The sequence below is a fragment of the Arachis ipaensis genome, chromosome B3, assembly GCF_059453495.1.
Source record: "Arachis ipaensis isolate K30076 ecotype BB chromosome B3, ASM5945349v1, whole genome shotgun sequence".
Classification (NCBI taxonomy): Eukaryota; Viridiplantae; Streptophyta; class Magnoliopsida; order Fabales; family Fabaceae; genus Arachis; species Arachis ipaensis.
In genome coordinates, this window is record NC_142438.1 from 95,203,702 (window position 1) to 95,275,790 (window position 72,089).

Below are 72,089 nucleotides of genomic sequence, written 5' to 3' on the forward strand. Positions count from 1 at the left end.
AAGGAAAACTCCAGATGACACGACCGCGTGACCCACGCGGACGCGTGACAGAGGCCACGCACCAGAAATTACAGAAAACGCTCCCAGCGATTTTTGAAGCCCTTTTTGGCCCAAATCCAAGTCCAGAAGGCACATATCAGAGGTTATGAAGTGGGGGAATACATCCATTCAAGGAGAGTCTCCAATTATTCACTTTTCATGATTTAGATGTAGTTTTTAGAGAGAGGTTCTCTCCTCTCTCTCTCTTAGGATTTAGGATTTAGGATCTTTCTTGCTTTCATGATTGTCCCTTTTTATCAGGTTCAACTTTCCTTTTAATTATTTATTTTCTCAATTTAATTTATGAACTTTCCTATGTTACAGATAATTCTCTTAATTAATGTTATTTAAAGTATTTCAGTTTATTATTGTTCTCTTTTATTTATGTTACTGTTGCTTCCAATCTGAAGACATTTTTATTCCAGTAGATTTACTTTTTCCCTTTTGGCTTTGGTTAAGAAATCAGTAACTCAGGAGTTATCAAACTCACGTGATTGATAATTGTTATCTTTTCTAATTGAATTGAAATTCAATAATTCCAGTCCTTTCTTAGGAATTGACTAGGACCTGAAGATCAGACTAATTAATTCACTTGATCTTCCTTTGCTTTAGTAAAGCCTAACTAAGTGGGATTAAGATTTAATTCTCATCTCCATTGATAAGGATAACTAGGATAGGACTTCCAATTTCTCATACCTTACCAAAAGTTTATTTTACAGTTATTTACTTATTTTAATTGCAATTTTACTTGCTCCTTACTTTCAAAACCCCAATTTACAATCTTCATAACCAATAATAAGAACATACTTCTCTGCAGTTCCTTGAGAAGACGACCCGAGGTTTAAATACTTCGGTTATCAATTTATTTAGGGGTTTGTTACTTGTGACAACCAAAACATTTGTACGAAGGGATTTCTGTCGGTTTAGAAACTATATCTACAACCGACTATTTTTATAAAATTCTTTACCAGCAAAAATTCTAACGTCACATGCTCAACACGAATCAGCATTCTTGAGCTCGCTGTCCATCCCCAGTAGTGTCTCCAATAGCAGTGGCGTTACTCTTTGCAACAGCAGAATCTTAGCTCTCTATCCATTCTCCTTCGTTTCTAGTGATGTGTTATGCTTCTGCAAGGTTAATGTGAAGGTTAATGAGTTTTGATTTTTGTTCATTTATTACTTTTTGCAACTCTTACCTTCTTGCTGTCCATCATTCTGTATCCATTCAAAACATGCAAGGAGAAACTCAAAATGGCACCCAAAAATATTACTCAATATTTCCTGTCTATTCATGAAAAATCTTTAAGCACTCTATAATAAAAATTTCTTTTGATTTTGATTTTGATTCATCATATCTTGTTTATGAAACTTAGGTACTTTTAATTTATAAATCTTTGAAAAAATTCATTATGTTATTATCTCAGTTGTTAGTAGAGCTTTGTTGTGGTAGAGCTTTGATAATGGTTACTGCACAATTGATTACTAGGTTTTTTATATGTGTTTGTGTTAATAATATGTTTCTACCTAATAATATGTAGTGATTATTTGAAATGGAAAAAGATCCAGATATTAAAATGTCGCGAAGAAGTACAAATACAAAGAAATCTGAAACAGGAACTAGGAGGAAAATGCAGCAGAAAACTCTTGAAGAACTAGAATCTCGGGTATGCACCCGTTTAAAAAGAGATTTTGCACACTTTACTCAGGACACTTTGTACCTATTTGAATGAAATTTTGTTTTTTTATAAATACCCTGAAGTTGTTAAATGTTGAAACCATAAATATCAAAGTATATTTACAAGCAAATAATAGCTCCTCAGTTTTCTGTGACAGAATTTTGGTTAAGAGGATCAAGATAGTAGTGAATGAAGGTGATAACCTGAAAAAGGGTTCATCCCTTTGCATTTAAGATTTAACTCTTCTTCCAAAACATTTTGTGCTGTTAACCATATTTAGAAGTTTTTTTTATTAGTAATAGTAAATTTTAATCATAATGACATCATTCTACATTCCCATTTATCCCTTATAGGTAGAAGGATTTTGATTTTCTCCAAGGAGTTTAGAATATGAAAAGCATATTTTCATATCCAACCAAGCAGCTTCTCTATAACTTATATACTTTTTTTTTAAATTATCTTCTATAATCAATTAAATAAGCTAGTTGTTTAAGTAAGTAGCTAGTATCTAGAATATATGACTTTGGCCAAAAGGTGTTAAATTTAACTATAACTTTGAAATCCCATAACCTGTATTGTATGCATAATTGGAGAAAAGAGACACCTAGCAAAATCACTGCGAACATAACTGCAAATTATTTATAACAACTAAGGAGAAGAAGAACAATAATACTGATGGCAACTGGGATCCCACCAATGTAGTTCAAATTTCGAAGAAACAGAATCTGAAATAGTGGAAGTGGTAACATAAAAAAATAGGAGCTTGTATTATTTAGTTATCGAAGAACAATACAAGAAAGGTTACATTTTATCGACAATAGTAATAGTAGTAACATGTTTAGGATACGATATGAATAAGTAAAGCTAAAATTAGCGTGATAGTTGATGAGCGGATAATTTATACACTTTTTAGCATTGTTTTTAGTATGTTTTTAGTAAGAATCTAGTTACTTTTAGGGATATTTTCATTAGTTTTTATGTTAAATTCACATTTCTGGACTTTACTATGAGTTTGTGTATTTTTCTGTGATTTCAGGTATTTTCTGGCTGAAATTGTGGGACTTGAGCAAAAATCAGATTCAGAGGTTGAAGAAGGACTGCTGATGCTGTTGGATTCTGACCTCCCTGTACTCAAAATGGATTTTCTAGAGCTACAGAACTCAAAATGGCGCGCTTCTAATTGCATTGCAAAGTAGACATCCAGGGCTTTCCAGCAATATATAATAGTCCATACTTTGCTCAAGTTTAGATGACGCAAACTGGCGTTCAACGCCAGCTCTCTGCCCAATTCTGGCATCCAGCGCCAGAAACAAGTTGCAAAGTGGAGTTCAACACCCAAACTGGCACAAAAGCTGGCGTTCAACTCCAAGAATGACCTCTCCACGTGTAGACTTCAAGCTCAGCCCAAGCACACACCAAGTGGGCCCCGGAAGTGGATTTATGCATCAATTACTTACTTCTGTAAACCCTAGTGACTAGTTTATTATAAATAGAACTTTTTATCATTGTATTCGGAGACTTGGTTACTCTGGTTCCCCTCTGGGGCCGAGACCAATGAACTCCATTATCACTTATGTATTTTCAATAGTAGAGTTTCTGCACTCCATAGATTAAGGTGTGGAGCTCTGCTGTTCCTCAAAGATTAATGCAAAGTACTACTGTTTTCTATTCAATTCATCTTATTTCGCTTCTAAGATATTCATTCGCACTTCAACCTGAATGTGATGAACGTGACAATCATCATCATTCCCTATGAACACGTGCCTGACAACCACTTCCGTTCTACATTAGATTGAATGAGTATCTCTTAGATCTCTTAATCAGAATCTTCGTGGTATAAGCTAGATTGATGGCAGCATTCATGAGAGTCCGGAAAGTCTAAACCTTGTCCGTGGTATTCCGAGTAGGACTCTGGGATTGAATGACTGTGACGAACCCCAAACTCGCGAGTGCTGGGCGTAGTGACAGACGCAAAAGGATAGTAAATTCTATTCCAGTATGATCGAGAACCTCCAAGATGATTAGCCATGCAGTGACAGCGCATCTGACCATTTTCACAGAGAGGAATAGGATGCAACCAACGACAAGGGTTATGCCTCCAGACGATTAGCCGTGCTGTGATAGAGCATTTGGACCATTTTCCCGAGAGGATTGAAAGTAGCCATTGGCACCGGTGACATCCTTACACAAATCCAGCCATAGAAAGGAGTAAGACTGATTGGATGAAGACAGCAGGAAAGCAGAGGTTCAGAGGAATGAATGCATCTCCATACGCTTATCTGAAATTCTCACCAATGATTTACATAAGTATTTCTATCCTTATTTTAGTATTAATTTCGAAAACTCCATAACTATTTTATATCCGCCTGACTGAGATTTACAAGGTGACCATAGCTTGCTTCATACCAACAATCTCCGTGGGATCGACCCTTACTCACATAAGGTTTATTACTTGGACGACCCAGTGTACTTGCTGGTTAGTTATGCGAAGTTGTGAAGATATGTTTAGACCATGGTTCTGTGCATCCATTTTTGGTGCCATCGCCAGGGAATCAATTTCGAACAATAATTCACAACTTGAGTAACAATTTCGCATACCAAGTTTTTGGCGCCGTTGTCGGGGATTGTTCGAGTTTGGACAACTGACGGTTCATCTTGTTGCTCTGATTAGGTAATTTTTTTTTTGTTTTATTTTCAAAAAGTTTTCAAAATTCTTTCAAAAATTTCTCCTTTGTTTTCGAAAAAAATTTTTTTTTTAAATAAAAATGTTTTCAAAAATATATTTTTCTTCAGAATTTTGAAGAATGAATTCTAGTGTTTCATGAAGCATGTGGAAACCTGGCTGGCTGTAAAGCCATGTCTAATTCTTCTGTGTAGGGCATGTCAGGCGTGTCATGTCTGAGTTACATACTAAAGCTTGGCTGGCTATTAAGCCATGCCTGACCCTTTGATTGGAGCTTTAGGCTAAAGAGCATAAGATTCCTGGAATTCATATTAAAAATTTTGGAATCCTTATTTTCCTTTTTCAAAATAATTTTCGAAAAAATTCCAAAAAAAATTTAGAAAATCATAAAAATCAAAAAAATATTTTTGTGTTTCTTGTTTGAGTCATGTGTCATGTTATAAGTTTGGTGTCAATTGCATACTCATCTTGCATTTTTCGAAAATTCATGCATTCATAGTGTTCTTCATGATCTTCAAGTTGTTCTTGGTAAGTCTTCTTGTTTGATCTTGATGTTTTCTTGTTTTGTGTTGTATGATGTTTTTCATATGCATTCTTGCATCCATAGAGTCTAAGCATCAAAGATTTCTAAGTTTGGTGTCTTGCATGTTTTCTTTGCATTAAAAATTTTTCAAAAATATGTTCTTGATGTTCATCATGATCTTCATAGTGTTCTTGGTGTTCATCTTGACATTCATAGCATTCTTGCATGCAACCCATGTTTTGATCTAAAATTCTCATGCATTGCATAATTTTCATGTTTTTCTCTCTCATCATTAAAAATTCAAAAATAAAAAAAATGTCTTTCCCTTTTTCTCTCTTAAAATTTCGAAAATTAGATTTGACTTTTTTAAAAATCTTTAAAATCTAGTTGTTTTTATGAGTCAAATCAAATTTTCAATTTTAAAAAAAAATCTTTTTCAAAAATCAAATCTTTTTTCAATTTTTTTTAGTTATTTTCGAAAATTTCAAAAATATTTTTCAAAAATCTTTTTCTTAATTTTACATCATATTTTCGAAAATAACATCATCAATTAATGTTTTGATTCAAAAATTTCAAGTTTGTTACTTACTTGTTAAGAAAGATTCAAACTTTAAGTTCTAGAATCATATCTTGTGATTTCTTGTGAATCAAGTCATTATTGAGATTTTAAAAATCAAATCTTTTTCAAAAACTAATTTCTATCTTACCTTTTTCAAAAAAGTGATTGCAAAATATCTTTTCTAACTTCCTAACTTCTTATCTTTTCAAAATTTGTTTCAACTAACTAACTAACTTTTTGTTTGTTTCTTACCTTTTTTCAAAACTACCTAACTAACTCTCTCTCTCTCTCTCTCTCTAATTTTCGAAAAAATCTTTCCTCTTTTTCAAAATTTCTTTTTAACTAGACTAATTATTTTATTTTTTATTTGAATTTTCGAAAAACTACTAACCTTTTTCAAAAATTATTTTCGAAAATTCTCTCCTCCTCTCATCCCCTTCTATTTATTTATTCATCTACTAACACTTCTCTTCATCTCACATCTCTGCTCCTATCATCACCCTTGTGTTTAGATTCTTCATTCTTCTTTACCCCTATTCCTTTTCTTCTTCTACTAACAATAAGGAACCTCTTTACTGTGACATAGAGGATTCCTCTTCTTTTCTTTTTCTCTTCTTTTTCTTATGAGCAGGGACAAAGAAAAAGGTATTCTTGTTGAAGCTGATCCAGAACCTGAAAGGACTCTGAAGAGAAAACTAAGAGAAGCTAAATTACAACAATCCAGAGACAACCTTATTGAAAATTTCGAACAAGTAAAGGAGATGGCAGCCGAACCCAACAACAATAATGCAAGGAGAATGCTTGGTGACTTTACTGCACCTAATTCCAATTTACATGGAAGAAGCATCTCCATTCCTACCATTGGAGCAAACAATTTTGAGCTGAAACCTCAGCTAGTTTCTCTGATGCAGCAGAACTGCAAGTTTCATGGATTTTCATCTGAAGATCCTTTTCAGTTCTTAACTGAATTCTTGCAGATCTGTGATACTGTTAAGACTAATGGAGTAGATCCTGAAGTCTACAGGCTCATGCTTTTCCCTTTTGCTGTAAGAGACAGAGCTAGAATATGGTTGGACTCTCAACCCAAAGACAGCCTGAACTCTTGGGATAAGCTGGTCACGGCTTTCTTAGCCAAGTTCTTTCCTCCTCAAAAGCTGAGCAAGCTTAGAGCTGATGTTCAAACCTTCAGACAAAAAGAAGGTGAATCCCTCTATGAAGCTTGGGAAAGATACAAGCAGCTGACCAAAAAGTGTCCTTCTGACATGCTTTCAGAATGGACCATCCTGGATATATTCTATGATGGTTTATCTAAGCTATCAAAGATGTCATTGGATACTTCTGCAGGTGGATCCATTCACCTAAAGAAAACGCCTGCAGAAGCTCAAGAACTCATTGACATGGTTGCTAATAACCAGTTTATGTACACTTCTGAGTGGAATCCTGTGAATAATAGGATGCCTATGAAGAAGGGAGTTCTTGAAATTGATACTCTGAATGCCATATTGGCTCAGAATAAAATATTGACTCAGCAAGTCAATATGATTTCTCAGAGTCTGAATGGAATGCAAGCTGCATCCAACAGTACTCAAGAGGCATCTTCTGAGGAAGAAGCTTATGATCCTGAGAACCCTGCAATAGCAGAGTTAAAATACATAGGTGAACCATATGGAAACACCTACAATCCATCATGGAGAAATCACCCAAATCTCTCATGGAAGGATCAAAAGCCTCAACAAGGCTTTAATAATGGTGGAAGAAACAGGTTTAGCAATAGCAAGCCTTTTCCATCATCCACTCAGCAACAGACAAAGAATTCTGAGCAGAATCCATCTAGCTTAGCAAATTTAGTCTCTGATCTATCTAAGGCCATTGTGAGTTTCATGAATGAAACAAGGTCTTCCATTAGAAATTTGGAAGCACAAGTGGGCCAGCTGAGTAAAAGGATAACTGAAATCCCTCCTAGTACTCTCCCAAGCAATACAGAAGAGAATCCAAAAGGAGAGTGCAAGGCCATTGAATTAATTACCATGACCGAACCCACAAGAGAGGAGAAGGACGTGAATCCCAAGGAAGAAGATCTCCTGGGACGTCTAGTGATCAATAAGGAGCTTCCCTATGAGGAACCAAAGGACTCTGAGGCTCATCTAGAGACCATAGAGATTCCATTGAACCTCCTTATGCCATTCATGAGCTCTGATGAGTATTCCTCTTCTGAAGAAAATGAGGATGTTACTGAAGAGCAAGCTGCCAAGTTCCTTGGTGCAATCATGAAGCTAAATGCCAAATCATTTGGTATTGAGACTTGGGAAGATGAACCTCCCTTGTTCACCAATGAACTAAGTGATCTGGATCAACTGACATTGCCTCAGAAGAAACAGGATCTTGGAAAGTTCATAATACCTTGTACCATAGGCACCATGATCTTTAAGGCTCTGTGTGACCTTGGTTCAGGAATAAACCTCATGCCCCTCTCTGTAATAGAGAAATTGGGAATCTATGGGGTGCAAGCTGCTAAAATCTCATTAGAGATGGCAGACAATTCAAGAAAACAGGCTTATGGACAAGTAGAGGACATGTTAGTAAAGGTTGAAGGCCTTTACATCCCTGCTGATTTCATAGTCCTGGATACTGGAAAGGAAGAGGATGAATCCATCATCCTAGGAAGACCTTTCCTAGCCACAACAAGAGCTGTGATTGATGTGGACAAAGGAGAATTGATCCTTCAATTAAATAAGGACAACCTTGTGTTTACAACTCAAGGATCTCTCTCTGCATCCATGGAGAGGAAGCAGAAAAAGCTTCTCTCAAAGCAGAGTCAACCAAAGCCCCCACAGTCAAACTCTAAGTTTGGTGTTGGGAGGCCACAACCAAACTCTAAGTTTGGTGTCAAACCCCTATATCCAAACTCTAAGTTTGGTGTTGGGAGGTCTCAACAAAGCTCTGCACATCTGTGAGGCTCCATGAGAGCCCACTGTCAAGCTATTGACATTAAAGAAGCGCTTGTTGGGAGGCAACCCAATGTTTATTTATCTAATTTTATTTTTGTTTTTCATGTTTTCTTAGGTTCATGATCATGTGGAGTCACAAAATAAACGAAAAATTTAGAAACAGAATCAAAAACAGCGGAAGAAAAATCACACCATGGAGGAAGTACCTGTCTGGCGTTCAACGCTAGAACAGAGCATGGTTCTGGCGCTGAATGCCCAAAATGGGCAGTATCTGGGCACTGAACGCCCAAAATGGGCAGCATCTGGGCGCTGAACGCCAGAATTGCACCCTGGAGAAGAGCTGGCGCTGAACGCCCAGAACAAGCATGGTTCTGGCGTTCAACGCCAGAAATGGGCAACAAATGGGTGTTGAACGCCCAAAATAGGCACCAACCTGGCGTTGAACGCCCAGGGTTGTGTGCAAGGGTATTTTACATGCCTAATTTGGTGCAAGGTTGTAAATCCTTGAACACCTCAGGATCTGTGGACCCACAGGATCATCTCAGAATCTATGGACCCCACAGGATCATCTCAGGATCTGTGGACCCCACAGGATCCCCACCTACCTCCACTCACTCTCTTCTCTCTTCTCAATCATCCTCTATTCCCAATAAACACTCTTCCCCAAAACCCTTCACCTATCACCTCCATCTCTCTTCCCTATTAACCCTTCACCACTCACATCCACCCACTCTTCCCCATAAACCTACCCAATAAACTCCACCTACCTTCAAAATTCAAATCAATTTCCCACCCAAACCCACCCATATGGCTGAAACTTAAACCCCCCTCCCTTCCCTATATATAGCCCTCCATTCTTCCTCATTTTCACACAACACAACCCTCTCTTCTTTTCTTGGCCGAAACACACCTTCCCCCTCTTCTCCATATTTTCTTCTTCTTCTTCATATTATTCTTTCTTCTCTTGCTCGAGGGCGAGCAATATTCTAAGTTTGGTGTGGTAAAAGCATAAGCTTTTTATTTTTCCATTACCATTGATGGCACCCAAGACCGGAGAATCCTCTAGAAAAGGGAAAGGGAAGACAAAAACTTCCACCTCCGAGTCATGGGAGATGGAAAGATTCATCTCCAAAGCTCATCAAGACCACTTCTATGATGTTGTGGCCAAGAAGAAGGTGATCCCCGAGGTCCCTTTCAAACTCGAAAGAAATGAGTATCCGGAGATCCGACATGAAATTCAAAGAAGAGGTTGGGAAGTTCTAACGAATCCCATCCAACAAGTCGGCATCCTAATGGTTCAAGAGTTCTATGCCAATGCATGGATCACCAAGAACCATGATCAAAGTAAGAACCCAGATCCAAAGAACTATGTTACAATGGTTCGGGGGAAATACTTGGATTTTAGTCCAAAAAATGTGAGGTTGGCGTTTAACTTGCCTATGATGCAAGGAGATGAACGCCCCTACACTAGAAGGGTCAACTTTAATCAAAGGTTGGAACAAGTTCTCATGGACATATGTGTGGAAGGAGCTCAATGGAAGATTGACTCCAAAGGCAAGCCGGTTCAACTAAGGAGATTGGACCTCAAGCCTGTGGCTAGAGGATGGTTGGAGTTCATCCAACGCTCCATCATCCCCACTAGCAACCGATCTGAAGTTACTGTGGATCGGGCCATCATGATCCATAGCATCATGATTGGAGAAGAAGTAGAGGTTCATGAAGTCATCTCCCTTGAACTCTACAAAATAGCCGAAAAGCCCTCTCCTGGGGCAATGCTAGCTTTTCCTCATCTTATCTGCCATCTATGTTACTCAGCTGGAGCTTCCATAGAAGGAGACATTCACATTGAGGAAGAGAAGCCCATCACTAAGAAAAAGATAGAGCAACCAAGAGAGCCCATTCATGGAGCTCAAGAGGCGCAGGAAGCTCATCACCATGAGATCCCGGAGATGCCTCATATGCATTTTCCTCCACAAAACTATTGGGAGCAAATCAACACCTCCCTAGGAGAATTAAGTTCCAACATGGGACAACTAAGGGTGGAACATCAAGAGCACTCCATCATCCTTCATGAAATAAGAGAAGATCAAAAAGCAATGAGGGAGGAGCAACAAAGACAAGGAAGAGACATAGAAGAGCTCAAGGACATCATTGGTTCCTCAAGAAGGAAACGCCACCATCACTAAGGTGGACTCATTCCTTGTTCTTACTTTCTCTGTTTTTCGTTTTCTCTATGTTAAGTGCTTATCTATGTTTGTATCTTCATTACATGATCATTAGTAGTTAGAAACTTTGTCTTAAAGTTATGAATGTCCTATGAATCCATCACCTCTCTTAAATGAAAAATGTTTTAATTCAAAAGAACAAGAAGTACATGAGTTTTGAATTTATCCTTGAACTTAGTTTAATTATATTGATGTGGTGACAATGCTTTTTGTTTTCTGAATGTATGCTTGAACAGTGCATATGTCTTTTGAAGTTGTTGTTTAAGAATGTTAAATATGTTGGCTCTTGAAAGAATGATGACTAGGAGACATGTTATTTGAAAATCTGAAAAATCATAAAAATGATTCTTGAAGCAAGAAAAAGCAGCAAAGAACAAAGCTTGCAAAAAAAAATAGGCGAAAAAAAAAGTGAAAAAAATAGAAAGAAAGAGAAAAAGCAAGCAGAAAAAGCCAAAAGCTCTTAAAACCAAGAGGCAAGAGCAAAAAGCCAATAGCCCTTAAAACCAAAAGGCAAGGGTAATAAAAAGGATCCCAAGGCTTTGAGCATTAGTAGATAGGAGGGCCTAAAGGAATAAAATCCTGATCTAAGCGGCTAAACTAAGCTGTCCCTAACCATGTGCTTGTGGCGTGTAGGTGTCAAGTGAAAACTTGAGACTAAGCGGTTAAAGTCAAGGTCCAAAGCAAAAAAAAGAGTGCGCTTAAGAACCCTGGACACCTCTAATTGGGGACTTTAGCAAAGCTGAGTCACAATCTGAAAAGGTTCAGCTAATTATGTGTCTGTGGCATTTATGTATCCGGTGGTAATACTGGAAAACAAAGTGCTTAGGGCCACGGCCAAGACTCATAAAATAGCTATGTTCAAGAATCATCATACTGAACTAAGAGAGTCAATAACACTATCTAAACTCTGAGTTCCTATAGAAGCCAATCATTCTGAACTTCAATGGATAAAGTGAGATGCCAAAACTATTCAAGAGGCAAAAAGCTACAAGTCCCGCACATCTGATTGGAGCTATGTTTCATTGATAGTTTGGAATTTATAGTATATTCTCTTCTTTTTATCCTATTTGATTCTCAGTTGCTTGGGGACAAGCAACAATTTAAGTTTGGTGTTGTGATGAGCGGATAATTTATACGCTTTTTGGCATTGTTTTTAGTATGTTTTTAGTAAGAATCTAGTTACTTTTAGGGATGTTTTCATTAGTTTTTATGTTAAATTCACATTTCTGGACTTTACTATGAGTTTGTGTATTTTTCTGTGATTTCAGGTATTTTCTGGCTGAAATTGAGGGACTTGAGCAAAAATCAGATTCAGAGGTTGAAGAAGGACTGCTCATGCTGTTGGATTCTGACCTCCCTGCACTCAAAATGAATTTTCTGGAGCTACAGAACTCAAAATAGCGCGCTTCTAATTGCATTGGAAAGTAGACATCCAGGGCTTTCCAGCAATATATAATAATCCATACTTTGCCCAAGTTTATATGACGCAAACTGGCGTTCAACGCCAGCTCTCTGTCCAATTCTGGCGTCCAGCGCCAGAAACAAGTTGCAAAGTGGAGTTCAACGCCCAAACTGGCACAAAAGCTGGCGTTCAACTCCAAGAATGACCTCTTCACGTGTAGACTTCAAGCTCAGCCCAAGCACACACCAAGTGGGCCCCGGAAGTGGATTTATGCATCAATTACTTACTTCTGTAAACCCTAGTGACTAGTTTATTATAAATAGAACTTTTTATCATTGTATTCAGAGACTTGGTTACTCTGGTTCCCCTCTAGGGCCGAGACCAATGAATTCCATTATCACTTATGTATTTTCAACGGTAGAGTTTCTGCACTCCATAGATTAAGGTGTGGAGCTCTGCTGTTCCTCAAAGATTAATGCAAAGTACTACTGTTTTTTATTCAATTCATCTTATTTCGCTTCTAAGATATTCATTCGCACTTCAACCTGAATGTGATGAACGTGACAATCATCATCATTCCCTATGAACGCGTGCCTGACAACCACTTCCGTTCTACATTAGATTGAATGAGTATCTCTTAGATCTCTTAATCAGAATCTTCGTGGTATAAGCTAGATTGATGGTGGCATTCATGAGAGTCCGGAAAGTCTAAACCTTGTCCGTGGTATTCCGAGTAGGACTCTGGGATTGAATGACTGTGACGAACCCCAAACTCGCGAGTGCTGGGCGTAGTGACAGACGCAAAAGGATAGTAAATTCTATTCCAGTATGATCGAGAACCTCCAAGATAATTAGCCATGCAGTGACAGCGCATCGGACCATTTTCACAGAGAGGAATAGGATGCAACCAACGACAAAGGGTGATGCCTCCAGACGATTAGCCATGCTGTGACAGAGCATTTGGACCATTTTCCCGAGAGGATTAAAAGTAGCCATTGGCACCGGTGACATCCTTACACAAAGCCAGCCATAGAAAGGAGTAAGACTGATTGGATGAAGACAGCAGGAAAGCAGAGGTTCAGAGGAATGAATGCATCTCCATACGCTTATCTAAAATTCTCACCAATGATTTACATAAGTATTTCTATCCTTATTTTAGTATTAATTTCGAAAACTCCATAACTATTTTATATCCGCCTGACTGAGATTTACAAGGTGACCATAGCTTGCTTCATACCAACAATCTCCGTGAGATCGACCCCTACTCACGTAAGGTTTATTACTTGGACGACCCAGTGCACTTGCTGGTTAGTTATGCGAAGTTGTGAAGATATGTTTAGACCATGGTTCTGTGCATCCGTTTTTGGTGCCATCGCCAGGGAATCAATTTCGAACAATAATTCACAACCTGAGTAACAATTTCGCATACCAATAGTATAGAATAATAATGAGAGAGATAGTTTGCACCCACTTTAATGAGAATTTGCACACCTTATTCAGTACAGTTTGTACCCAATATAATAAATTTCTTGTACACATGAATTGGATAGTTTGCACCCACTTTAATCAGATTTTGCACACATCAATTCGACAATTTGCACCCACTTTAGTCAAGTTTTGCACACCTTACTCGCTCAATTTACACCCAGTTTAATAAGATTTTGCATATATGACTTAGCATAGTTTTCACCCTTCTATATCTAAATGCGAGTATTACTTTATTATGATTATAATAATTTATTGTTATTGTTATTTCTTATTATTTTCTAAATAAACCATGGTTAAAATTAGGTGAAAATTTTTTACTTTATGTTTGCAGAAAGTGATAGAATGTCGTTGTTCTCCCGTTTCAGTTTTCACAACGATAAATTCTCTTACAAAAGAGCAAAAATTTGAAGTTGATAAAATGGGATTCTCATCCATGAAGGCTATTCAAGATTGGAAAATTGATAGGCGGTTATTCCTCGCACTTGCTAAAGCATATAATACAACAAGAAGCAAACTGGAATTAGTGGTGGGGGATATCGATGTGATAACAGACAAAATTGGGTTAGCTCTAGGATTACCTTCAATTGGTAAAAGTTTTCCAGAAGAAGAAGATTGGACTTCAGAGCAAGAAAGATTAGTTGCCCCGTTCAAGTCTGTGACAAGCCCATGGTTACAAGAAGTATTACATTCAAGAGAATGTAATGTTTCAACATCCAAAGGGAGAGATTACTTTAAGAGAGCATTTACAATGTTCATTATTAGCTCATTTTTGGCACCAACAAGTAGCGTTGTCACATCCCCAAAGCACTTACATGCCATTGTTAATGTAGAGAATATCACAAGATACAATTGGGCAAGATTTGTGCATGATGAGCTTATGAAAGGGGTTCAAAAATTCAAAAAAAAAAAAATACATTAAGTATTGATGGTTGTCTTTATATTTTGATGGTAATCAATCTAATGTACTTATCTTTTTTTTTCCTTTTTTGATTTCTTTTTTGATGATAATCATTGCATTTATTATTTTCCTTGTAGATTATCTATTACCACAAAGACACATTCGGAAATAAGAAAAATTATATGGGGCCTCCACCACCATGGATTGGTTATTGGGATAAAGAAAAACTTGCAAAGAAGTTGACACAGGAGTCATCAAAGCAAAGGCCAACGGTTTGTTTTATCTTGTTAATTCAATATAACTGTTTTTTTTAAATTGATGATTGCTTATAATATCCAGAATTCTTTCGATTTATGCACCCACTTAATACACATTTTGAAGTTGAATTCTTTTCACTTCTAGTTATCAGCTACGTTTTGTTTATCCAAGAGGAAATATATTAATTAGGTTTGATCCTTTATGTGTTCTTGCGTGATGTGTGTGCTGTTTGAAATACATACAACTGTGCTGAATTCTTAATTGTTGAAATCCTACTATCTTTATAGAATGCCCAAATGGCATAGTTATAGTTATGTTAGTGCCTCAATTTTATTCTAAAGTCTTATATTTGCATGTCGTGTTTTAGAAGTTAGTAAAATGACATTCCAAGGTTCTCTTAGAGAGTTGCATGATTCTTTTAGCACTTTGTTTCTTAATGTTCAATGCTGACTTTTCAATCAATAAAAGTTTGATGCCTCTCTAACATAAATTAGATTTTAATTACCATGAATAGCACTCTTGATTAGTAAGCATTAACATTCAGTGACATAGAAGACAATACATACAAACAATCCCAAACAATCTCGATTAGTGAGGCAAGAATCATGAAGAACAAACTACATCATTCATGATTAAAGACTAAATATAATTTAGCCATTGCCATTTGGCACTAATAGACTTAATTCAACTATAGATGTAGATATAAAATCATAGTAACCCTAAAAACAATTTCAAAGACTAAATAATAACCAGAAATGAATCTTAGGTACTAAAAAAAATCCATTATTGGAAAACAATTGACATTAACCTATATATATCAAGCCCAAAACAACAACAATGGGACATAATTTAGAACGATATTAACTACAATTTTTATTTAATTGCGTGTTTAGAAGTACATATATACTGACATAACTTTAAGATGTACTCCTAATTAAGATGCATATGCCATTTACTAAGGCTTTCAAAACTAGAAAGAACTTAGTTCACTTAATTTAATTTATGTACAATTTAATTTCTGCCTTTCTGTACAATTTAATTTAATTTATATGAATTGTTTCAGTTTGATGCCGTGTCTTTTTTCTGGATTTTTTTGTTTTGCATAATATGTTGAGTGTATAATATAATCTGGTCAAAGGTAACTAATTCAATATAGCTTTTTTTATCTTGACACATTCTTCTATTTTCTTACAAAACCTTTATTTGTGTGACTATTATTATAGGGTATTGTTACCCTTTTAGTTAAGCAAGGTGTTGTTGATGCTAAATTTGCAAAGAACACAACAAGAGCACCAACTAATTTGGATAAGAAAAGGGGGACAAAGGAGCTTAATAAAGATAACACAATGAAGAAAAAGAAAGAAAGGTAAAAAAATAAAGTTTTGGGATGTTATAAATGAAAGGATTGAAGCCTATGAGTATTACAAACACTCTTTGTGAAACTCGGTTAATTAATGGCTAATTAATCCATAAATTAAAATATATTCTAGAAAGTGAGAAATGAGGTTTTTATGGTTTAATGTGATATAGAAAATTAAAACGAGAATTTCGACACCAATTTTAAAGAAATCGGCCCAAGATTGGACCGAACGGGCCAAACCGGGCCAACCAGACCCAAATTGGGCCCCAGCCAAACTCTCATTTAATGAGAGAGCTCAGATCTCTCCCTCTCCATAACAAACACACACGTTGAACACAAAGGGAAAAAGGGGGAAAGATTAGAAACCCTTGCTCCTATTCACTTCCAACTTCCATTGATCATAACTTTTGATCCGGAGCTCCGATTGACGCACCGTTTGCGGTCACGCAACTGCGACATCGAGCTCTACAAAAATCATATCATTATTTTCTGTGTTATAAGATCAAATTAACTTGATAGAAAGACTTGTCCTTGCTTCTTTGATCCTTGGGTAATGTAAGAGATCTCAAAACCTAGTAAAAATATTGAATTTAAGGTATTGGGTATTGAGTTATTGTGCTTTGGTGTGATATTGTGGCTTAGACATTAAATATATGTGTATTGGAGCTTAATTGGTGGTTTTGGAAAGCTTGAAAAAGAGCCTTGTGCTTGGAAATCTGATTTTTGGAAGTTTGGAGACCTTGGAAGTTGAATTTGAGAGTGTTCCAAGTTAGACGAGAATCGGCCAAGGTATAGTTTCGATTTCCTGTATCTAAAATGTAATGTGGTGTGAAAACTTAGGCTAGAAACCCTAAGATAGGAGTTGAACCATTAATGTTGTTGATGGATTGAAATAAATTGTGTTGTTGTGTATGAATTCAGTGGATTGTGATATGTTGATGTAGTTGTTAAATAAATTGGATTGAGATAAATATTTGAGTAGTGGTTGAGTAATTGTGAATGATAGTAATTGTTGGCAAAGCATGAAAAAGTATGTATGTGATATGGAGTGATATGTTCAGTGGATGATAAGGTTGGCTCTTGTGGATGAGCATGAGTTGAAGCATGACATTGATATTGATATGTATATATATATATATATATATATATATATATATATATATATATATAGGTATGGTGATTGATGAATTGAATATTTGTTTGGAAATTGAGATATGAAATGTTGATTATGATGTGAGATTTGTTAAATTGAGATTTGGATAAATATGGTGGAATTAGTGGGTTGATGATTGAATTAGAATATGAAAATGCTTAATGTTGGAAGGGTTGATTTTTGGTTGGTTTTGAATGAATTTGGAAGTGTAAGTTTCGAAATTTGGGAGTTTATGGATATTGGTAAAAATGGAATTTTGATGAACTTCAATGGATCATATCTTGTGCTAATGTGTTTTGGAATTTGATGATTTTTGTATCAAATGAAAGATAATTTCATAAGCTTTAAAATGGTTTAAATTTGGTAGAAATTCGAATTTTGTGGAAGGAGATATGATCGTTGAAAGTTTGGGCCAAAAATCTGAATTCTGCAAACTCTGTAGAATTTGTGATTTCTGGTTTGTGTGCGCATGCATAACCTATGGAATTCTGGACTGGTGCGCACGCACACACTTGTGTGTACACACACACACAGGAAAGTGGCTGTGGCTGGGAGCGCTAGCACAACCTGTGCGCGCACACAAACAATCAGGTTTTGCAAGCTGTGCGTACGCACACGTTGGGAATGACATGCTATTGGTGGCACTAGCACACCTTGTGCGCGCACACAAAAATGGAAATTTTGCTTTCTGTGCGTACGCACACCCCTGTGCGTACGCACATCCCTGTGCGTACGTACACTTTTAAAAATGCTTCTGGACGTGCGCACGCACACCCCTGTGCGTACGCACGCGACCCTGTTCTTTTCTAAAGCTTTTGTTTTCAAGTCTTTCACATTCCCAACAAGCTTGCGACCTTCCAAGGCACTGTTTTAGGCTTATAAAACCCCATTTTCATCTTTTAAATCATAAATTGATGTAAAATGCCTAGTGATTGAGAGGAAGCTAGGGAAGGGGGTAACTTGTGAATGAAGAAAAGGGGTATTATGATGAGTTGTGATTAATAATGATGATATGAGTTTTTGAGGAGGATGGTGGAGTACTGAGTGTGATATGAGCCGAATGGTTGTGTGATGATGATTATGGCTGGTTACGAATTATGATTTATAAGCCGGATGGATGAGATGAATGTTAATGTATAGCTGTGAATTGAATACATATATGCTGAATTGTTGATTATTGTGATTATTGCACTCCACCTATCTGAAACACGAGTTTCTCTGGGTGAAAGTAGTGGCTAGCCACCACGTGCTCCAGGTGGAGACTCGATACTCTGCTGACCCTATGTCGTAAGTGTGGCCGGACACTGTGAAAGTTCCGGATGAGCTCGCCCCATGAATATACACCATTGAGGGTGTTGGATATGAATTATGAATTATGTTGAGAATAACTCAAGTTGGGGATTGATAAACCACTATTTTATGGTTTATATTATGTTTAAATGTGTGGTTTTATCATGATCCTTACCTACTTATTCATTAAATTAGCATGAAATTATAATTCCTTCCTGAATTTATAACATGATTGAAAACTGCTTCCTAGAGACTTTAATTATGTATTTTTAATTCTCCTTTATTCCATTCGATGCTGTGATCTGTGTGTTGAATGTTTCAGACTTTATAGGGCATGAATGAGTTGGAGATTGGAAAGGAAGCTAGCAAAAATGGGAGGAACACAAGAATTTGAGGAGATAACCAGCGAGAAGTGACGCGGTCGCATGGCTCACGCGACCGCGCGAAGGAGAGCAAATCACAGTGACGCGGCCGCTGGCTCACGCGGCCGCGCGGATTGGAAAAGCTCAGGCGACGCGGTAGCGTGGACGACGCGAACGCGTGGCAAGGAAAAGCACGAATGACGCGTCCGCATGGATGACGCGATCGCGTGACATGTGCGATCTGCATAATCTGCAGACTTCGCTGGGGGCGATTTTGGACCTTATTTCGACCCAGTTTTCGGCCCGGAACAGCAGACTAGAGCCAGAGAATATGCAGAAACAAAGGACAGCATTCATTCTACACAGTTGACAGTTTTAGATCTAGTTTTTCCCCCTCTAGGTTTCTTTCCCTAGGTTTAAGAATTTTAATTTTCAATTGGTCTTAGCATTGGAACATTGAGAAAAGTTATTTCCTCATCAAGACTTCGTCATTCTAGTTCGTTCTCTTAACTTGGTTTTATTCTTCCATGTTCTTTGCTTTGTTCAATTTTGTTATTTGAATATTTTCATGATTATTTCATACAAGGATTATGTCTCCCATTTTAATTTATTTTCCATTCCAATAATCATGTCTTATTTTAATTCCCTTTCATGTGTTATGGATTTATTATTTGCAATGAGTGAGTAGTTCCCTCACTTGATGGGGAGTTGATTGAAAGGAACTCTTGAGTTGGAAGGATTGAAAGAAAAATTGTAATTGGGTTAACTGTTGGATTGTTATCTAATCACTAACACCAATCCCTTTGAACTAAGTGGGTTGCAACTCGTGAATAGATCTAGCATTCCAACTTGTTTGACTTTCCTTTACCTAGTAAGGGATAACTAAACAGAGCAACCATTAATTATAAATTAATCTTGAAATCATCCCATCAATAATAGAGATTCCAACTAATCAACTCCCAGTCAAGGCTTTTATTCATATTATTTAAATTTCCTCTTTTTAATTTTCCCTCTACTTAACTCAACTTCTTGGAACATCTGATTAATAAAATAGCACACTTTTCTGCAACTCGTTGGGAGACGACCTGGGACTCCAACTCCCAGTAATTTTTAATTTAAACTCTCTGTGACATATTTCTAAATTGATAGGCAGATTTTCGGTGAGTTAAGAACTATACATGCAACGTAACTATTTTAATAATTTCTAATTCACCAACTTCTGTGCCTCATCAATTTTTGGCGCCGTTACCGGGGAGTTGCAATAGAGTGCTAAAGTTATTAATTAGAATTTATTTATTTGCATTTTATTTTATTTTGCTACTATGAGCTGCATGTTTCTTCCGTCAAATGACGCGTTCACTTCCTGATCCGCGCTTGCTAATATTCGATCCTGAAATTGAAAGGACTATTTCACGAATAAGGCGAGAACAACGTCGGTTAGTCCGCTCTGAGGGCGGATCTGAGAGTGAACTTGAGGAAGAAACCAGCCCCCGTTCTACTGATTCGGTTTTTTTACGTTCAGAAGACATGGCAGCTAGGAGAGTTACCATCCAGGAGGAAGGAGCCCCTGATTTTACAATGCAACCGTTTCAAGCGCATCATCCAACGGTAGCTACAGATTTTGAAATAAAGACCGCACTGCTATATTTAATGCCCAAGTTTCATGGCCTACCTGCTCAAGAGCCTATCAAGTACTTGAGAGATTTTCAGGCAGCCTGTTCTACTGTCAGGCGTGATGGTACTGATGAAACTTTAATTTTGCTGAAAGCTTTCCCGTTTTCTCTCGAGGGAAAAGCAAGAGAGTGGTACTACACTCAACCTCTGGCAAATGTATCCAACTGGGATACACTCAGAAAGGAGTTTTTGGAAAAATTCTTTCCATCTGAAATTACTGATAAACTGAGGAAGGATATTTCCACAATTGTTCAGGACGACAATGAAACTCTCTTTGAATACTGGGAGCGCTTCAATAATCTTCTGGAAGCATGCCCCCACCACAGGATTGACAAGATAGTGTTACTTAGCTATATCACACAGGGCATGAGGCCCCAAGATAAGACCACATTGGAAAGTGCTAGCAATGGGTCTATGAAGAAGTACAAAACCACCGATGAGGTTTGGCAATTGATCAGTGATTTAGCTGAATCTACTAGGAACCTGATGCGCATAATCTAGTTATGCTACGATTTAGGAAATTGCACGATCGGCAAAATTCCTTCCGGCAAGTGCACCGGTTATCGTCAAGTAAAAACTCACAATAGAGTGAGGTCGAATCCCACAAGGATTGGTTGAATGAGCAATTCGGATTAGAAGTGTGTTCTAGTTGAGCGGAATCAAGGTTGAGATGAGTATTGCGGAATGTAAAATTGGCGGGAAAAGTAAATGACAAGAAATTAAAATGGCTGAATCTTAAATTGCATGAATTAAAGAGCAGAAACTAAATTGCTGAAATTAAAGGGGATGGGGGTGATTGCATGAATTTAATTGCAGGATGTAAAGAAAAAGTGGAACTCAGAATTGGGGAATTCATTGGGTTATAGGAGATATTGAGATCTCCGAATCAAAACATGTTTATCTCTTCCTCAACCAATGCGTTCATTGAATTTTGCTTGGCAATCTTATATGATTGGATCCCAATTCCTTGGCTCACCAATGCTCTCTAAAAACAAACAAATTCCCAATCCCTTGGTTTAAATGTTCATAAGAAGAGATGATGCTTGATCACTGATTATACCACACAGTTTCATGAACCACAATTTGGTAGGATTACATGTCACAATATCCATCCAAACCCCAATCCAATCCACTGTGAGAAAGCTTCTCTAGCATGAATCCTCCATTCCTTTCCCAAGGCTCCGAAGGATTCCAAGTATGAGTAGTTTCTTTCCCAAGACAACTACTCAATGGAATTAGATCGAGAAGCTTTCTAACAAAATTCAAGAGAAAAGATTGAAGAAGAAGATAAACTATTATTGATTCATTGAATTACAATAGAGCTCCCTAACCCAATGAAAGGGGGTTTAGTGAATCATAGCTCTGAATTCAATTACAAAGAAAAGGAAAACTAGCTAAAAGTGAAAGTAAAAATCCTCTCTAACTTAACTTCTATCCTATTTATACACTTTCTATATTGAGCTTCAGTTGTGCTTCTTGGGCTTTGAGGCCTCTCCTTGCTTTCCTTTTGCCTTGGGTTTATGATCCATAATCTTGATGAGGTTGTTGATCCAAATCCTGTAACATTTATTGAGCCAACTTAGTGATAATCAAATAATGACACATGACTCAATAAATTGAGATTTCAAACTCATCAATCCTTCAGGCCCAATCCCATAAACCATGATATTCAATTGGGTTTCATACCAAAGTAAGTTTAAGTTAATATTTGTGCTCAAAGACTAACTTAAATCACAATATTTTTGGCCCAGAAACCTTTTCCAAGAGTGGCGTTTAAGTTGTAGTTTAAGCTTAAACTGCAGCTTAAACGCCAGACGCTTCCAGTGAGGCCTTTTGTAGAAGCACGTTTAAGCTTTAGTTTAAGGTTAAACTGAAGATTAAACGTGGAAATGGAAGAAGGTAGCCCTGGAGAGTCATGTAGTCGAACACGTTTAAGCTTCAGTTTAAGGTTAAACTGAAGCTTAAACGTGGAGATAGGAAGGGCAGCCCTGGAGGTCGAACACGTTTAACCTCCAGTTTGAGGTCAAACTGGAGGTTAAACGTGGAAAAGGGTGGAGGCATACTGGAGGTCGAACACGTTTAACCTCCAGTTTGAGGTCAAACTGGAGGTTAAACGTGGAAGCTTAGAATGGTGGCCCTGGAGGTGTCGAACACGTTTAACCTACAGTTTGAGGTCAAACTGGAGGTTAAACGTGGAAATGGAGAGAGCAACCCTGGAGTAGAAAAGCTGTCGAACACGTTTAAGCTCCAGTTTGAGTCAAACTGGAGCTTAAACGTGGAATGGCTCCCTGGTACTCTTCCTGGTTCTGGCGTTTAACCTCCAGTTTGAGGTCAAACTGGAGGTTAAACGTGGAACTCCTCCCTGGGTGGCATACTCATTCTGGCGTTTAACCTCCAGTTTGAGGTCAAACTGGAGGTTAAACGTGGAATGCTCCTTAAGTGAGGCTTTTCATTCTGGCGTTTAACCTCCAGTTTGAGGTCAAACTGGAGGTTAAACTTCAATCCCAGCATTTCTTATCCTTCATGATTTTGGCGTTTAAGCTCCAGTTTAGGCTTAAACTGGAACTTAAACTCCACATGTGATATTCAAGCTTCCTTTATTGATTTTGTTGCTTCCTTGCTTAGCCTCTTCTTCCCTGAAATCATCCAAACAATTGCATCAAAGTCTTGCAAAATTTCATGAGAAATCTTCCATTCATAGCATTTAAGTAATATAACTAAAACTCATGGAATTTGCATCAAAATCATATTGTTTGGATGGTTCATTACTTTGTTCTTCATTTAACCATTTTTGGTTACTTTAAGCTCAAGAAAATGCATAAAACAACTAAAACTAACAGAAAAATGCTAGTGAAACTAGCCTATGATGCCTTGGCATCACAACACCAAACTTAATACTTGCTTGTCCCTAAGCAAGTCCTGAGTTATTTGAGAAGAAAGTATGAAACAGAAAGCAATTACATTGGCTATATTAGCAAGCATTTGAAGTTCATCAGAAGGGTTTTATGCAGAAAGTTGCAGCATCACTTTTTCATACTTATCAGGTAGGATTATCACTTTTTCATTGCATCCATCAAACATTGCTATGGCCTCTTGTTATTCTTATGTCTTTGGCACTTTTCTCTTCTTTGTTTTTCTTTTCTTTTTCTTAGAGCTTCTTTTGCTCCTTGTTTGCTTAGTGTCATGTGTTGCACAAGCCTTTGGCATTTTCTTTTTCTTATCAGTGCACTACACATATCCACTTTAGGCATTTTAGTTCACATTTCATCTTGAGACATTGGTGCCCAGCACCTCTTTGTGTGACTAAATGTTTTGTATTTAGGTTGCTCTTGATAATGGACTTTTGGTTGATAATCCCGGGTTAGTTAACCCAAGTTACCAAGTGTTGAAACACTCCTCAGAACCTATTCATCCAAGCATATCCTTAATACATAAACACCACAGGCATTTGTCTCAGAAGTTCAAACCATTGGTACCTAGCTTATTTTCTCAATTTTTTTTTTGCTTTTTGGTTGCCTTTTTCCGTGGCTTTTTCTTTTTCTTTTTCTTTCTTTTTCATGGCCAAAGACATTTATTCATCAAGATCCATAGACAATTTTCACTTTCTACATAAAAAATGATAATTCTACACTCTAATTTTAGTGATCTGACTAAACAATCAAGCATGCATACCACCACTTAATTCTACTTGATTTGTCACTAATTTAGCCAAGTTACTTTTGTTCAAACTTTTCTTTTATTTTTGGAAACAGAACAAGCATGGCACGCACTTGTTTAAGAAGGTGAAGTTATATCCAAACATCTAGGCATTCACTTTATTCAAAGCAATTAACAAACAGACATACTAAAAAAAAACTACACATTCCAGAAAGATTCAACATTTACAGTTTAAACCAGAACACGCATGCTTTTGTTTGCCCTTTTTAAAGAATTATCAAGGAACAATACCACCTTGTGAAATTCCTTGTTTTCTCTTTGTTGTCAGGAAACAATTTGATTTCTCCTTCTTCTTCCTAAATGTTGCTTCATGCTTTAAGGTTCTTGTTTCCTTTCCTGCAAAGAGTAATGAAGTTGCTTGCTTCTCAAGCACTTGAGTGGTTAGCTCAACTATGTGTGGGTAAGTATCGGATTCTTAGGTTGGTGTGTGAACACCAAACTTAGTCTCCCACTTACTTCTCTCTGTTCTTTGAATCCTTGAGTTATCTTGGAATGATGTTGCTACTAAGGGTTTTAAGCATTTCTGTGACTGCTTAGAATAGTTGTTCCTTTCATATAATTCAAAGGTTGTTGTGTTCAGTTTATCTTTATGGTGGAACACCAAACTTAGAGTCACACATTCCCCTTTGACTTATTGATCCATGAATTCATTGTTTGGTGTGAAACACCAAACTTAATTCTTTGCAATGCACAGAAACTACTTTACCCTTTTTATTGAAACAAATAAAAGAAACAGCAACAAGGTATTACCTCAGGTTGGGTTGCCTCCCAACAAGCGCTTCTTTAGCGTCACTAGCTTGACGGTTGTCCCTTGTTAGGGTGGATTGTAGTGCTTGACGTCATCTCCTCTCACTATGAAAACGTCCCCACTTGATTCATTCATGACCTCTGAATGTTCCATAGAAAGAACTTTCCTGATTGTGAACACTTGAGGGAGCTGGGAAGGAATGGTTTTGAGGCCAGGTGGGATTGGCAGATAATGACTTGATATCACGTTATCTCCCGGAGAAAAACCTTCAGTGGGAATTTTCTTGTTTCTCCATCCTCTTGGCAATCTCCCTATCACTCTTCCCTTTCTCTTGAGGATTTCTTCATTGACCTTTATGTCAGGAGGATCCTTCTGATCTGTTTCCACTGATTCTTGTGGCTCTAACTCTTGCAACTCTTGTTTGCCTTCCAATGACTGTTTTAGAGTCTCAGCTGCTGGATTACTTTCCTCCAAACACGGATGGCTACTATCATCTTTAGGCTTTTCAGGTTCTGGTTCAGGCTCAGATGCAGGTTTGAAGACTTTGAAAATGAGCTGTTCATCATGTATTCTCAGAATTAGCTCTCCTTGTTCTACATCTATGAGCGCTCTAGTAGTGGCTAGAAATGGTCTGCCCAGAATGATAGGGTGTAAGTAGCTTTCCTCCATGTCCACAATGACAAAGTCTGTGGGGAAATAATAATCCCCCACTTTCACCAGCACATTTTCAACTACCCCTTCAGCTTGCTTCTGAGTTTTGTCAGCCAGTTGTATGATTACATCAGTGGATCTCACCTCATTCAGTTGTAGCCTCTTCATAAGAGTTAGAGGCATCACATTTATGCTAGCTCCTAGATCACAGAATCCTCTGTCAATTTTTGTTTCCCCTATGATGCAAGGGATATGAAAACTTCCTGGGTCCGTTTTCTTAGAGAGTGTGTCCTTCTTGATGAGAGCACTGCATTCTTTGTTCATTGTTACCGTTTGTCCTCCCTTCAAAACTCTTTTCTTGCTTAACAATTCCTTTAAATACTTGATGTGTGTGGGCATTTGATGAAGAATCTCAAGAAAGGGAATATTGACATGAAGAGAGTTAAATGTCTCTAGAAACCTTGAGTAGGTTTTCCTTTTTTCACCTCCTCCTAACCTCTCAGGAAATGGTGCTTTTGGTTGGTATATTTCCATCATGCCTTTTTGCAGTTCCTTGGCTTGCTCAGTTCCACCTTCTTGCTTAACTTCTTCCACACCTTCCTTCAAGATTTCTGGTTCCTGCTCTGAGGGCCTGATTCCTTCTTCTTCTGAGACTTCCTTCATTATGGTGATGGCTTTGCATTCTTCCCATCTTACTCTCTTTTGTTCCCCTTTAGGATTCTTTTCTGTGTCACTAGGGAACACTGCAGTTGATTTGGGTGCCTGTTGAGATAGCTCTCCTACTTGAGATTCCATCCTTTTGAGTTTTTCACCATGGTTTCTTAAGGTAGTTCTCACATCATCCCTGAAGCTCTTCAGTTCAACTATGTCTTGACTCATGGTTGCCATCATTCCTTCTATCCGATTTAATTGATCTTGAAATTGTTGGTTCGGATTAGGTTGGGTATGTTGATTATTTTGGCCATGATATGGTGGTTGGGAGTAGGTGCTTTGTGTGGCTTGGTATGATCTTTGGTTGGAGTTTTGGTATGTGGAATTGTTATGTTGATTGTGGTTGTAAGGTTTGTGGTTTTGTGGTTGGGTTTGTTGGTTTCCCCACCCAAAGTTTGGGTGGTTTCTCCAGCCTGGGTTGTAAGTGTTGGAATGTGGATCATATGATTGCCTTTGTTGGTTTCCCACATAGTTAGCCTCATCCCAATCACCTCCTTCAATGCCTACTTCCTCTTGATCTTGTGTGTGTATTGCAGCCACTTGCTTTGTTTCTAATTGCCTGGTAAGCTCTGCTAGTTGCTTGGCAAACACCTTGTTTTGGGCTAGAATTGTATCAACATGGTTCAGCTCCATGACTCCCTTAGTGTTGTGCCTTTCTGATGCATAGTAGTACTCATTCTCAGCCACTGTCTCGATCACTTCAATGGCTTCTTCCACAGTCTTTTTCCTGTTCAATGAACCTCCTGATGAATGGTCTACAGCCTTCCTTGATTCATAAGAGAGCCCATCATAGAAGATGTGCAGTTGCACCCAATCATGGAACATGTTTGGTGGGCATTTCCTTGTCAAGTCCTTGAATCTCTCCCATGCCTCGTAGAGAGTTTCACCATCTTGTTGTCTAAAAGTCTGAACCTCAGATCGAAGCCTATTGACCTTTTGTGGAGGGTAGAAACGTGCCAGAAACTTGCTTTCCACCTCATCCCATGTTGTTAGACTCCCCCTTGGGAATGATTCCAGCCACTTAGCTGCTTTGTCCCTAAGTGAAAATGGGAACAAAAGCAGTTTATAGGCATCTTCCTGGACTCCATTGGACTTCACAGTGTCACAAATTCTCAGAAATTTTGTGAGATGTTGGTTTGGGTCTTCATTAGCACTTCCTCCAAAGGAACAATGATTTTCCACAAGTGATATTAGCTGTGGCTTGAGCTCAAAATTGTTGGCCTGAATGGGTGGTTTCTGGATGCTACTACCACAATTCCCAGAGGTTGGGTTTATGTATGAACTAAGAACCCTCCTCTCAGGGATGGCATCGTTTCCATCAGCTCTCTCATGGTTGTGAACTTCTCTATCCATGTTGAGATCTAAAGCTTCCTCAAAATTGTCCTCAGATTCTCCTTCAGATTCCTCTTCTCCCACTACTCTCTTCCCTCTTGCTTCCCTTCTAAGTCTATGAAGGGTCCTCTCTGGTTCGGTATATGGAGGAGTTGATGTCTCTCCTCTCCTACCTGTCATACAAGAACACAGCTCAAACACAAACAAGTGAAATACTCTTGGTTAATGGAAGAGTATGGTTAGCTCAATTGAGGAATTAACTCAAACAGTTAGTGAGTCAGTGAGTTAGTTGCATGAATTTAAAGGCATACAGAAGGAAAGCATGTAACCAAGTGCAGAAATTAAAATTCAACAAGTATCTTGAACAGAATTAACAAAGCAAGAGAAAATTGCTCAATCTAGTTAGCTTCCAATTTGAGAATTGTCAATCGAAAACCAATCCCCGGCAACGGCGCCATAAACTTGATGCGCATAATCTAGTTATGCTACGATTTAGGAAATTGCACGATCGGCAAAATTCCTTCCGGCAAGTGCACCGGTTATCGTCAAGTAAAAACTCACAATAGAGTGAGGTCGAATCCCACAAGGATTAGTTGAATGAGCAATTCGGATTAGAAGTGTGTTCTAGTTGAGCGAAATCAAGGTTGAGATGAGTATTGCGGAATGTAAAATTGGCGGGAAAAGTAAATGACAAGAAATTAAAATGGCTGAATCTTAAATTGCATGAATTAAAGAGCAGAAACTAAATTGCTGAAATTAAAGGGGATGGGGGTGATTGCATGAATTTAATTGCAGGATGTAAAGAAAAAGTGGAACTCAGAATTGGGGAATTCATTGGGTTATAGGAGATATTGAGATCTCCGAATCAAAACATGTTTATCTCTTCCTCAACCAATGCGTTCATTGAATTTTGCTTGGCAATCTTATATGATTGGATCCCAATTCCTTGGCTCACCAATGCTCTCTAAAAACAAACAAATTCCCAATCCCTTGGTTTAAATGTTCATAAGAAGAGATGATGCTTGATCACTGATTATACCACACAATTTCATGAACCACAATTTGGTAGGATTACATGTCACAATATCCATCCAAACCCCAATCCAATCCACTGTGAGAAAGCTTCTCTAGCATGAATCCTCCATTCCTTTCCCAAGGCTCCGAAGGATTCCAAGTATGAGTAGTTTCTTTCCCAAGACAACTACTCAATGGAATTAGATCGAGAAGCTTTCTAACAAAATTCAAGAGAAAAGATTGAAGAAGAAGATAAACTATTATTGATTCATTGAATTACAATAGAGCTCCCTAACCCAATGAAAGGGGGTTTAGTGAATCATAGCTCTGAATTCAATTACAAAGAAAAGGAAAACTAGCTAAAAGTGAAAGTAAAAATCCTCTCTAACTTAACTTCTATCCTATTTATACACTTTCTATATTGAGCTTCAGTTGTGCTTCTTGGGCTTTGAGGCCTCTCCTTGCTTTCCTTTTGCCTTGGGTTTATGATCCATAATCTTGATGAGGTTGTTGATCCAAATCCTGTAACATTTATTGAGCCAACTTAGTGATAATCAAATAATGACACATGACTCAATAAATTGAGATTTCAAACTCATCAATCCTTCAGGCCCAATCCCATAAACCATGATATTCAATTGGGTTTCATACCAAAGTAAGTTTAAGTTAATATTTGTGCTCAAAGACTAACTTAAATCACAATATTTTTGGCCCAGAAACCTTTTCCAAGAGTAGCGTTTAAGTTGTAGTTTAAGCTTAAACTGCAGCTTAAACGCCAGACGCTTCCAGTGAGGCCTTTTGTAGAAGCACGTTTAAGCTTCAGTTTAAGGTTAAACTGAAGCTTAAACGTGGAAATGGAAGAAGGTAGCCCTGGAGAGTCATGTAGTCGAACACGTTTAAGCTTCAGTTTAAGGTTAAACTGAAGCTTAAACGTGGAGATAGGAAGGGCAGCCCTGGAGGTCGAACACGTTTAACCTCCAGTTTGAGGTCAAACTGGAGGTTAAACGTGGAAAAGGGTGGAGGCATACTGGAGGTCGAACACGTTTAACCTCCAGTTTGAGGTCAAACTGGAGGTTAAACGTGGAAGCTTAGAATGGTGGCCCTGGAGGTGTCGAACACGTTTAACCTACAGTTTGAGGTCAAACTGGAGGTTAAACGTGGAAATGGAGAGAGCAACCCTGGAGTAGAAAAGCTGTCGAACACGTTTAAGCTCCAGTTTGAGTCAAACTGGAGCTTAAACGTGGAATGGCTCCCTGGTACTCTTCCTGGTTCTGGCGTTTAACCTCCAGTTTGAGGTCAAACTGGAGGTTAAACGTGGAACTCCTCCCTGGGTGGCATACTCATTCTGGCGTTTAACCTCCAGTTTGAGGTCAAACTGGAGGTTAAACGTGGAATGCTCCTTAAGTGAGGCTTTTCATTCTGGCGTTTAACCTCCAGTTTGAGGTCAAACTGGAGGTTAAACTTCAATCCCAGCATTTCTTATCCTTCATGATTTTGGCGTTTAAGCTCCAGTTTAGGCTTAAACTGGAACTTAAACTCCACATGTGATATTCAAGCTTCCTTTATTGATTTTGTTGCTTCCTTGCTTAGCCTCTTCTTCCCTGAAATCATCCAAACAATTGCATCAAAGTCTTGCAAAATTTCATGAGAAATCTTCCATTCATAGCATTTAAGTAATATAACTAAAACTCATGGAATTTGCATCAAAATCATATTGTTTGGATGGTTCATTACTTTGTTCTTCATTTAACCATTTTTGGTTACTTTAAGCTCAAGAAAATGCATAAAACAACTAAAACTAACAGAAAAATGCTAGTGAAACTAGCCTATGATGCCTTGGCATCAGAACCACAGGTAAAAGCAAGGCCGTTCAAAAGCCGTTGCAGAAGTATCCTCTAATAGAGAGACTGCTGCTTTAGCTCAGAGTATATGCGAGATGACCAACTTGCTGAAGCAGATGCAATTGAATCAACAGCAAGCTCAGCAAGCTCCTCCACCATAGCAAAACCAACAACTAGTCCCGCAAAGAATTTGTGAAATCTGTGCTGATTACAGCCATTACACTGATGAATGCCTGCAGCTCCAATAAGAAGACAACATGGTGGTATCCACTCATAACTTCTATGACCGCCCCAACCAAGGGTACAATCAAAGTGGAAATAATAACCATGGATGGCAGGACAATTCTAACCAGAATTGGAGGTACAACAATAACAGAAGAGGCAGAAATAATCAGGGAAATCAGAGGTGGAATAATAACAACAACAGGCAGCAGAATCAACCTTACAGAGCACCTCACCTGAGGCAAAACCAAGGACCACAGAATAATCAACAGCAGACATCCCAATTTACTCATTCTTCTTTATCTCCTAATGAAGAGCTACTACAATCTTTTGAGCGAAGACAACAGACCATAGAAAATAACATGAATAATATTAACGCCAGTCTGAATGGTCTCACCTCTACTTTGCAAGCTCTTATGTCACAGCTTGGATCAACGCAAAATTCCAGTAACCAACCTTCAAGCTCCACTGGAATCCCCTCTCAACCATTACCCAATTCAAAGGGAGGCATTAATGCCATCACCCTAAGGTCGGGAACCACACTGCAGGAGAGGAGTCAGGAGGAACCAAGCCTACCAGAACACACCTCAGCTGAAGAGGTAGTAGAAATAGAAGATGTTGAAGAGGAAGAGGACACACAGGGCATAGCTGAAGAAGAAATAGCTCAACCACATGAGGAAGCACCAAAAGGCGCAGATACTACAGAAAACACTACTCCCATTCCATTTCCACAACTTGCAAGGAAGCCCAGGAAGCAGCTGGAACCCGACCCCAAAATGGTAGAAATATTCAAAAAGGTTGAGGTAACTGTTCCTCTTTTTGATGTTATTCAGCAGGTACCTAAATATGCAAAGTTTCTAAAAGACTTATGTATCCATAAAGAAAAAATTAATGAATTAGAAACTATTCCTTTAGGTAGTTCTATATCTGCTTTAATGGGAGGATTACCTGAAAAATGTAGTGATCCAGGTCCTTGTATAGTTAGCTGTACTATTGGTGGTGTAGTAATTTATGATTGCATGTGTGATTTAGGAGCATGTGTCAGTATAATGCCTTTGTCTATATATGATATTTTGAGGCTCCCTCCCTTAAAAAGCTCGGCAGCTCGTTTTGTGTTAGCAGATAAAAGCATTATTACAGTGGCTGGAGTTGCTGAAGATGTTTTGGTGAACATTAAAGGACTTACATTTCCCACTGATTTTTATATCTTGGAGATGCCCCATAATGATTCAGATAAGCCATCATCAATCCTACTTGGAAGACCATTCCTGAAGACATCAAAATTCAAATTAGATGCTTTTTCAGGAACATACTCCTTTGAAATAGATGGCCGCATAGTAATCTTCAATCTGAATGGAGTCATTGACAACCCCCCAGAAGATCGTTCTATCTTTCAGTGTGATGTCATAGACGAAAGTGTAGCTGAAGTTCACAAGGAAGAGTTAGAAGAGAGGCACACTGGACAAGGTCCAAGTGTGGGAACCCTTTTAACTGACAATGAGGGCACTTCGTCATTTTCACAAGCTCCAGATAATCCAGAGCCTGCCCATGATCAAAAGTTAGAATTGAAACCCTTCCCTCCACATCTCAAATATGCCTATCTCGAAGATGAGCAAAGGTTTCCAGTTATCATTGTAAGGGAACTTACTTCTCAACAAGAAGAGCAGTTACTTGATGTGCTGAGAAAGCATAAGAAGGCAATTGGGTAGAGCTTGGCAGACATAGTAGGCATCAACTCTCAAGTATGTGAGCACAGAATATTCTTAGAAGAGGGAGAAAGACCTGTCCGTCAACCCCAAAGAAGATTGAATCCCACCATCTTGGAAGTTGTCAAAAAGGAAGTGACCAGACTATTGGAAGCAGGTATCATATATCCCATTTCAGACAGTGAATGGGTAAGTCCAGTACAAGTGGTGCCCAAGAAATCTGGGGTTAATACAGTGAAGAATGAGCATGGAGAGCTCATAGCAACTAGAGTTCAGAATGCTTGGAGAGTCTGCATTGATTACAGGCGTCTCAACTAGGCTACCCGTAAGGATCACTACCTACTTCCATTTATTGATCAAATGCTGGATCGCCTGTCAGGTAAATCACATTATTGCTTTTTAGATGGTTACACAGGTTATTTCCAGATCCATATAGCTCCTGAGGATCAGGAAAAGACTACTTTTACATGTCATTTTGGGACTTATGCTTATAAGAGAATGCCCTTTGGTTTGTGCAATGCACCAGCTACTTTCCAAAGGTGCATGATGAGTCTTTTCTCTGATCTTATTGAGGACTGTATGGAAGTTTTTATGGACAATTTTAGCGTTTATGGTGATTCTTTTAGCCTTTGCTTAGATGGATTATCTAAAGTATTAGATAGATGTGTTAATACAAACCTTATATTAAATTTCGAAAAATGTCACTTTATGGTAAAACAAGAGATTGTATTAGGACATGTGGTATCTAATAATGGAATTTCTGTAGACCCAGCAAAGGTGAATGTTATCTCTAGTCTACCTTACCCCTCTTCTGTGAGGGAAGTCTGTTCGTTCCTTGGCCATGCAGGATTTTATAGGAGATTTATTAAGGACTTTAGTAAGGTCGCACTTCCCTTATCCAGATTACTGCAGAAGGATATTGAGTTCGAGTTCAGTGGGGATTGCAAACAAGCGTTTGATAAGCTGAAGACTGCTCTGACTCAAGCTCCAATTGTGAGAGGACTAGACTAGAGCCAGCCATTTGAAATCATGTGCGATGCTTCCAACCATGCAGTAGGAACAGCGCTGGCTCAGCATGAAGGTAAGGATCCTTTCGTTATTGCTTATGCGTCTAAGACTTTAGACACTGCCCAGTCCAATTATACTACTACTGAGAAAGAGCTTCTTGCTATTGGTTTTGCTCTGGATAAATTCCGAGCTTATTTACTTGGTACTAGAGTAGTAGTGTATTCGGACCATGCAGCATTAAAGTATCTATTAGCTAAAAAGGAATCCAAACCAAGACTCATACGTTGGATACTGCTATTACAAGAATTTGATTTAGAAATAAAGGATAGGAGTGGTAATCAGAATTTAGTGGCAGACCACTTGAGTCGCCTGGAGCATATTAAGGATGATTCTACTCCTATAGATGATAATTTTCCTTTTGATAACCTGCAAGCAGTATCTGAGGTAGCCCCTTGGTATGCACCTGTTGCTAATTATTTAGTTAGCCGCACATTTCCTCCAAATTTCTCTAAGCATCAAAGAGACAAGCTGAAAAGCGAGTCTAAATATTATATATGGGATGACCCGTATTTATGGAGGTGTGGCGCTGATCAAGTAATTAGACGTTGTGTGCCTCAATCAGAATTCCAATCCATTTTTAAGGCCTGTCACTCATCTGAGAGTGGAGGACATTTTGGTCCTCAAAGGACAGCTAGAAAGATCTTAGACTGTGGATTCTGGTGGCCTACCCTTTTTAGAGACGCTGCTGAGTTTTGTAAATCTTGTCTCCCATGCCAGAAATTTGGTAATATATCCAAGAGGGATGAGATACCTCAACAAATTATGCTTTTCTGTGAAATTTTTGATGTTTGGGGCATTGACTTCATGGGTCCATTTCCAAATTCTAATAGATATTTTTATATATTGTTAGCTGTGGATTATGTTTCCAAATGGGTGGAAGCAATTCCTACCCGCACTGATGATGCTAACACTGTTGTTTCCTTTGTGAGAAACCATATTATATGTCGCTTCGGATCACCACGAGCAATCGTGAGCGATCAAGGCACCCATTTTTGTAACAGGAGACTGACGGGATTAATGAAGAAGCATGGGATAATTCATAAAGTTGCAACAGCTTACCATCCCCAAACTAATGGGCAAGCCGAGGTGTCAAACAGAGAAATTAAGCGTATCTTGCAAAAGATAGTAAAGCCTCATAGAAAAGACTGGAGCACCAGGCTACAAGATGCACTCTGGGCATACAGAACAGCATACAAGACACCCATTGGGATGAGTCCTTTCCGCTTGGTTTATGGAAAAGCTTGTCATCTCCCAGTTAAAGTAGAACACAGAGCCTTTTGGGCAGTTAAGGAGTGCAACATGGGAATTGAGAAAGCCGGAGCTGAAAGGAAGTTGCAACTGCAGGAACTGGAGAGCCTTCGCCTAGAAGCTTATGAAAACTCCAGAATATACAAGAAAAAGATGAAGGCTGTACATGATCAAAACATCAAGAAGAAAGAGTTCCAACCTGGGGATTTAGTCCTCCTTTACAAATCTCGACTAAGGCTCATGCCAGGCAAGTTGAGATCAAGATGGGAAGGTCCATACAGAGTAGAGAAGGCCGAACCGTACGGAGTTTATCACCTAAGCCATCCTTCGAGCTCTGAACTTATTAAGGTTAATGGACAACACCTGAAGCTATACCATGGTGAGAAGGTACAGAGAAACAAAGAGCTTGAGATCTTCCTCTTGGAAGATCCCCACATAGCAGAAGATTGAGCTAGTGGAGCGTCCAACTTACGGACGTTAAAGCAAAGTGCTAGGTGGGAGACAACCCACCATGGTATGATCGTTCCTTTCTTTATTTTTAGTTTTTTCCTATTCAATAACTCTTCTCTTTCTTAGTACTTTCATGCATCTGCATTTACATGTTTTTACTTTAATTTAAAAAAAAAATTTTTGCCTACGTGACGCGATCGCATCAGCGACGCGTCCGCGTCACAGGGAGAATAAAGAAAAATAAAAATGAACAGAAAGTCACGCTGGAGTGTGGCTGGAGGCATGCCAATGGCACAAATCAACCCACGCGACCGCGTCGCATGGGAATCATGGCCTCCCACGCGACCGCGTGCCTCACGCGGCCGCGTGCGCTGAAGTTTTCGACGTAAAAGGGTGCACAATGAAATATTGTGCGAAAGTGATGCTGGATTGGTGCTGGAAGCACAATTCTTATCACGTGACCGCGTCGCTGACGCGGCCGCGTCATCCATCTCCTGGCGCACACTCACGCGATCGCGTGACCCATGCGATCGCGCCGTCCCAATTTTGGCAAACAATTTAATTTGAACAGAGAGTTGTGCTGGAGCGAGGCTACACTCGCGCTAGACACATAATATGGGTCACGCGACCACGTGACCGACGCGATCGCGTCACCTTACTTGAAGCGCATTCACGCGAACGCGTGCCCCACGCGGCCGCGTCACGTGCGCCGCACAGCTCAACCTAAATTGCCAAATTATCTTATCTTTCTCCCCTCCAAATCCTAGTTTTTCTTTTCCCCCCTTATTTCTTCCTTCCCCCTTCCCCCTTCTATCTCACCTTTCACTCTCTATCCCTCTTACGTCCATTAACAAGGTTTTACTTTCTTCTTTCCTCTTTCTTTTTTCTATCATTCTTATTATTTTATATGTTATTTTCTTCTTCTTTTCTTTTTTCTCTCATTATTCATATTTTCCTTCTTCTTTCTTTCCTTTTACATGGTGTTAGAAATTTTTATTTGAGTCTTATCCCTCATTATAAGCTTGTGGATTGTTGCAATTTGTTTGACAATTATTTTTATTCTATTTAAGGGATTACTTGCATGTTCACCTTCATACTTTCTATATCTTATTTACCATGCATGCCATGTGTTTGTGAAAAAGCTCAAATAGCATTATGCACTTCTCTATGTTGTTATACTATTCAATGCTTGCTTTTCACAACTTTCCTTTACTATTGTATTAATTGAATTTAATTGTCAATTCAAACGTGATGGTTTATTACAAAGTATTGCTTGGTCTATGCTACTCATGCCCTTTGCCGGCATGCCAATAAACACCTTGCGGTCACTTGTCTTTATATGCACTAGCTATTTTCCATTATTGGCTTTTCACATGTACTCGAGAGCATGTGTTAATGTCATATACATCCTAATGTGCACCCATCACCACTCTTCCGTTCTCTTCCTTGCTACATATCTATTTGAATTTAATTTACTTTCTCCTCTCTTTTCAGGATGGCCACCAAGAAAGGAAAGGAGAAAGCGACTCCTAAACCCCCAGCAAGAAGAGGCACTAAAAGAGCATTAGTGGCAGAGCCCTCTTCAACCGCAGTCAAGCCCTCAACAAAAAGAGTTAAGAGGATAATAAAGGTTGATGAAAAGGAGAAAGCCTTTCCAGCAAAGGACACTGCGCGATTTTCCAATCGCTACTGTGAGCAGATGTTCCCTATCCTGGCAGAAAGGAACTATAACAATGAATACCTTCTTATCCTCCTGTCCAACATTGCTACCTTTGTTGAGCCACAAATTGAACGAAGACAATGGGGTTTCCTACGGAGACAGCCAAGGCAGGTCAATCTTTCTTGGGTAGTTGAGTTCTACTCTAACTTCTACATGCCAACCCTGCAGTCTGTTTATGTCTGGCAGAAGCAAGTCCCCATCACAGAAGAGGCCATTCAGCAAGCTCTGAGTCTTCCCCCTATTCCAGAAGGAATGGACGCCTTCCAAGAAGCCACACTTAAGCGCCAGAGGTACCAATTTAACTTGGACTCCGTTCTCGGAGTTATCGCATTACCTGGTAGCCGTTGGATCTACGGATACCACCGTACCCGCCCTAAGAGAATCTTGGCTTCAGCACTTACCTTGGAGGCTCGTGTATGGGCACAGATTATGTCCCATTACGTCTTTCCAAGCACTCATGAGTCCTCCTTCACTGCGGACATGGCCGTTCTACTATGGTGCATCCTTACAGACCAACCTCTGAATCTCTCAAGGCATATCCGGAATGCTATGGGACACGTACAAATTGTGGGCAACTTACCTTTCCCCGCCTTGGTCTCAGATCTTATCTCAGCAGCCGGAGTCTCCTACAGAGCTGGGGACACCAAAGCCGTGCTTCCACGGGATGATCAGTATGTCCCTAACGGGAAATACCTCAGACTTCCAGCAGCCACTACAAGTCTTCCTACTGCTCCAGTTGAAGATAATCCTTCTTCAACACCACAAGCACCTACAACTGATGAATTGCTCCAGCAGATAATCGAAAGGTTGGATCGGCAAGAACACAAAGCTAAGTTGAGAGAGCGCCGTAACGAGCGCCGATTCAAACACCTCAAGGAGCTACTTAAGTGACACTTCAGGGACTCAGATACCCCGGACTCCACTTCTTTTACTAGCACAGGAAGCCATGATGGTCCCGACTGTGGAGATACTGCCACCAGCCCACCCCTGTTCCTGACAGACGGCACCGAGGACGGTGCAAAGCCTTAAGTGTGGGGAGGTCGGTCAGTACCTGACTTTCGGAGATAATTTCTTTTCCCTAGCACCAATAATTAGGATATTTTAGTTAGATTTTCTTTCTTTTATAGAATAGAATAAATTGCATAGGTTAGGATAGTTGCATGCATGTTCTACTTGATTGAAAAGACAATAAGTTTCTTTTAAGACTCTATCTTTGGAACAAAATTTTACTAATTTTTCAAAATTTTTATGATAAATTTGCTTGAGTTGTATTTGGAACATGATATTTGATCTAAAGAACACACAACCTGTGAAAGATTTGAGCCTTTATGTATGGTTACACTATTTAACCATAATTATTTCATTCTTGTGTGTTTACTTCTTTATGATTGTGATCTATATTTTGTTTTATCTTATATGTCCAATATTTATTATATTTGCATGCTTGCACATGATTGAGGCCATTATTTGTTTAACTCACTTATCCAAATTAAGCCTACCCTTTTCAATTACCTTTGTTAACCACTTTGAGCCTTTAAATCCCATTTGTTCTATATTTTACCACATTACTAACCTTAAGCTGAAAAACAATTGTATATCCCAAATTGAATCTTTGGTTAACTTAAGATAGAATTGTGTGTGCTAGTTAAGTATGGGAAATGTGGGAACAAAAGTTGTTAAGGGAATGTGTCATGAGAATTTAATGGGAATTTGGATACCTACTCATGTGAAACTATAAGAATTAAAAATCTATGTGCATTGATAAGCTATATTTATTTTAATGTCAAAAAAAATTTTATAAATAAATAAGGGGACAAAATGACCCCAATGTTAAATTCAGAATTCAAAGATCAATGCACATATGATAGAACCAAATATAAAGTTAATACATGAGTATGAATAGAAAAAGAGAATTCTGAGTAGCTAGGTATGAACTTTAAGATTACATTAAAAATATATAGGTTGGGTTGAAGCTTGGGTTAATTAAAGATTCAATTTATTAGCTCACTTAACCATATGTATACCCCTACCTGTACCTTAGCTCCATTACAACCTTGAAAAGACCTCATGATGTTTGCATTGGTATATTAACTGTTGTTGATTGGTTAGGAGAAGAACAAAAGTTAGAAAGCATGATTAGAGAAGGATAGAGTGATTACCCTATACACTAGAGATTAGAGCGTACATACATTATCAGTGAGGGTTCAATGCTTGAATTTTCATATTCCCTGCTTTCATGAGTGGTGCACGAATTGTGAATCACACTTTTCACAACGCGTACCACTAACCAGCAAGTGCACTGGGTCATCCAAGTAATACCTCACGTGAGTAAGGGTCGAATCCCACGGAGATTGTTAGTTTGAAGCAATCTATGATTATCTTGTAAATCTTAGTCAGGAAGTCAATTACGTTTATCAGTTGAATTGTGAATAACCAAGAGAGCATAAATTAAAGGTTACTTGTTGTGCAGTAATGGAGAATATGTTGGAGTTTTGGAGATGCTTAGTCTTCTGAATCTCTGCTTTCCTCTGTCTTCTGATTCACGCACGCACGTCCTCCTATGGCAAGCTGTGTGTTGGTGGATCACCGTTGTCAATGGCTACCTTCCCTCCTTCCAGTGAAAACTACGCTCACGCGCTCTGTCACAGCACGGCTAATCACCGGTTGGTTCTCGATCTGGTTGGAATAGGATTTACTATCCTTTTGCGCCTGTCACTAACGCCCAGCCTTCAGGAGTTTGAAGCTCGTCACAGTCATTCAATCCTTGAATCCTACTCGGAATACCACAGACAAGGTTTAGACTTTCCGGATTCTCATGAATGCCGCCATCAGTTCTGGCTTATACCACGGAGATTCTGATTAAAGAATCTAAGAGATACGCATTCAATCGGATATAGAACGGATGTGGTTGTCAGGCACACGTTCATGATTTGAGGAAGGTGATGAATGTCACAGATCATCACCTTCATCACAGTTAAGCGCGAATGAACATCTTAGATAGGAACAAGCGTGTTTGAATGGAAAACAGAAATACTTGCATTAATTCATCGAGACACAGCAGAGCTCCTCACCCCCAACAATGGAGTTTAGAGACTCATGCCGTCAGAGAATACAAAGTTTAGATCTGCAATATCATGAGATACAAAATAAGTCTCTAAAAGTTGTTTAAATACTAAACTAGTAGCCTAGGTTTACAAAAATTGGATAAACTATGATGGATGATGCAGAGATCCACTTCTGGGGCCCACTTGGTGTGTGCTGGGGCCCACATGGTGTGTGCTGGGGCTGAGACTTAAGCAATTCACGTGCAGAGGCCATTTGTGGAGTTGAACGCCAGTTTTTATGCCAGTTTGGGCGTTCAACTCCAGCTTTTGATCCTTTTCTGGCGCTGGACGCCAGAATTAGGCAGAGGACTGGCGTTGAACGCCAGTCTACGTCGTCTATCCTTGTGCAAAGTATGGACTATTATATATTGCTGGAAAGCCCTGGATGTCTACTTTCCAACGCAATTGGAAGCACGCCATTTCGAGTTCTGTAGCTCCAGAAAATCCACTTTGAGTGCAGGGAGGTCAGAATCCAACAGCATCAGCAGTCCTTTTTCAGCCTGAATCAGATTTTTGCTCAGCTCCTTCAATTTCAGCCAGAAAAATACCTGAAATTACAGAAAAACACACAACTCATAGTAAAGTCCAGAAATATGAATTTTTCCTAAAAACTAATGGAAATAAACTAAAAACTAACTAAAACATACTCTAAACTATATAAAATTATCCCCAAAAAGCGTATAAAATATCCGTTCATCACAACACCAAACTTAAACTGTTGCTTGTCCTCAAGCAACTTAGACAAATAAAATAGAAGACTAATAAGTTGAGAAGCAATAATATCTCAGAGTTTTTGAGTGAAGCTCAGATTCTAATTAGATGAGCGGGACTAGTAGCTTTTTGCTTCTGAACAGTTTTGGCATCTCACTTTATCCATTGAAGCTCAGAGTGATTGGCATCTATAGGAACTCAGAATTCAGATAGTGTTATTGATTCTCTTAGTTTAGTGTGATGATTCTTGAACACAGCTTCTTTATGAGTCTTGGCTGTGGCCCTAAGCACTTTGTTTTCCAGTATTACTACCGGATACATACATGCCACAGACACATAACTGGGTGAACCTTTTCAGATTGTGACTCAGCTTTGCTAAAGTCCCCAATTAGAGGTGTCCAGAGTTCTTAAGCACACTCTTCTTTTTGCTTTGGACCTTGACTTTAACCGCTCAGTCTCAAGTTTTCACTTGACACCTGCACGCCACAAGCACATGGTTAGGGACAGCTTGGTTCAGCCGCTTAGACCAGGATTTTAGTCCTTTAGGCCCTCCTATCCACTGATGCTCAAAGCCTTGGGATCCTTTTTATTTGCCCTTGCCTTTTGGTTTTAAGAGCTTTTGGCTTTTTCTGCTTGCTTTTTTTCTCTCTCTTTTTTTTTTTTTTTGCAAGCCTTGTTCTTTGCTGCTTTTTCTTGCTTCAAGAATCATTTTTATGATTTTCAGATTATCAATAACATGTCTCATGTTCTTCATTCTTTCAAGAGCCAACATATTTAACAGTCTTAAACAACAAATTCAAAAGACATATGCATTGTTCAAGCATTCATTCAGAAGACAGAAAGCATTGCCACCACATTTAACCAATTAGAATTTCTTTTATTAAACTCGAAATTTTATTGCTTCTTATTCAAAAGATCTACTATTTTATTCATGTTTAATGATGATGAGAAAAATAAACTATAGCTTAATTGGAGATAAAATCAAATAGATACTAATTACTATTATATGACTTCTAAGGTAGACTTTTTATAATGACACTGTCACAGAGTTAAGGCAGAAATTGGAAATTAACAACCTTTATTCTGGGGGTATGGGGGTTCCTCTGATCCTTGGGAGGCTTGGTATTACAGAAGACTTTTGGCGCTTCAGTTCCCTTAAGTCACGTCCCTGCTCCTCTTGTTCTTTAAACATATGGGTCAGCATTTGACTGTGTTCCTTCTGTTGTTTTATTATTTGCTCCATAGCTTCCTGTATCTTGGTGACAGACGTCTCAAGATATTCCCAATATTCCGCTTGAGGAATCTCTGGGAGGAATTCCTGTGCTCTCTTCTTGATAAGATCCTCCTGTGCTTGTTGTCTCTCCATTGATGCTTTGGTGATTGACTTTTCAATTAGGATATATTCAGTTATTCCCATCTTGACTCCAGCGTCCTTGCAGAGCAGAGAGATCACGCTTGGATAAGCCAACCTGGCCTCTTTTGAATTTTTGTTAGCAATCTTATAGAGCTCAGTTGAAATCAGCTGATGAACCTCCACTTCCTTTCCCATCATGATGCAATGAATCATCACTGCTCTTTTAACTGTGACTTCAGAACGGTTGCTAGTTGGCAACAGAGAATGCCCAATGAAGTCCAGCCATCCTCTGGCAACTGGTTTGAGATCCTCCCTCTTGAGTTGATTTGGGACGCCCTTTGTGTTGGTGGTCCACCTGGCTCCAGGGATACATATGTCCTCTAGAATCTTATCCAGGCCAATGTCTGCTCTCATCATCCTCCTGTTGAAGGAGTCTGGATCATCCTTTAGCTGAGGTAGCTTTAATATCTCTCTGATCTTGTCAGGGGTGGTATGAACAATCTTTCCCCTGACCATGGTCCGAAATTCGTAGCAGGCAGTTCCAGATAGTCTTTGCTTGTCAGTCTGCCACATATTAGCATAGAACTCCTGGACCATGTTCCTTCCTATTTTCGTTTCAAGATTAGCTAGGACTTCCCAGTTCCTGATTCGAATTTGCTCCTGGATCTCCGGATATTCGTCTTCTTTCAGATCGAATCTAACTTCCGGGATCACTGATCTCAGACCCATTACTTTAAGATAATGGTCTGAATGTTCTTTAGATAAGAACTTCCCTTGATTCCAAAGTGGTTTTGGAACGCTCTCTTTCTTGCCTCTTGGAGTGGATTGTTTTCCTTTGGGAGCCATGATCTTAGTGATCTCGGATAAACACACCAAACTTAGAGGTTTGCTTGTCCTCAAGCAAAAGAAAAGAAAGGAGAGGGATAGAAGGAGATCTAGATGCACTTGGTGATGGAGGAGGGGGGGGGGCGAACCCAATTCTTAAAGGGGTGGGGGGTGGGTTTTCGAAAAATTGGAAAAGATAAGATAAAAAGATTGAGTTGAAAAAGATAAGATAGAAGATATAGTTTAATTTTGAAAAGATAGGATAGATTTTTGAAAAAGATAAATTTGGATTTTGAAAAAGATAATATGAAGATTTGAAAAAGATATGGATTAGTTGAAAAGATTTTTGAGTGAAAAAGATAGATTTGTTTTCAGAAAAGATTTTGAAAAGAGTTGGATTGAATTTGGAAAGATGGATTTTTAGAAATCAGGGTTCTTGATATGTTCATGTAAAAATCATGCATTGAAGCATAAAATTTGAAATTAGAATGGAAATACGTGTGGGATAATTGGATTTGGCTCCTCCCTGTCTTTCTGGCGTTTGAACGCCCAAACACTGCTTGTTTTGGGCGTTCAACGCCCAAATGCTGATCTCCTGGGCGTTCAGCGCCCAGTTGCTGCCATTACTGGTGTTCAACGCCCAGTGGGTGGCCATTTCTGGCGTTGAACGCCCAGATTGCTACCATTACTGGCGTTCAGCGCCCAGTGGATGCCCATTTTGGGCGCTGAACGCCCAAAATGCCCCTTTACTGGCGTTTTCTTGCCATTGAGCTCTTTTACTCTGTTTTGTGTGCCGATTCCTTCTGTAACCCTGTAAACTTATACAAATGATTCTGTACCTTAGTGTCAGTGAACTTTATATAAACAAATAAAAATAAAAATAGGGCAAAAATTCTTAGAGGATTGATGCCCCATGGCTGGGTTGCCTCCCAGCAAGCGCTTCTTTATTGTCTTTAGCTGGACCTTGTTGAGCTTTTAATCTAGCTTCAGCCTTGAGCATTCTTGCTCAATGTTGCCTTCAAGATAATGCTTGATTCTCTGTCCATTGACAATGAACTTCTTATCAGAATCAATATCTTGAAGCTCCACATAACCATATGGTGACACACTTGTAATCACGTATGGTCCCCTCCACCGGGATTTCAGTTTCCCGAGGAATAGCCTGAGTCTAGAGTTAAACAACAGAACCTTCTGTCCTGGTTCAAAGATTCTAGATGACAGCTTTCTGTCATGCCACTTTTTTGATTTTTCTTTATATAGCTTGGCATTTTCGAAAGCTGTGAATCTGAACTCCTCTAGCTCATTTAGCTGGAGCAATCTTTTTTCTCCTGCTAATTTGGCATCCAAGTTTAGGAATCTGGTTGCCCAGTAGGCCTTATGTTCCAGTTCCACGGGCAGGTGACATGCCTTACCATACACCAGTTGGTATGGAGAGGTCCCTATAGGGGTCTTGAATGCTGTTCTGTAAGCCCACAGAGCATCATCCAAGCTCCTTGCCCAATCCTTTCTACGGGTATTTACTGTCCGTTCCAGAATTCTCTTTAATTCTCTGTTAGAGACTTCAGCCTGCCCATTGGTTTGTGGATGATATGGAGTGGCCACCTTGTGGCGAATTCCATACTGAACCATGGCAGAGTAAAGCTGTTTATTGCAGAAGTGAGTGCCCCCATCACTGATTAGTACTCTAGGGACACCAAACCTGCTAAAAATATGTTTCTGGAGGAACTTCAGCACTGTTTTAGTATCATTGGTGGGTGTGGCAATAGCCTCAACCCATTTTGATACATAGTCAACTGCCACCAGAATATAAGTGTTTGAGTATGATGGTGGGAAAGGTCCCATGAAGTCAATTCCCCATACGTCAAACAACTCAATTTCCAAGATTCCTTGTTGAGGCATGGCGTAACCATGAGGCAGATTACCAGCTCTTTGGCAACTGTCACAATTACGTACAAACTCTCGGGAATCTTTATAGAGTGTGGGCCAATAGAAGCCACATTGGAGGACCTTGGTGGCTGTTCGCTCACCTCCGAAATGGCCTCCATATTGAGATCCGTGGCAATGCCATAGGATTCTCTGTGCTTCCTCTCTGGGGACACACCTACGGATAATTCCGTCTGCACATCTCTTAAAGAGATAGGGTTCATCCCACAAGTAGTACTTTGCATCAGTGACTAATTTCTTCTTTTGTATTCTATTGTACTCCTTGGGTATGAACCGTGCAGCTTTATAGTTTGCAATATCGGCAAACCATGGTGCTTCCTGAATGGCAAATAGATGCTCATCAGGGAACGTCTCAGAGATCTCAAGAAAGGGGAGGGACGTCCCTTCCACTGGCTCTATCCGGGACAGATGATCAGCCACTTGGTTCTCTGTCCCTTTTCTGTCTCTTATTTCTATATCAAACTCTTGCAGAAGCAATACCCATCTGATGAGCCTGGGTTTTGAATCCTGCTTTGTGAGTAGATATTTAAGAGTAGCATGGTCAGTATACACAATCACTTTTGATCCTACTAAGTATGATCTGAACTTGTCAATGGCGTAAACCACTGCAAGTAGTTCTTTTTCTGTGGTTGTGTAATTTTTCTGGGCATCATTTAGAATGCGACTGGCATAATAAATGACATGCAGAAGCTTGTCATGCCTCTGTCCCAATACTGCACCAATGGCATGATCACTGGCATCACACATTAACTCAAATGGCAATGTCCAGTCTGGTGCAGAAATGACTGGTGCTGTGACCAGCTTAGCTTTCAGCATTTCAAACGCTTGCAGGCATGCTGTGTCAAACACAAATGGTGTGTTAGCAGCTAGCAGATTGCTTAAAGGTTTTGCGATTTTTGAAAAATCCTTTATAAACCTCCTATAGAATCCTGCATGCCCCAGAAAGCTTCTGATTGCCTTAACATTGGCAGGTGGTGGTAATTTTTCAATTACCTCTATTTTTGCTTGATCCACCTCTATTCCCTTGTTTGAGATTTTATGCCCAAGAACAATTCCTTCAGTCACCATGAAGTGACACTTTTCCCAGTTTAAAACTAGGTTGGTTTCTTGGCATCTTTTCAGAACAAGTTTCAGGTGATCAAGACAGGAGCTGAATGAGTCTCCATATACTGAGAAGTCATCCATGAAGACTTCCAGAAATTTTTCCACCATGTCAGAGAAAATAGAGAGCATGCATCTCTGGAAGGTTGCAGGCGCATTGCATAGCCCAAATGGCATCCTTCTATAAGCAAACACTCCAGATGGGCATGTGAATGCTGTTTTCTCTTGATCCTGGGGATCCACTGCAATCTGGTTATAGCCTGAATATCCATCCAAAAAGCAGTAATAATCATGACCTGCTAGTCTCTCTAGCATCTGGTCTATGAATGGTAAAGGAAAATGATCCTTTCTGGTGGCTGTATTGAGCCTTCTGTAGTCAATACACATGCGCCACTCTGTAACTGTTCTTGTGGGAACTAGTTCATTTTTTTCATTATGAATCATTGTCATGCTTCCCTTTTTTGGGACGACTTGAACAGGGCTCACCCAGGGGCTATCAGAAATAGGATAAATAATCCCAGCCTCTAGTAACTTGGTGACCTCTTTCTGCACCACTTTCTTCATGGCTGGATTTAGCCGCCTCTGTGGTTGAACCACTGGTTTGGCATTATCCTCCAATAGGATTTTGTGCATGCATCTAGCTGGGCTTATGCCCTTAAGGTCATCTATGGACCACCCAAGAGCTGTCTTGTGTGTCCTTAGCACTTGAATAAGTGCTTCCTCTTCCTGTGAATTTAAAGCAGAGCTTATGATCACTGGAAAAGTGTCACCTTCTCCCAGAAATGCATATTTCAAGGATGGTGGTAGTGGCTTGAGCTCGGGTTTAGGAGGTTTTTCCTCTTTCAGAAGAAAGTTCAGAGGCTCTTTCATGTCCTCTGAATCCTCCAAATCAGGCTGAACATCTTTAAAGATGTCTTCCAACTCTGATTCGAGACTCTCAGCCATGTTGATCTCTTCTACCAAAGAGTCAATGAGATCAACTTTCATGCAGTCTGTTGATGTGTCTGGATGCTGCATGGCTTTGACAGCGTTCAACTTAAACTCATCATCATTGACTCTCAGGGTTATTTCCCCCTGTTGGACATCAATGAGGGATCGTCCAGTTGCTAGGAAGGGTCTTCCTAGAATGAGAGTAGCACTCTTGTGCTCCTCCATTTCCAGCACAACAAAGTCAGTGGGAAAGGCGAATGGCCCAACTCTGACAATCATGTCCTCAATCACGCCTGATGGGTATTTAGTGGAACCATCAGCAAGTTGGAGACATATCCGGGTTGGTTTAACTTCTTCAGTTAAGCCAAGCTTCCTGATAGTTGATGCAGGTATCAGGTTGATGCTTGCCCCAAGATCGCATAAAGCTGTCTTGGTGCAATCACCTTCTAATATGCATGGTATCAGAAAACTCCCAGGGTCTTTAAGCTTTTCAAGAAAGCTTTTTAGAATGACTGCACTGCATTCTTCAATGAGGAGAACTCTTTCTGTTTCTCTCCACTCCTTTTTATGACTCAAGATCTCTTTCATGAACTTGGCATAAGAAGGTATTTGCTCAAGTGCCTCTGCAAATGGAATCTTTATTTCAAGAGTCCTTAGATAATCTGCAAAGCGAGCAAATTGCTTATCCTGCTCCTCTTTCTGGAGTTTTTGAGGATAAGGTATCTTGGCTTTATATTCCTCAACCTTAGTGGTTAAAGAAGCCTTTCTAGAGGGGTTGCTATCAGCACTTGTGTGTGTCTGATCCCTCACTGGCAATTGAGTGCCAGAGTCAGAAGCTGGAGTGACGTTAGACGCCAGCTCACTGTCTGTTCCTGGCGCCTGAACGCCAGAAATGTGCCCATGTTGGGCGTTCAACGCTGGATTCTGCCCCATTTGGGCGTTCAACGCCAGTTTCTTGTCCATTTCTGGCGTTGAACGCCAATCCTGCCTTGTTTCTGGCGCTGAACGCCAGTTTTGGGCATGGTCTGGGCGTTCAGCGCCAGCCTTCCACCCATTTTCTGGCGTTTTAGTGCCAGAATTATTTTTCCCTGGGCTCTTACTGTCCTCAGGTGAATCTTTGGTGGGTCGCTCATTTCTTGAATTTTTGATGCCTTGAGGTGGGGTATTTAATGTTTTCCCACTTCTTAATTGAACTGCTTGGCATTCTTCTGCTATTTGCCTTGATAGCTGCTGCTTTGTTTGCTTAAACTGTTCGTCCATATGTATATTAGCTATCCTTGTCTCCTGTAGCCTGTCCTTGAATTCAGCTAGCTGCTTTGTTAGAAAATCCAATTGCTGGTTGAATTCAGCATCTTATTTTACAGTACTGAATTCAACAGTTACTGTTTTAACCTCTTCATTCATGGAAGGGTTGCTGCTTAGATACAGATGCTGATTCCTGGCAACTGTATCAATGAGCTCTTGAGCCTCTTCAATTGTCTTTCTCATATGGATAGATCCACCAGCTGAGTAATCTAGAGACATCTGAGCTCCTTCTGCAAGCCCATAGTAGAAGATGTCTAACTGAACCCACTCTGAAAACATTTCAGAGGGGCATTTTCGTAGCATCTCTCTGTATCTCTCCCAGGCATCATAAAGAGATTCATTATCTCCTTGTTTAAAGCCTTGGATGTCCAGCCTTAGCTGTGTCATCCTTTTTGGAGGAAAATACTGATTCAGAAATTTTTCTGTCAGCTGCTTCCATGTTCTTATGCTGGCCTTAGGTTGGTTATTTAACCACCTCTTAGCTTGATCTTTTACAGCAAATGGAAACAGTAATAGTCGGTAGACATCCTGATCTATTTCCTTATCATGTACTGTGTCAGCAATTTGTAAAAATTGTGCCAGAAACTCTGTAGGTTCTTCCTGTGGAAGACCGGAATACTGGCAACTTTGCTGCACCATGATAATGAGCTGAGGATTCAACTCAAAGCTACTAACTCCAATGGAGGGTATGCATATGCTACTCCCATATGAAGCAGTAGAGGGGTTAGAATATGACCCCAGAGTCCTCCTGGACTGTTCATTTCCACTTATGTCCATGATGGATATATGAGTATAACTTGGACTGATTTATCTTTTTATTTATTTTATTTTATAAGAAGTAAATACTTAAATAAAATAAAATAACTAAAAAGAATTTGAATTTTGAAATTAATATTTTTTTTAAATAAAAAATAAAAATTAATTAGTTAATAAAAAAGAAATTTTTGAAAAAGAGGGAAGATATTTTCGAAATTTAGAGAGAGAGAGTTAGTTAGGTAGTTTTGAAAAAGTTAAGAAACAAACAAAAAGTTAGTTAGTTAGTTGAAACAAATTTTGAAAAGTTAAGAAGTTAGGAAGTTAGAAGAGATATTTTGAAAAGATATTTTTGAATTTAGTGAGGAGAGAGAAAAACAATAAGATAGTACAAGATTTAAAATTTTTAGATCTAATGCTCCTTGTTTTTGAAAATTTTGGAGGGAAAACACCAAGGAACACCAAACTTAAAAATTTTAAGATCAAGACACAAGGAAAACTCAAGAACACTTTGAAGACTCACAAGAACACAAGAACATGAAGAAAGAACACCAAACTTAAAATTTTTAGAAAACCAAACTAAAATTTTCGAAAACCAAAGGGAAATCAACAAGAAAACACCAAACTTAAAGTTTGGCACAGGATTTAATAGAAAAATTATTTTTGAAAAAGGTTTTTTTTTTAAAAAATATGATAGCCAATTATCATGAACATAAACACCACGTTCTAATTAACTGAGCTATAATTTTAAAGTGTTTTAACAGGGGATAATAAAAGACTCTAAACCAAAAAGAAAGATTTTTTTCCTAATCTAAGCAACAAAATAATTCGTCAGTTGTTCAAACACGAACAATCCCCGGCAACGGCGTCAAAAACTTGGTGCACGAATTGTGAATCACACTTTTCACAACGCGTACCACTAACCAGCAAGTGCACTGGGTCATCCAAGTAATACCTCACGTGAGTAAGGGTCGAATCCCACGGAGATTGTTGGTTTGAAGCAATCTATGATTATCTTGTAAATCTTAGTCAGGAAGTCAATTACGTTTATCAGTTGAATTGTGAATAACCAAGAGAGCATAAATTAAAGGTTACTTGTTGTGCAGTAATGGAGAATATGTTGGAGTTTTGGAGATGCTTAGTCTTCTGAATCTCTGCTTTCCTCTGTCTTCTGATTCACGCACGCACGTCCTCCTATGGCAAGCTGTGTGTTGGTGGATCACCGTTGTCAATGGCTACCTTCCCTCCTTCCAGTGAAAACTACGCTCACGCGCTCTGTCACAGCACGGCTAATCACCGGTTGGTTCTCGATCTGGTTGGAATAGGATTTACTATCCTTTTGCGCCTGTCACTAACGCCCAGCCTTCAGGAGTTTGAAGCTCATCACAGTCATTCAATCCTTGAATCCTACTCGGAATACCACAGACAAGGTTTAGACTTTCCGGATTCTCATGAATGCCGCCATCAGTTCTAGCTTATACCACGGAGATTCTGATTAAAGAATCTAAGAGATACTCATTCAATCGGATATAGAACGGAGGTGGTTGTCAGGCACACGTTCATGATTTGAGGAAGGTGATGAATGTCACAGATCATCACCTTCATCACAGTTAAGCGCGAATGAACATCTTAGATAGGAACAAGCGTGTTTGAATGGAAAACAGAAATACTTGCATTAATTCATCGAGACACAGCAGAGCTCCTCACCCCCAACAATGGAGTTTAGAGACTCATGCCGTCAGAGAATACAAAGTTTAGATCTGCAATGTCATGAGATACAAAATAAGTCTCTAAAAGTTGTTTAAATACTAAACTAGTAGCCTAGGTTTACAAAAATTGGATAAACTATGATGGATGATGCAGAGATCCACTTCTGGGGCCCACTTGGTGTGTGCTGGGGCTGAGACTTAAGCAATTCACGTGCAGAGGCCATTTGTGGAGTTGAACGCCAGTTTTTATGCCAGTTTGGGCGTTCAACTCCAGCTTTTGATCCTTTTCTGGCGCTGGACGCCAGAATTGGGCAGAGGACTGGCGTTGAACGCCAGTTTACGTCGTCTATCTTTGTGCAAAGTATGGACTATTATATATTGCTGGAAAGCCCTGGATGTCTACTTTCCAACGCAATTGGAAGCACGCCATTTCGAGTTCTTTAGCTCCAGAAAATCCACTTTGAGTGCAGGGAGGTCAGAATCCAACAGCATCAGCAGTCCTTTTTCAGCCTGAATCAGATTTTTGCTCAGCTCCTTCAATTTCAGCCAGAAAAATACCTGAAATTACAGAAAAACACACAACTCATAGTAAAGTCCAGAAATATGAATTTTTCCTAAAAACTAATGGAAATAAACTAAAAACTAACTAAAACATACTCTAAACTATATAAAATTATCCCCAAAAAGCGTATAAAATATCCGTTCATCAATGAGCTATCTTCTTACACCTTTATCTGTTTTATTGTATAATAGTAGAATTAGTGGAATTTGATTTGTAATTGTTTTGAAGAGCTTATTTACTTTTGATCAAGTGGACAAGAATCATATAGTTGCATTTATTTATATATATATATATATATAGGCTTGCATTGCATTTCATGAGTTTCTACATGTTCATACTTATTTCCTTATCTCCTTCAATTAAGCATGAGGACATGCTAAGGTTTAAGTGTGGGGAGGTTGATAAACCACTATTTTATGGTTTATATTGTGTTTAATTGTGTGGTTTTATCATGATCCTTACCCATTTATTCATTAAATTAGCATGAAATTATAATTCCTTCCTGAATTTATAACATGTTTGAAAACTGCTTCCTAGAGACTTTAATTATGTATTTTTAATTCTCCTTTATTCTATTTGATGCCGTGATCTGTGTGTTGAATGTTTCAGACTTTATAGGGCATGAATGAGTTGGAGATTGGAAAGGAAGCTAGCAAAAATGGGAGGAACACAAGAATTTAAGGAGATAACCAGCGAGAAGTGACGCTGTCGCATGGCTCACGCGACCGCGCGAAGGAGAGCAAATCACAGTGACGCGGCCGCATGGCTCACGTGGCCGCGCGGATTGGAAAAGCTCAGGCGATGTGGTAGCGTGGACGACGCGAACGCGTGGCAAGGAAAAGCGCGAATGACGCGTCCGCATGGATGACGCGATCGCGTGATATGTGCGATCTGCATAATCTGCAGACTTCGCTGGGGGCGATTTTGGACCTTATTTCGACCCAGTTTTCGGCCCGGAACAGCAGACTAGAGCCAGAGAATATGCAGAAACAAAGGACAGCATTCATTCTACACAGTTGACAGTTTTAGATCTAGTTTTTCCCCCTCTAGGTTTCTTTCCCTAGGTTTAAGAATTTTAATTTTCAGTTGGTCTTAGCATTGGAACATTGAGAAGAGTTATTTCCTCATCAAGACTTCGTCATTCTAGTTCGTTCTCTTAACTTTGGTTTTATTCTTCCATGTTCTTTGCTTTGTTCAATTTTGTTATTTGAATATTTTCATGATTATTTCATACAAGGATTATTTCTCCCATTTTAATTTATTTTTCATTCCAATAATCATGTCTTCTTTTAATTCCCTTTCATGTGTTATGGATTTATTATTTGCAATGAGTGAGTAGTTCCCTCACTTGATGGGGAGTTGAAGGAACTCTTGAGTTGGAAGGATTGAAAGAAAAATTGTAATTGGGTTAACTGTTGGATTGTTATCTAATCACTAACACCAATCCCTTTGAACTAAGTGGGTTGCAACTCGTGAATAGATCTAGCATTCCAACTTGTTTGACTTTCCTTTACCTAGTAAGGGATAACTAAACAGAGCAACCATTAATTATAAATTAATCTTGAAATCATCCCATCAATAATAGAGATTCCAACTAATCAACTCCCAGTCAAGGCTTTTATTCATATTATTTAAATTTCCTCTTTTTAATTTTCCTTCTACTTAACTCAACTTCTTGGAACATCTGATTAATAAAATAGCACACTTTTTTGCAACTCGTTGGGAGACGACCTGGGACTCCAACTCCTAGTAATTTTTAATTTAAACTCTCTGTGACATATTTCTAAATTGATAGGCAGATTTTCGGTGAGTTAAGAACTATACTTGCAACGTAACTATTTTAATAATTTCTAATTCACCAACTTCTGCGCCTCATCAATTTTTGGCGCCGTTGCCGGGGAGTTGCAATAGAGTGCTAAAGTTATTAATTAGAATTTATTTATTTGCATTTTATTTTATTTTGCTACTATGAGCTGCATGTTTCTTCCGTCAAATGATGCGTTCACTTCCTGATCCGCGCTTGCTAATATTCGATCCTGAAATTGAAAGGACTATTTCGCGAATAAGGCGAGAACAGTGTCGGTTAGTCCGCTCTGAGGGCGGATCTGAGAGTGAACTTGAGGAAGAAACCAGCCCCCGTTCTACTGATTTGGTTGTTTTACGTGCAGAAGACATGGCAGCTAGGAGAGTTACCATCCAGGAGGAAGGAGCCCCTGATTTTACAATGCAACCGTTTCAAGCGCATCATCCAGCGGTAGCTACAGATTTTGAAATAAAGACTGCACTGCTAAATTTGATGCCCAAGTTTCATGGCCTACCTGCTCAAGAGCCTATCAAGCACTTAAGAGATTTCCAGGCAGTCTGTTCTACTGTCAGGCGTGATGGTACTGATGAAACTTTAATTTTGCTGAAAGCTTTCCCGTTTTCTCTCGAGGGAAAAGCAAGAGAGTGGTACTACACTCAACCTCTGGCAAATGTATCCAACTGGGATACACTCAGAAAGGAGTTTTTGGAAAAATTCTTTCCATCTGAAGTTACTGATAAACTGAGGAAGGATATTTCCACAATTGTTCAGGATGACAATGAAACTCTCTTTGAATACTGGGAGCGCTTCAATAATCTTCTGGAAGCATGCCCCCACCACAGGATTGACAAGATAGTGTTACTTAGCTATATCACACAGGGCATGAGGCCCCAAGATAAGACCACATTGGAAAGTGCTAGCAATGGGTCTATGAAGAAGTACAAAACCACCGATGAAGTTTGGCAATTGATCAGTGATTTAGCTAAATCTACTAGGAACCACAGGCAAAAGCAAGGCCGTTCAAAAGCCGTTGCAGAAGTATCCTCTAATAGAGAGACTGCTGCTTTAGCTCAGAGTATATGCGAGATGACCAACTTGCTGAAGCAGATGCAATTGAATCAACAGCAAGCTCAGCAAGCTCCTCCACCACAGTAAAACCAACAACTAGTCCCGCAAAGAATTTGTAGAATCTGTGCTGATTATAGCCATTACACTGATGAATGCCCGTAGCTCCAACAAGAAGACAACATGGTGGCATCCACTCATAACTTCTATGACCGCCCCAACCAAGGGTACAATCAAAGTGGAAATAATAACCATGGATGGCAGGACAATTCTAACCAGAATTGGAGGGACAACAATAACAGAAGAGGCAGAGATAATCAGGAAAATCAGAGGTGGAATAATAACAACAACAGGCAGCAGAATCAACCTTACAGAGCACCTCACCTGAGGCAAAACCAAGGACCACAGAACAATCAACAGCAGACATCCCAATTTACTCATTCTTCTTTATCTCCTAATGAAGAGCTACTACAATCTTTTGAGCGAAGACAACAGACCATGGAAAATAACATGAATAATATTAACGCCAGTCTGAATGGTCTCACCTCTACTTTGCAATCTCTTATGTCACAGCTTGGATCAACGCAAAATTCCAGTAACCAACCTTCAAGCTCCACTGGAATCCCCTCTCAACCATTACCCAATCCAAAGGGAGGCATTAATGCCATCACCCTAAGGTCGGGAACCACACTGCAGGAGAGGAGTCAGGAGGAACCAAGCCTACCAGAACACACCTCAGCTGAAGAGGTAGTAGAAATAGAAGATGTTGAAGAGGAAGAGGACATACAGGACATAGCTGAAGAAGAAATAGCTCAACCACAGGAGGAAGCACCAAAAGGCGCAGATACTACAGAAAACACTACTCCCATTCCATTTCCACAACTTGCAAGGAACCCCAGGAAGCAGCTGGAACCCGACCCCAAAATGGTAGAAATATTCAAAAAGGTTGAGGTAACTGTTCCTCTTTTTGATGTTATTCAGCAGGTACCTAAATATGCAAAGTTTCTAAAAGACTTATGTATCCATAAAGACAAAATTAATGAATTAGAAACTATTCCTTTAGGTAGTTCTATATCTGCTTTAATAGGAGGATTACCTGAAAAATGTAGTGATCCAGGTCCTTGTATAGTTAGCTGTACTATTGGTGGTGTAGTAATTTATGATTGCATGTGTGATTTAGGAGCATGTGTCAGTATAATGCCTTTGTCTATATATGATATTTTTAGGCTCCCTCCCTTAAAAAGGTCGGCAGCTCGTTTTGTGTTAGCAGATAAAAGCATTATTACAGTGGCTGGAGTTGCTGAAGATGTTTTGGTGAACATTAAAGGACTTACATTTCCCACTGATTTTTATATCTTGGAGATGCCCCATAATGATTCAGATAAGCCATCATCAATCCTACTTGGAAGACCATTCCTGAAGACATCAAAATTCAAATTGGATGCTTTTTCAGGAACATACTCCTTTGAAATAGATGGCCGCATAGTAATCTTCAATCTGAATGGAGTCATTGACGACCCCCCAGAAGATCGTTCTATCTTTCAGTGTGATGTCATAGACGAAAGTGTAGCTGAAGTTCACAAGGAAGAGTTAGAAGAGAGGCACACTGGACAAGGTCCAAGTGTGGGAACCCTCTTAACTGACAATGAGGGCACTTCGTCATTTTCACAAGCTCCAGATAATCCAGAGCCTGTCCATGATCAAAAGTTAGAATTGAAACCCCTCCCTCCACATCTCAAATATGCCTATCTCGAAGATGAGCAGAGGTTTCCAGTTATCATTGCAAGGAAACTTACTTCTCAACAAGAAGAGTAGTTACTTGATGTGCTGAGAAAGCATAAGAAGGCAATTGGGTAGAGCTTGGCAGACATAGTAGGCATCAACCCTCAAGTATGTGAGCACAGAATATTCTTAGAAGAGGGATCAAGACCTGTCCGTCAACCCCAAAGAAGATTGAATCCCACCATCTTGGAAGTTGTCAAAAAGGAAGTGACCAGACTATTGGAAGTAGGTATCATATATCCCATTTCAGACAGTGAATGGGTAAGTCCAGTACAAGTGGTGCCCAAGAAATCTGGGGTTACTACAGTGAAGAATGAGCATGGAGAGCTCATAGCAACTAGAGTTCAGAATGCTTGGAGAGTCTGCATTGATTACAGGCGTCTCAACCAGGCTACCCGTAAGGATCACTACCTACTTCCATTCATTGATCAAATGCTGGATCGCCTGTCAGGTAAATCACATTATTGCTTTTTAGATGGTTACACAGGTTATTTCCAGATCCATATAGCTCCTGAGGATCAGGAAAAGACTACTTTTACATGTCATTTTGGGACTTATGCTTATAAGAGAATGCCCTTTGGTTTGTGCAATGCACCAGCTACTTTCCAAAGGTGCATGATGAGTCTTTTCTCTGATCTTATTGAGGACTGTATGGCAAGGAAAAGCGCGAATGACGCGTCCGCATGGATGACGCGATCGCGTGACATGTGTGATCTGCATAATCTGCAGACTTCGCTGGGGGCGATTTTGGACCTTATTTCGACCCAGTTTTTGGCCAGGAACAGCAGACTAGAGCCAGAGAATATGCAGAAACAAATGACAGCATTCATTCTACACAGTTGACAGTTTTAGATCTAGTTTTTCCCCCTCTAGGTTTCTTTCCCTAGGTTTAAGAATTTTAATTTTCAATTGGTCTTAGCATTGGAACATTGAGAAAAGTTATTTCCTCATCAAGACTTCGTCATTCTAGTTCGTTCTCTTAACTTTGGTTTTATTCTTCCATGTTCTTTGCTTTGTTCAATTTTGTTATTTGAATATTTTCATGATTATTTCGTACAAGGATTATTTCTCCCATTTTAATTTATTTTCCCTTCCAATAATCATGTCTTATTTTAATTCCCTTTCATGTGTTATGGATTTATTATTTGCAATGAGTGAGTAGTTCCCTCACTTGATGGGGAGTTGATTGAAAGGAACTCTTGAGTTGGGAGGATTGAAAGAAAAATTGTAATTAGGTTAACTGTTGGATTGTTATCTAATCACTAACACCAATCCCTTTGAACTAAGTGGGTTGCAACTTGTGAATAGATCTAGCATTCCAACTTGTTTGACTTTCCTTTACCTAGTAAGGGATAACTAAATAGAGCAACCATTAATTATAAATTAATCTTGAAATCATCCCATCAATAATAGAGATTCCAACTAATCAACTCCCAGTCAAGGCTTTTATTCATATTATTTAAATTTCCTCTTTTTAATTTTCCCTCTACTTAACTCAACTTCTTGGAACATCTGATTAATAAAATAGCACACTTTTCTGCAACTCGTTGGGAGACGACCTGGGACTCCAACTCCCAGTAATTTTTAATTTAAACTCTCTGTGACATATTTCTAAATTGATAGGCAGATTTTCGGTGAGTTAAGAACTATACTTGCAACGTAACTATTTTAATAATTTCTAATTCACCAACTTTTGCGCCTCATCAGGGATGCACGACTGAGGGACAGTCCAATAGTTAGCTACCAGGACTTATTGGGTTGGCTTTATAATCGACAGATGAGACTCATCAGCCACTAGGACAAGCATGCATCATATGCATTATATGTGATTTGTTTGGAATGCTTAACTGGTTGCATCATTACTTGCTAATTGCCTAATTGTCTTACTTGCTTCCTACTTGTGCATTTCTTGTGTGATATACTTGTGTTTGCATATCTTTACTGTTGACGGTTGGGAGGTTTGAAGGACTTGGAAATGGAATATTTAGTTAGATTGAAGATCCTTAAGTTAGTTGCCTACTTTTACATTTCTCATGGTTTAGTATATTTATACGCTTTGATTATATCTGGAAGTTCTAGGATTGCCTTCGACTTTCCCAGGACATTACATGTTAGATATTTGGGTACTGTTACCATGCTGAGAACCTCCGGTTCTCACCCATGCGGATTTTGTGGTTTTCAGATGCAGGACGTGAGGCTTCTCGCTGAGGCATGCTGGAGACTTCCTTTTTGGCAAAGATCCTTAGCTCTGGGGATTTTATTTTGATCTTATGTACTTATTTAGATACTTATATTCTCTACTATATATATATATATATATTGTATTAACTCCTCTTAGAGGTTATTTTGGAGAAAATAGGTTTTGTATTTTGTCTTTTGGGAACTTTTGGGAGTTCCTACTATATGTGTATGTATACTATTATTTGCTCATATCGGTTATCTTCGTAAACTGAGTCCCGAGCCTTGATATCCGTATTATTGGAACTCTTTTGTATATCATCTCGTGTTAGCTTATCTTATATCTGTTTCATTTACGTTATCGATTGGAGTGTTGCACTTTTCGATTTACCGGTTTTGATTTACCCCTTTTTCTTCAAAGGCTCCTAGTTACCCTTTTCACACTATTATATTTACTAAATTCTATTTCTAGAGGTCGTAATACCTCGCCACCTATGTTTTATGATTTAAGCATAAGACTCTGTGTGGTAGGGTGTTACATTATGGTATCAGAGCAGTTCGTTCCTGTAGAGCCTGAGGGACGGACTGACTATGCTTCTGTGTATTCTCTGTGTCTGTGTTTATGTGCTATTAGAATATCTGACTGATATAACTGGCATAAATGTTCATGAGCATGCATTTGGGACTTTGAAGCACTAGACTTCCGATATTGAGACTGATCAACTTGATATCGATTGTTTGGTGTGTATAGAAACCAGATGGCGCCTCGTGGACGCGGTCGAGGCCGTGGGAGGGGATGTGCCGGTGCTCAAGGGCCAGAAACCAATCCGAATGACCCGGCTAATTTCATGACTGCATTGTAAAATATGGCTACTGCTATGTAGGCCACTGCTGAGGCACTCGGGCAGCAGATGAACAACAATCATAATGGGGGGAATGGCGGAAATGGGACTCATGGTCCGATGACGTTGGCGACCTTCTTAAAGGTTAATCCGCCAAAGTTCAAAGGAACCACCAATTCGACTGAAGCCAATACTTGGTTTTAGGCCATGGAGCGAGTACTGCAAGCGCAGCTAGTGCCTGAAGAGTGTAAAGTCCCACATCAGTTGGAGAGGGGAACGAAGCATGTCTTATAAGGGTGTGGATACCTCTCCCTAGCATGACGCGTTTTGACGAGTGAGTATGGGGGCTTCAGCTATCATCCCTATCGTCAAAGGCAAAATCGTGAGGCCTTGTGTGCCAAAGTGGACAATATCGTGCTAGCGGGTGGTCTGGGCTATTATAAAGAGCAGTGTATCAAATTCGCTACTTATCTGCTCATTGGAGAAGCATCGCATTGGTGGCAAGGGGCCCGACGACTCCTGCAGCAGGGTGATTACCCTATCACTTGGGATGCTTTCCAGGAGGAATTCTATAAGAAGTACTTCCCAAATTCCTCCCGGACGGCAAAGGAGCTTGAGTTATTGCAGCTGAAGCAGGGTGCTATGTCTATGTCTGAGTATACAGACAAATTTGAGGAGTTGTTCAGGTTTTCCTGCATGTGTCAAGGAGCTCCGAGGGACTTCGAGGAGTGGAAATGTATATGAAGGAGGGCTCCGAAGCGACATTTACAGTTCAGTAGGGCCTATGGAGATCAGGACCTTCTCCAAGTTGGTGAACAAGAGCAGAGTGGCCGAAGAATGTGTGAAGAAGGCAGCTGCTGAGAGAGGAAGCTATAGGGGACCATTCCTGCAGAACCGAGGAAAGAGCTTCACCCCTAGAGGTCCGCTTTTCAAGCGGGGAGGCTTCGTATCACAGAGGACTCAGTGTAAGAACCGAAATTTTCCACACAAAATTGTCTTAATAAAAATAATAATCTTAAGTGCCCGAGATGGATTCAAAATTTAGAAGTTTTAATTTAAAAATATAAATGTGAAATTTGATTTCAGTGAATTATTCTGAGTTGGAAAATGTTTTTCTTTCGAAAAGTTTTTGTAAAAAAATGCATACTGGCGCTTAAGCTGGCAGTACCGGCTTTAGTCTGTCCAGTACCGCATATTTTAGAAAATAATATTTTGAAGATTGATTTATTGTTTTGAAAGGACAAAAATAATTTAGAATTTAAAACTGGGCACTAATCTTAAAGGTTTTGGCCAAAAGTGGGCCAAACGGGCTAAAAACGCTAACGGGTTGGACCAGGCCCAAGGCCCAACATATATGGCTCATTTAATGAGCTTTTAAGCTCATTTCTTCCCCCAAATGAGAGAGAGCCGCGGTTTTGAGATGAGAGGAGAAGAGGGGAGTGATTACTATTCACTTCACCTTCTGGGAGTCATAACTTTTGATCCGGAGCTCCGATTGACGAGCCGTTTGTGGTCACGTGAAGCTCTCGACGAGCTCTTCCTTTCTATTTGGTGATATATGTGTTGTTAGTTTGAGCTTTGGTGTTTGTTGGAGTTGATTGAGGCTTTGGATCAAGTTTGGTGGCTTCGTTTTGGTGTTTGTAGCGTTTGGGAATCGGCCAAGGTATGGTTTCAGTTTCTTTTATATAATATGTAATATTTCTGGATACTTAGACTAGTTGATCCTAAGATAGGATTGAATGTTGTTGGCGTATGAATAATTATATATGAATTGACGTTAATTATTGGTTGTATTGGATTATTGTGGTTGATGATGATTTTGGGAATTATTTTTGTCAATGAGTATTGATGGTGGGTTGGATTATGTATGAGGTAGGTGAAGTGGGATAAAGATTTTATGAATTGTATGTATTGGTGTGTAATTATGATGTTGTTGAGAAAAATTGATGATTGGGTTGTTGATGAATTGAAATGTTGATGTTGATAGTATGGTATTGATGGTTGAGATCGAAATTGATTATGATGATTGTTGGAAATGGTGGAATAGAATTTGATTAATGTGTTGATTTGAAAAATGAATGTATTGTTATATATTTGACAATGAAAATTGATGAATGTGGTTAGTGGAGGAATGATTATAGTGTTATATATTTGATATTTGAGGCTGAGAATATTGAAGGGTGAATGAAAACTTTGGTATGAATGGTAGGTTGTGACACAAAGGGTGAGTTATGAGGTAAATTGGAGTTAGTATGGTTTTGGTCTGATTTTGGTTGAAATATTTTGAAAGTTGAGGTTTGGCAAAATTCTGCATAATCTATTTTCTGGCAGCAGCTACGGACGCTTTTGCGAACAATCTAACCATCACAATTGAATGGAATTAATTTTTCTTAAATCTTTGTGATGTGTAGAAAAGTCTTGGAAAATTTGGTTAAAGTTTAACGGTTGGATTAGGCGATATAAATTTTTGAAGTTTGTTACTTTAAAACTGATTTTCTGCTGCTACATAATCAAACCAGCAACTTTCCGATCCTATATCTCCCAATCCTAACCATAATTTTGAGTGGGACTAAAAGGACATTGAGACTTGGACTATTTTCTTGTTTGTGTCAAAATTTCATACTATTATAAATTTTGTGGAAGGAGTTGTGTTCGTTTTAAAAATAGAGCTCTTATCTATTTTGACAGCAAAACTAGTTTTTGAAAGTAAATTTGTAATCAGTATAACTCTCTCCAAAAAGATGATTTTTCTATGAGACTTTGACTGATTTAAAGCTCTATAGCCTAGTTTATTTCTGGAAAATTTCAGATTCATCAGATGAAAATATGATTTTTGGTGGATTTTCTAAGAACAGGGTAGCTTGTTGTCTTGGTGCAGAGATTTCAAACTTAAAATCAGTTTTTACAAGAGAAATGGTTTTCCTTTTTTATTGTATTCAACTATACTATTTTAACTGGGTTTGAATATATAAAATACTTCCAATTTGAGTCTAGAGACGGAGAATTTGGCTTGTAAACTTCTGTGACACCTATTTAAGATTTTTGGTTCATTTTTGAATATCAAAAGGTAGAGAAGGTCCTGGGTGATTTTAACTTGGTAATTTGATAAAAAGTTAGCAAATGGAGGTTTAGGTTTCTGGTGTATTGATGATGAGTTTGGTTAAAGGAGAAGGAAGAGTAGCAAACTTGGTGAGTACTGACAACAAATTGAGAAGTTGATGAACTAATGAGTTCAAAATGGAATTAAGAATTGATGATGGATATGGAAGGAAAATGTGCAGGGCCTATAACCCTGGCATAGCAGGTTTCTCTGCTGCATGAGTAGATGTTTTTGAAAGTGATTTGAAATGAGAAATAGTGATGTCTGGTGATGATTTGAGGATGAAGTTATTGGATTGTTGATAGTGTGCGGAGCCTATATCTCCGGCGTGGTAGATTGTTCTGCTGTATGACCAGTTGTTGTTGATAGTGTGCGTAGTCTATATCTCCGGTGTGGCAGATTGTTCTGCTGCATGACTAGTTGTTGTTGAGAGTATGCGGAGCCTATATCTCCGGCGTGGCAGATGTTTCTGTCACATGACTTGTTGAATGTTGAGAAGTGTGCGGGGCCTATATCCCCGGCATGGCAGATTGTTCTGCTGCATGATTTGTTATGGTTATTTCCTTCTCTGCTGCATGAAGTGTGCGGGGCCTATATCCCTGGCGTAGTAGACTCCCTACTACATGAGTGTGTAGGGCACTATATCCCTGGCGTAGTAGAAGAGCTGCTGCATGAGTGTGCAGGGTACTATATCCCTGGTGTGGCAGAAAAGGCTACATCCAGGAGGATGTGTCGGGTTGGCCTTTATAGACCGACAAGTGATATCACGAGCCAATAGGATAGACATTCATCATATGCATTTTTTATATGCTTGTTTGCTTTGATTATTTGAGTTTGCCTAATTGTATAACATGCCTACTTGCTTCTTGAATTACTTGCTGTAAATGAATACTATCTGTGTTTTACTTGCTTGCATTATTTGTGACTGTCTGGTGCTGAGGAGGTTAAGTAGGCGGTGGCGATGGGATCGCACGGAGGTTAGGTTGGCGAAGGCTGTGGGATACAACGGTGTGATTAGTATTAGTTAGAATTCCCCTAAGTTTAGATAACCTGGTTTATGGTTTAAGTTCTTTATATATTTATTTATTTTTGTTCTAAGCTTGAATATCTGTATGTGATGTGAAGTTCTAGGATTTCCTTCGATGTCCCGGAGCCTTACATCTTACATCATTGGGCACTGTTACCATACTGAGAACCTCCGGTTCTCATTCCATACTTTGTTGTTGTTTTTCAGATGCAGGTCGTAATCTACTTTGATGAGATTGCGGATATGGTGATAGAACGGAGTATGGTTCGTTCCTTGTTTATTTCTATTTTACTTTCGTCATAGTATTCTCTCACCTTTTGTATATTTATCTTTATGGCCTTAGAGGCTTATTTGAAAGATAGGTTGTATAAGCTGTTTTAATTCTAAAACTCTGTATCTTTCTATTTGTAACTAGTCGGCTTAAACTCCGCAAGCTGCGGCTAGTCCTCTATGATTATTATATTCTTATATTTATATATAATTTATTCTCTTATACTTATACCTGGTATCTTATGTGTTAGCTTCGTGTGAACGTTTTGCACTTATGTAATCCTGTTTTTGAGCTTAATCCTTCATCAGACTTTTAGAATATATTACCTCCTTCTATATATAAATATGTATAAGCCTTAGGACTGTCGTAACCTCTTATTAACCTTTGCCTTACGGCTAGAGGTAAGGCTTACGGTAATTGGGGTGTTACATTTAGTGGTATCAGAGCGGTTCGTCCTCGTGAGCCTAAGGGATGGACCGATTGTGCTTCATTGTATACTCTGGGTTATCTTTTCTTTTCATGCTATTTAGGATATCAGTTTGATATGCATAGCATGCTTGTTTGTGAGTGCCTTTTGGGATAATTGAAGCGCTAGACTTTTGATATTGGAACTGATCAGCTTGATATCGACTGTTTGGTGTGGAAAAGAAACCCGAATGGCAACTCACGGATGAGGTCGATCACGTTAACGGAGAGGTAGTGAGGATAGCTAACCTACTGATGGGCGGAAAATTGCCGATTAAGAATTTAAAATAAGAACAGCATTGCGAGTACAGTTCTCAACCGACGAAAATTCCCCTTATCAATTTAGAAAGGGTTGTCACAATTTTAGAATGAAAATACTGGGAGTAGAATTCCCAGGTCATCTCCCGACGAGTTGACAAAAGAGTGCTATTTTATTGATTAGGAATTTTTCCGAGAAATTTTAAGAGTTGGAGAACAGGAAAATAAATGATTGTAAATTAAAACAATGAAAATTAGCGAGAGTTTATTTAATCAAAATAAAAAGCCTTGACTGGGAGAAGATTAATCGGAAGTTCTATCCTTGTTGGGTTTTCTCAAGGATGATAATAAGAGGTTGTTGTTTTCACCTAGTTAACCCTTACCGAATAAAGGAAAGTCAAGTAATTGAGTCAACTTTGATTCACAAGTCCTAATCCTCTCCTTATGGAAGGATTAGCGTTAGCGACTCGAGAATTGGCCAACAACTTCCAATTAAAATCAACACTTGAGTATTCCAACTCAAGGGTCTCTTTTTAATCAACTCCCAAGTCAAGTTGGAAGTCTACTCCAGTGACATGAATGCCATTTTCACAGGCATATAAAGGGAATAGAAAGAAGACATGATAAGTTAATTAAAATAATAACAGAAAATTAATTAAAGGTAAAAATAGTTCTTTGCATTAATAAATTCTAAAACATAAACATCCATATCTGAACAGGGTTAATGGGTAATAAAAAAGGTAAAGGAATAAGGAAACAAATTGGAATAATGGAAACTTTAACGGAGGTAGTAACTCTTCTCAATATCCAAATTAAAAGCATAAAACTAGAAATCTATGAATGTGAAGAAAACCTAGAGGAAGTAGTATTCTCTCTTTAAGATTCAAAACTAAAACTAAAAACTATAAGAATGAGAATGTGTGTTGAGTCTCTGCTTGTCCCCTGGCTCTAGTCTGTGTTTTTGGGCCGAAAACTGGGTCCAAACTCAGCCCAAAATCGCCCCCAGCATCTTCTGCATTTTCTGCACGTGGCGCACGTCACGCGTACGCGTCAAGTACGCGCACGTGTCGCCATGAAATTTTGCTTTTCGCGCGCACGCGTCAGGTACGCGCGCGCTTCGTTCCTCGCTGGTCATCTCCTTTATTTCTTGTGCTCATTCCATTTTTGCAAGCTTCCTCTCCATCCTCTAAGCCATTCCTGCCCTATATAGCCTGAAAACACTTAGCACACAGATCACGGCATCGAATGGTATAAAGGGGGATTAAAATGCACAATTTAAAGGCTTAGGAAGCATGTTTTCAACCATAGAACAAAATTGGGAAGGAATTGTAAAATCATGAAAATTGTATGAATAAGTGTGCAAAGGCTTGATAAAAAACCACTCAAATTAGCACAAGATAAATAAAGTAGTGGTTTATCAATCTCCCCACACTTAAACATTAGCATGTCCTCATGCTAAGCTCAAGGAGATAAAAGGAATGAATGGGGGAAAGTAAGACTCATGAGATGCAACCTATGTATGTGAATGAAACTATATGCTAGGATGTTTCTGTCTACTTGGTTAAAAGTAAACAAGTTCTCTAAGATAAAAATAAATCAGATTCCACTAATTCGAATCACACAATGAAAGACAAGTAAACTTGTAAGAAGATAGCTCATGAAAGCAGGGAACATAGAATCAAGCATTGAACCCTCACTGGTAGTGTATATGCACTCAAATCTCTCAAGTGTCTAGGGTTAATCCACTCTACTCTTCTCTAGTCATGCTTTTTAAAACTTGTTCTTTATCTAACCAATAAACAAATATTTAGTATACCAATGCAAACATCATGAGGTCTTTTCAAGGTTGTAATGGGGCTAAGGTAAGGGTGAGGATATATATATGGCCAAGTGAGCTATAATATGAATCTTTGACTAACCTAAGCTCTTACCTAACACACATACACACACTCTATGTAATTCTAAAATCATGCCTAGCTACCCATAATTTCACTTTTGTATATTCCCCATACTCATGTATCAAATTTTCTTTAATTTCACCACACATGCATTGATCTTTTATTAAAATTAACATCGGGGTAATTTTGTCCCCTATTTATTTATTTATTTATTTGATATTTTTTCTCTTTTTTTTAGAAACTTGAAAGCAAACATAACTTATCAATGCACATGATTTTTCTGGTCTCACATGAGTATGTACCCAAATTCCCAATATTCAAATGAAGTAGAAACATAATACATTCTCATTAACCCGAGTTCCCACAATTTTCCACACTTAATTGATACACAATCTTTATCTTAAGCTAACCAAAGATTCAATTGGGGTAATTAATTATTTTTCCGCTTAAGGCTAGTGATGTGGTAAAATATAGAACAAAGGGGATTAAAAGGCTCAAAGTGGTGAACAAAGGTAATTGAAATGGTAGGCTATTTGGGATAAGTGAGCTAATAACAAATGATGGCATCAATCATATGTATACATGCAAATACACTAAACAATGGACATATAGAATGGAACAAACTATAGATTACAATCATAGAGAAGAAAACACACAAGAATAAAATATTATGGTTAAATAATGTAACCATATAATTAAGTTCAAATCTCACAGGTTGTGTGTTCTTAGCTATAAGCTGATGGGTTGGAAACGAATTCCAACACCTAAAACTCACTGGCAAGTGTACCGGGTCACATCAAGTAGTAAAACTCACTTAGAGTGAGGTCGATCCCACATGGATTGATGGATCAAGCAACTTTAGTGGGTGATTAGTTTAGTTAAGCTAACATTGAAGTGAATTGAGTGAAATTGAAGCAACAGAATGTAAATGACAAGGAATTTAAGTTTGCAGGAAGTAAATTAGCAGAAGCTTAAAGAGCAAGAAAAGTAAATTGGCAAAATCTTAAATGACAAGAAATGTAAATTGCATCAAATGTAAAGGGGATTGGGTGCAGAAAATTTAAAGGAAAGCAATAAGCAGCACTTAGAACAATTGCAGAATAATTAAATTGCATGAAAAGTAAAAGGGATTGGGTGCTGGGAATTAAAACTTTAACAAGAAAATGTAAAGTGCAATCAAGCAGAGAAGTAAAAGATGAAGGGAGTGCAGCAGATTCAAACAGAAATGAAAAATTGCTTGAAGAGCAAGACAGAAACTAAATTCAGCTCAATTGTGAAATTTAAAAGAGAAATTAAAGATTGAAGAGATCAATGAGACTAGAAAGTAGATCTAGATCTCAATTCCTTCCTTGATCATACAGAAAGTAATTTGCAGAAGAAAATGAGTTTTAAAAATAGCAGAGAAGATTAAAATCAAATCCTTAGATAAATTGAGAGGAAGAGTGAAATATGATTCTCAGAATTTGAATCAATGGAGCTCTTCAATCTCAATTCAAGATCCAAGGCAGAAGAGCATAAGTTGCAGAAGAAGAAAATTAACAATAGCCAATGAAATTTGAATTATGCAGTAAGAGAACAAGAGAGAATTCAAGGTGAGATTGAAATAGAATTTCTTCAAATCTCCACCCAAAATTCAAAACAAAAAGTAAGAAATGCAAAAGTAAGAACAAGGAGGAGAGAACTCAGCTCTCAATCCCAATTCCCCATAGTGCTCTCTAGTAGAGCTCGCCTTTGAAGTCCAGTAAAAAAATCTGAAAAGAAAAGCTCCCCCAAAACTTAAATCATAAGCTATTTATACACTCTCTTCTAATGATCATTAAGCCTTGAATTTGGGCCCTTGGCCTTGATGGAATTGGGTTGAAGATAGCATCTGTTGATTGCTCTTGGTCTTGAGAAGAAATCCGTTTGCACTATGGACTTTGGGATCATTCACGTTTGAGTCAACGTTTGAGGCAAATGTTGACTCAAACGTCTTCGTGTGATGGCGTTATGTAGAACGGGTGGTTGCTGTCACTCACGTTGGAGTTCACGTTTGAGGTCAAACGTGAGCTCAAACGTGATCCTCCCCAAGGCAATCTTCAGCCAACGTTTGACCTCACGTTTGAGGCAAACGTTGGCGCAAACGTGGCTCCTCCTCCAGGGTATTCTTAAGCCAACGTTTGACCTCACGTTTGAGGCAAACGTTGGCGTAAACGTTGAGCTCCTCCCAGGGTATTCCTTAGCCAACGTTTGACCTCACATTTGAGGCAAACATTGGCACAAACGTTGAGCTCCTCCAGGGTGGCTGTGCTGTTATCCATGTTTGAGTTCACGTTTGAGGCAATCGTGAACTCAAACATGATCTTCTCAATGCTGCCTTTATTTTCATTCCTGCCATTCCCTTTCTTCAATCTTCCTCCAAGCTTTTTGGTCACCTATCATCAATCAACAAATGCATCAAAGCTATGCTAAAATCATGAGACTTATTCTTATCCTTGACATATAAGCAATTATAGCACAAAACCTCATGAAAATGCATCAATTTACTCATGGTTGATTAAATCCAAGTACACATGAATTTCTACCCAAATAGCTTACCTGTAACTCAAGAAAGTGTATAAAACCTATTAAAAACAAAGGAAAAAAGACTAGTAAAACTAGTCTAAGATGCCCTGGCATCACTTATTTCCTACAAGATTTATAAAATTAAAAGATCAAGAAAATATACCATTTAAGCACAAAAGCATTCAATATTTAAGCACAAATCATCAATTTCTTGTATGAAAAAGCATAGAAAAACATGACATGGTGACATGTCATCACAACACCAAACTTAAACCTTGCTTGTCCTCAAGCAAGAAAAGAATCATGCAATAAAGATTGACAATCCAAGGTAAGAAGAATAGCAACTCAATGTTCACGGTTAGTGATGAGTGGATAATTTATACGCTTTTTGGCATTGTTTTTAGTATATTTTAGTTAGTTTTTATTATGTTTTTATTAGTTTTTAAATAAAAATCACATTTCTGGACTTTACTATGAGTTTGTGTGTTTTTTTGTAATTTCAGGTATTTTCTGGCTGAAATTGAGGGACCTGAGCAAAAATCTGATTCAGAGGCTGAAAAAGGACTGCAGATGCTGTTGGATTCTGACCTCCATGCACTCGAAGTAGATTTTCTGGAGTTATAGAAACCCAATTGGCACACTCTCAATTGCGTTATAAAGTAGACATTCTGGGCTTTCTAGCAATATATAATAGTCCATACTTTGCTCAAGATTTGATGGCTCAAACCGGTGTTCCAAGTCAGCATAAAAATTCTGGCGTCAAAACGCCAGAACTGGCATAAAAGCTGGAGTTAAACGCCCAAACTGGCACAAAAGCTGGCGTTTAACTCCAAAAAAAGTCTCTATACGTGAAAGCTTCAATGCTCAGCCCAAGCACACACCAAGTGGACCCGGAAGAAGATTTCTGCATTAATTACTTATTTCTGTAAACCCTAGGCTACTAGTTCTCTATAAATAGGACCTTTTGCTATTGTATTTTCATCTTGGTTCTTCTGGTTCCCTCTCTGGGGCCGAAGCCAATGACCACAATTATCACTTTTGTATTTTCAACGGTGGAGTTTCTACACACCATAGATTAAGGTGTGGAGCTCTGCTGTTCCTCATGAATTAATGCAAAGTACTATTGTTTTTCTATTCAATTTAAGCTTATTCTTATTCTAAGATATACACTTGTTCTTCAACTTGATGAATGTGATGATCCATGACACTCATCATCATTCTCACCTATGAACGCGTGCCTGACAACCACTTCCGTTCTACATGCAAACAAGCTTGAATGTGTATCTCTTGGGTTTCTAATCTAAGATTAAAACCTTCGTGGTATAGGCTAGAATTATTGGCGGCCATTCCTGAGATCCGAAAAGTCTAAACCTTATCTGTAGTATTCTGAGTAGGATCTGGGAAGGGATGACTGTGACGAGCTTCAAACTCGCAAGTGTTGGGCATAGTGACAGGCGCAAAAGGATCAATAGATCCTATTCCAACATGATCGAGAACCAATAACTGATTAGCCGTGCGGTGACAGCGCATTTGGACCATTTTCACTGAGAGGACGGGAAGTAGCCATTGACAACGGTGATGCCCAACATAAAGCTTGCCATGGAAAGGAGTATGAATGATTGGAAGAAGGCAATAGGAAAGCAGAAGTTTAGGAGGAACAAAGCATATTCATACGCTTATCTGAAATTCTCACCAATGAATTACATAAGTACCTCTATCTTATTTTATGTTCTATTTATCTTTTAACTCCATAACCATTTGAATCCACCTGACTGAGATTTACAAGATGACCATAGCTTGCTTCAAGCCGACAATCTCCGTGGGATCGACCCTTACTCACGTAAGGTTTATTACTTGGACGACCCAGTGCACTTGCTGGTTAGTTGTGCGGAGTTGTGACAAAGAGTTGAGATTACAATTGTGCGTACCAAGCTGTTGGCGCCATTGATGATCACAATTTCGTGCACCAAGTTTTTGGCGCCGTTGCTGGGGATTGTTCGAGTTTGGACAACTGACGGTTCATCTTGTTGCTTAGATTAGGTAATTTTATTTTATGTTTAAGCTTTTTACTTTTTATTTTCGAAAATTTTTTTTTTCAAAAATACAAAAAAAATTTTTTCTATTCTGTTCTTCAGAGTTTTTAAGAATGAATTCTAGAGTTTCTTGATGATCTGTTGAAGTCTGGCTAGCTGTGAAGCCATGTCTAATCTTTTGGACCGAGGTTTCAACTTATCATCACAAGAGCTTGTTGATTTCTATCAATTTTGCTATTGAGAGTAATGATCTGCTAAAGCTTGGCTGGCCATTGGCCATGTCTAGTGTTTTAGACCGAAGCTTTCACTGAAAGCTTGGCTAGCTAGTAAGCCATGCCTAATTCCTGAACCGGAGTTTTAGACTAACATTGCATGATTCCTGGAATTCTTATTAAAAATTTTGAATATCTTTATTTTCTTTTCCATATAATTTTTGAAAAATCACAAAAAAATTATAAAATTTATAAAATCAAAAATATTTTATGTTTCTTGTTTAAGTCTAGTGTCTAATCTTAAGTTTGGTGTCAATTGCATGTCTTTATTCTTCTTGCATTTTTCGAATATATGCATTATGTTCTTCATTAATCTTCAAGTTGTTCTTGATGATTTCCTTGCTCTGATCTTTGAATTCTCTTTTTTTATGTGTTTTGTTGTTTTTTCATATGTGTTCTAAATTTGTTAGTGTCTCTAAAATGAAAATTTCTAAGTTTGGTGTCTTGCATGCATTGTCTATTTGATCTTAGTTTTAAATGATTAGTTTCATTTTGTTGTTTCTCATCATTAAAAATTCAAATTTTTTTTTCAAAAGTATGTCTTTTCAAGTCAATAATATAGAGAATTGAAGATTAAGAACATGCAGCAGAGGAATTACACAGAAAAAGCTGGGCGTTCAAAACGCCCAGTAAAGAAGGAAAACTGGCGTTTAAACGCCAGCCAGGATACCTGGTTGGGCGTTAAATGCCCAAAAGGGTAGTATTTTGGGCATTAAACGCCCGAATGGATACCATTCTGGGCGTTTAACGCCAGGATGGCACAAAAGGGAAGATTTTGTTTTAAAACAAATCTTTTTCAAATTTTCATAATTTTTTAAAATCAAATCTTTTTCAAATCATATCTTTTCAAAATCAATTTCTTTCCATTTTATATTTTTTACTATTTTCAAAAATCCTTGCTACAATTAATGATTTAATTCAAAAATTTCAGGTTGTTCTTGCCTATTAAGAAAGGATCAAATTTTAAATTCTAGAATCATATCTTCTAATTTCTTGTTAGTCAAGTAATCAACTTTAATTTTAAAACATTCTTTTTTTTCATTTGATTTTCAATCATATCTTCTCAATCACATCTTTTTCAAAATAATTTTCAATCATATCTTTTTGATTTCTAATTTCAAAATCTTTTTTTTTCAAAATCAATTAACTATTACCTCAATTTCAATTTTCGAAAATCATCAACCATTTTTTTAAAAAAAATTTCTTTTAATTATTTCAAAATCATTTTAATTTGTTTTCGAAAATTCTTCCCCTCTTCTCACATCCTTCTATTTAAGGGACTAGCA

The 72,089-nt window shown here is 38.7% G+C and overlaps 4 non-coding genes across 4 annotated transcripts; 1 reads left to right on the top strand and 3 right to left on the bottom strand.

Moving 5' to 3' along the window:
- Positions 1-6,640: 6,640 nt before the first annotated feature.
- On the bottom strand, positions 6,641-6,748 carry LOC148571645 (small nucleolar RNA R71). The gene has a single exon (XR_015908641.1). It is a non-coding gene; the product is annotated as a small nucleolar RNA R71 (small nucleolar RNA).
- Positions 6,749-20,760: 14,012 nt separating this feature from the next.
- On the bottom strand, positions 20,761-20,867 carry LOC148571646 (small nucleolar RNA R71). The gene has a single exon (XR_015907964.1). It is a non-coding gene; the product is annotated as a small nucleolar RNA R71 (small nucleolar RNA).
- Positions 20,868-27,188: 6,321 nt separating this feature from the next.
- LOC148571647 (small nucleolar RNA R71) lies at positions 27,189-27,292 on the top strand. Its single transcript, XR_015909015.1, has one exon. It is a non-coding gene; the product is annotated as a small nucleolar RNA R71 (small nucleolar RNA).
- Positions 27,293-53,806: 26,514 nt separating this feature from the next.
- Positions 53,807-53,913, bottom strand: LOC148571648 (small nucleolar RNA R71). The gene has a single exon (XR_015907828.1). It is a non-coding gene; the product is annotated as a small nucleolar RNA R71 (small nucleolar RNA).
- Positions 53,914-72,089: the final 18,176 nt, after the last annotated feature.